This window comes from Trachypithecus francoisi, unplaced genomic scaffold (genome assembly GCF_009764315.1).
Source record: "Trachypithecus francoisi isolate TF-2019V2 unplaced genomic scaffold, Tfra_2.0 Lachesis_group15, whole genome shotgun sequence".
Classification (NCBI taxonomy): Eukaryota; Metazoa; Chordata; class Mammalia; order Primates; family Cercopithecidae; genus Trachypithecus; species Trachypithecus francoisi.
This window is the reverse complement of record NW_022681460.1, coordinates 65,372,115-65,438,188: the sequence shown is the minus strand read 5'-3', so window position 1 is coordinate 65,438,188 and position 66,074 is coordinate 65,372,115. Positions and strand designations below refer to the sequence as shown.

Below are 66,074 nucleotides of genomic sequence, written 5' to 3'. Positions count from 1 at the left end.
TTGCTTTTTGTTTCTTGTTTGTTTTTTTTTTTTTCTTTTTTTGACAGAGCCCAGGGTGGAGTGCAATGGCTGATCTCAGCTCATCCCACATCCTCTCTCGCGTTCAAGTGATTTTCCTGCCTCAGCCTCCCAAGTAGCTGGGATTACAGGCGAACGTGACCACGTCCAGCTAATTTTTGTATTTTTAGTAGAGATGGGGTTTCGCCAGGTTGGCCAGGCTTATCTCGAACTCCTAACTTCAGCTGATCCACCCGATTCGGCTTCCCAAAATGCTGCGATTACAAACGTGAACCCTGGCGTCTGGCCCCCGTCCGTTTCTTTAGGCACACTGAGATTGGGAAGCAGGAAGCGTGCACAGGGTGGGGATGCCTGCAGCTGCAAGAAGGTGCCTGGGAACAGGCACATAAACTCACCATCCCCTTTTATCACAGGCAGGTAAGTAGCGCAGAGCGGCACAAAGAGCCTGCCTGCACGATTAAGAATGGGGTGGGGACTGCTAGTGACTGCCCTATGCAGGTGGTACATCTGGTTCTAACCGGCTGTTCCGGCCACATGGGCCTCTCTGTGACAGAGAGCTGTTTTTTCCTTTCGCCTATTAAACTCCTGCTCCTATCTCACTCCGTGGGTGTTCGTCCCGATCCTTGATTTCCTTGGCCGCCAGACCAAGAATTTTGGCATTTATCCCAGACAACGAGCTGTTTTACTGCGCTTAGTTTCTGGCCTCGCTTATACCACTCTGTTTTCTCAGGCAGGGAGAATCAACCCCAGGGACGCGACAGAGGCATAAGGAGCCCTGCCTGGGGAATTGAGAAAGGCGCGGCGCGGTCACAAAGATCCGTCCTCCGCGATGCCCTCTCCTCTTTCTCCGACCCATTACTGGAACTCACCGACCCGCGCGGTCCAGGGACAATCCCGCAGCTGAAGCAGAGCCAGGATGCAATGAAGGAACGTGGGGCCCTCAGCCATCGCCTCTGGGACCGGGACTTGGCGACGGCATGCAGAGCACACTGCTGTTCACCGCGCGGGGGAAACGTCTGAGCCTCCCGCTGAGCGGTCCAGGGCTTTGGTCTCCCGGGTGGAGCCGAAGGGCGGAGAAACTCCCTGACGTTTCACTCAGGCTTTCTCCTGCTTCCCACCTTTCCCAGGAGATCATTTCACTTCATTGTTTTGCAAATATTTCCTCCCCCGTGAGCGCTGCTTCTTTATGTTCTTAAATGCCTGTTTCATAAAGAGCAGGGATTGGGTTTTGTACTTTTGCTGTGTTCGTTTTTGTGCGTCTGTGGGTGGTAAAATAGGGTCGGGGTCGCTCTAAAGTCATTTTTGTCTCTTGCTCGCCTCAGGGAGGATACTAAAGGCATTTGCGGATTGCAAAAGGCTTTCGTCAAAGTTCGTTGCGGGTGGTTTCAGCGCCCCGCCTAGTCCCTCCGGGTTCTGAGCGCTCCTCCGGTGGCGCCTGCATCACTCGAGCTTGGGCCGGGTCCTGCCTGAGTGATGCCCCGCAGGTGGCGCCCGGCTGCCACAGATGTCCCACCGGAAGGTACTCGGCGCCTGGCGGGTACCCGCGGGGCGGAACCGCCTTTGGAAGACGTGTGAGGACTCCACCCACCGCGGTAGGGGACAATGTTTGTCTCCGGGCTTGAGGAAATGGGAAATCAGAGACAGCTGATGGTTTCCTCCTACAGCCTGGTGCAGGGGGCGCGGAGGATTTTAACACGGGGCTGCTGCGGAGATGTGACTTTACAGCTGGGGTCCTTGGGGCTCCCACAGCGAGGCTCCAGCGCGGATCCCCTGCCTGACTGCTTGAGGCTGCTGGTGGGCGGCGCCCTCGCAGGGGGTAGTTCTGTGCCCTGGTTCCTTACTGATCTTCTAGGATACTCTTTGTTAGAAGACAAGTGATTCTGTGAACTGCTTGAGGTTAGAAAAGGAGCACTTTCTGAGCTGCTTTTTGATAGAAGGAAAATTTTTGCCTGGGACCCTTTTTACCCTATCTACCTAATGATTTCTTTCTTATCTCCTATAATAGCAGGAGGATGGGAGGGACGAGAGGATTGGAGGGCGCCAGAGGGCACAGAGGGTCTCTCTGGTGAGGCCGGCACCTCCACAGCGCCCTGGGGCGGAAATAGCCTGAACTACCAGGACACATGCATGACCAGAGGTGAGGGTGGGGATCTCGCGGAAACGCCAGCACAGACATCCCAGACAGAGATGCTCTGTTCTCACCGGCCCTCCACCACACAAACCCTCCAGCATTTCCAGGGCTCCCTGCCCTTGAACTTCCCCCTGTACTTTGGGTCCACGGATCTGCCCAGAAGCTTCTTTTTGTCCCCTCCCCGACCCCGTCGCCTGTGGTCCAGGGCTCCTGGTTACTCCGCTGGGCTGAGGCCCCTTCCAGGATGGACGTCCTGAGGCTGAGAAAAGCCCGGGATGTGTGGAAAAGATAGGTTCAGAGAGAAAATGGGAAAAGGGGAAGAAGCAGCAGGTGGCAGGAGAACAAGGAGAAACCCCCGCCCCAAAAATGGGAAGAGAGTGACACAGGGACAACCCCCACCCCCGGGTTACTCAGGGTTCTCCAGAGTGACTGCACCAACAGGACACAGATATATACATATATGTATATATATACATGAGTTTATTAGGGAGAATTGGCACATGGGATTTCAAGGTGAAGTCCAATGGTAGACCGTCTGCAAGCTGGGGAAGAGGGAAACCAGTAAAGGCCAGTCCAAGTCTGAAAGCCTCAAAACTGGGGAAGTCCATAGGGCAGGCTTCAGCCCCGCCAAAGCTCCCAGAGCCCCTGGAAGTGGGAAACTGCTAGTGCAAGTCCCAGAGCCCTAAGGCAAAAGAACCTGCAGTCTGATGTCCAAGGAGGAAGGATGCAAGAACCCCCAGAGAAGACAGAGAGAAGCCAGAGAGCTCCGCCCACAGGGTCACCCCACCCTCTCCTGTCTGCTCTCTTCTAGCCCAGCTGGCAGCCCACGGTGTGGTACATCTCCCAGTCCCCTAACTCAAATGTCATTCTCCTCTTGCAACACCCTGACAGACACACCCAGAAAGAATACATTACCAGCCACCTAGGCACCCCCTAATCCAATCCACTGGCCAGCTAATATTCACCATCACAGCCCCCCAGGACATACTCTCACCAACACTCCACCCCGACTCCAGCTCCCTGCGCTCTGCCTCTGGCAGGGGTGAAGGATCCTGTCTCTCCATGTCCTCACTGTGATTATGATGACAGCCATCCTACTAGGTGTGAGGTGGCATCTTCTTGTGGCTGTGATTTGCCTTTCCCTAATGGCTACAGATGTTGAGCCTCTTTTCATGGGCTTAGTGACCAATGTATACTTCTCTGGAGAAATGTTCACTCAAAACCTTTCTGCGTATTTATATTGCATTATTTCTCCTTACAATATTGAGTTGTAAGAGTGCTTTATATATTCGGGATACCAGTCCCTTACCAGGTATATAATTTGCACATATTTTCTCCATGCTGTAAGTTGTCCTTTCACTTTCTAAATGGCATTCTTTTTGAAGCAAAGAAGTTTCACCTGTGGAAGAAGTCAAATTGAACTATTTTTCTTTTGTCAATATTGCCTTGGTATATACTACTTTAGCAGCCTGAGCCAAACCCCAAGTCACAAAGATTTACTTTCATGTTTTCTTTTCTTTTTCTTTCTTTCCCTTCCTTTCTTTTCCTTTTTTCTTCCTTCGTTCCTTCTTTCTTCCTTCCTTCCTTCCCTTCTCTTTCCTTCCTACCTTCCTTCCTTCGTTCCTTCCCTCCTTCCTTCCTTACTTCTTTTCTTGACGAAGTTTCACTCATTGCCCAGGCTGGAGTACAGTGGCACGGTCTTGGCTCACTTCAACCTCTGTCTCCCGGGTTCAAGCAATTCCCCTGTCTCAGCCTCCTGAGTAGGTAGGATTACAGGCACCTGCCACTATGCACAGCTAATACTTGTACTTTTAGCAGAAATGGGGTTTCACCATGTTGGCCAGGCTGGTCTCGAACTCCTGACCTCAAGTGGTTCACCCACTTCAGCTTCACAAAGTGCTGGGATTACAGGCATGAGCCACCATGCCTGGCCATCCAGCCCCATTCTTGAGGGCTTTTCTCTCATAACATAATAACTGATCAAATCCTCCCTCTCCTAGTACACATTAGGCACTATGTTTGGGGGGACATAGACATTCAGTCTCTAGCACCACCTCTGCTGAGTCCTGTCTCCATGGAAGTGAGGAAGCTGAACAGTCTCCTCCGCACAGTCTCCCCTTGACTGCCATTGCCTCGGAGTGACACTGAGTACTCACTAAGGCCAATGGCTGGGCTTCCTTGGGGACAGTTCCAGGGACTGGTTCCTTGTTTGTATCTGGGGATCCTTCCCTGCTTCTTTGTATCTCTTGTGTTTTTTTGAGATGAAACTGAATGTTTACAAGAATACAATGTGACAGCTCTGGAAATCAGATGTCCCCTCTCTTCAAGGTGTGTTGCTGCTGCTTGTTTAGTGACTTTCTGGATGGATCTTATAACATCAGTATTCCCTGTCACAGGTGGACCCTGAAGTCTCTGCTCAGTTAGGTGAGCTTGGACAGAGGTTTGCATCAATGCCTTGAGCCAGCGACTCTCTGACCAGTGTGGAGAGCTTTGTGTGTGTGGTGCACTCCTGCCCCTGCCGCACTCAGGCAGGCAGTTGATGTCACCACTGCAGCTCCACTTCCTGCCTGAACAGAACCTCCAGGTCAGCCAAAGGTCAGAGATGTGGCCTTCTCAGGTGCTTCCTGGGCATGTGCCAGCCTCTATGCACATCTCATTCCCCAAATATTTCTCTCAATTTCCCCCACTAGCCTCTTGTTTGCCCCACATGCAAACGGTGGGGTTGTACAGTTGCAATTACTGCTTTTAGCCAGTGTTCTGAGGATCTGGCTTTTCCCTAGAAAGAGACCTCAGCGGGTCAAACAATGACAAGCCCAGTGAATGGGGCTTTTCCAGTGAGTCCCAGACAGGCCAAATAGAGTTCTCTGGGGCTGGGGCTTTTGAAGGGCTTCAAACCCCATGTGCCCTTCCAGCAAGTGGAGACTGTGATCTTGCAGCTATCACTGACATGGTGAGTCCAGTGTTTTCTGGGCATAATAAATCAGGATATATTGTGCAAACAAGAAATGGAAAGAAATGTTAGGAGGAAGAATATAAATTTTCAAGTATGAGTTCGGTAGGATTAGAAAAAAACAACGAGGAAAAGGGCAAGGCTGGCTTTGTTGTAGCTAACCTGATGGAGAAACGCAGCTGTCTGCAATAGAGGGCTCGAGCTGTTAGGTTCCTCTGCAATGCTGAGAGCACCTACACAACCGGCCCTGCATTATCCTCTCTCCCGACGCTGAATGTAGCTCTTGGACCTTCAGTGCCAAGGAAGCCACAGTCCCAGACCAGAGGAAGGGCTGAGGATGACAGTGGAAAAGGAGGTGGTGGGTGCAGAAGGAGAAGGCTGACAGCAAGGATTTCCTGAGGATAAACAAAAATGTCACTTGAAAATGGAAAAAAAAGTAAGGGTATAAAGAACAAGATGGAAATCATCTGTAATTCCATTATGGAGTGTTTAATTTTATGGTTTTGGCACTTACATAATTATTATACAATTATCATCATACAAATTTTTATACAATTATCATCAGACAACTTATGATTATTTTCAATGACTAGAGTTTCTTTTTGAGCTGGGTTTTGGTTCATAGTGCAGAGTTCTCTTACTTTGGTCAGTTAACCCCATTTGTTTTTGGCCTTGTGTCATTTTATTTATTCATCTTTAATTTCAACCTATATAATAAAAGGTACATATACAGATTTTTTACATGGGTAGATTCTGGGAGGCTGAAGCTTGGTGTCCCAATGATCCCATCGCCTAAACAGTAAGCATGATACCTAACAGGTGATTTTTCAGCCCAGGTGATCCTCCTTTCTCCCTGGTCTGGTGATTTCCAGCATCTGTGGTTCATGTGAATTCAATGTTTAGCTGCCACTTTCAAATGGGAACATGCAGTATGTGGTTTTCTGTTCTTGCATTAGGTTGCTTAGGATAATGGCCTCCTATTCCATCCATGTTGCTGAAAAGGACATGATTTTGCTGTGTTTTGTGGCTGCATAGATTTCCATGGTGTCTATGTACCACATTTGTTTTCATTCAATTCACTGTTCCTGGGCACTTAGATTGTGATTCTGTGTCCTTGCTAGTGAGAACAGCACTGCAATGAACATATTGGTGCAGTTGTCTTTTTGATAAAATGAATTCTTTTCCTGTGGATATATCCCGAGTAGTAGGATCGCTGGGTAGAATGGTAGTTCTATTTTAAGTTCTTGGAGGAATCTCCAAACTGCTTTCCATAGTGGCTGAACACGTTTGCTTTCCCACCAACGGTGTCTGTTTCCTTTTCTCTGCAGCCTCACCAACATCTCCGACTTTGTGACTGGTTAGAGACGGTAACTCATTGCAGTTGTGATTTGCACTTATCTGATGATTAGTGATATTGAGCATTTTTTATGCTTGTTGATCAATTGTAGGTCTTCTTTTGAAAAGTGTATTCATGTCTTTGCCCAATTTTAATTGGGTTTTTTTCTTCTTGCTTGTTCAATTGTTTAAGTTCCTTATAGATTCCGGATATTGGACCTTTGTCAGATGCATACTTTGCAAATAGTTTCCCCCATTCTACAGGCTGTCTGTTTAGTGTGTTGCTAGTTGCTTTTTCTGTGCAGATTTCTTTAGTTTAATGAGGTCCCATTTGTCCATTTTTGTTGTTGTTCCAATTGTTTTTAGTGTCTTCTTCATGAAATCTTTGCCAGGCGCTATGTCTGCATTGGTATTTCGCAGGTTATGTTCCAGGATTTTTACAGTTTTAGTACTTACATTAAATCTTTCATCCATGTTGAGTTATTTAACATATATGGGGAGAGCTAGGGGCTCAGTTTCATTCTTCTGCATATAGCTGGCCAGATATCCCAGCACTAATTTTCTAATAGGGAATCTTTCCCACATTGCTCATCTCTGTTGAAGATTAGATGGCAGTTAAGTGTGCAGGTTTATTTCTGGGCTCTCTGTTATTTTATTTACTAAATAAAATAATAATGAATGTAATATTTTCATATTAAATAATTAAAAAATTTCTACAACAGGCACTGTGGTTCATGTCTGTAATCCCAGAGCATTGGGAGGCCAAGATGGGAGGATTGCTTGAGACCAAGATTTGAAGAGTATCCTGGGCAACATAGGAAGACTCTATCTCTACCTAAAAATAAAACAATTTGCCGGGCCTGGTGGCATGCGCCTGTAGTCTATTCTAGAGGCTGAGTCTAGAGGATCACTTGAGCCCAGGAGATGGAGATTACAGTGAGTGATGCGTATGCCACCACTTCACTCCAATATGGTTGACAGAATGAGAAACTGTAAAAAGCCATAAAAATAAAAAGGATTATCACAATTTTTGGTCAGTGCATGGAAAGGATCCCTGAGGTCTAAAGTCTAGCATGATATTTTACTAGCAATACTGTTTGGAAGAATAAGGTCATGCTTCAGAGAAGTGTCTGCTTTTCCACAAAGAAGTAAAAAGAAAATGCCTTTTGCTGGGATTTCTTGTTCAGTTAAAACTTGTGCAGGAATTCCATCCATTACCACCGAGAGAAAGTGGCAGAAGATGTTAAGAAAAATGGCTGTTAGGATCATCAGCAAAGATAATGACTGGCATGAGAAGTTGAGTCTACAATGTCCTCATCATGTGCTGGGGGCCGGTGGGCTTGCTAAGGCTTGAACTCCTGCTTTCCAGAAAGGCACAGTGGTGAGTAGACAGGCAGCCTCACTGAAGGGAGAGCAGGAACCAGACGAGGCTAACAGAGGTTTCTTGATATCATCTTCCACCTTCAGAAAAGATGAAGCGTTGGTTTAAGTGGCTGAGAAAAACCTGGGTCTGTTCTCCTGGGTGATCCCTCCCAGGCCCTCCCCATTTCAGAACCTTTCCGCCAAGTAAAGAACATGTTTTTCCCTCCAACGCTACCCTTGGCACTGCAGCCTGTCCCAACCTCCACCCTCCTTCACCACACCACAGAGCCAGCCCAGGTCCTGTTACAGCACATGGGGGCTCAGAACTGAGGCTGGTAATGAGGAGTCTGCACCCTCATTGAGGGCTTGCTCCCCCTTCTCATAGAAGGGTCTAGAGGACCAGGGGGAGGTCTGTCCAAAGAGAGGTCTTTGTATCTATGTTCCCTGGCCTTGGGTGGCCTTCCAGGCAAACCTCCTTCTTTCCCCTTTGCTCTCAGCCTCTCCTCACCCTGGGAGCTGCACCCATAGCTCTGAATGGGACTGCCCCTGCCCCGCCCCATTCATTCCTGACCAAGTTCAGTGGTGAGCATGGAACTCCAGCAGCAGCTCAGCCTCCCGGTCTGAGTCCACTCTGCTCCAGGTAGGGCCATCAGCTGGCTCAGGATCTGGAGTGTGAAGGAGGCAGAATGACAGGGGCATCGCCCCAGGACCCGGCCAGGAATCCCATGGGTCCAAGGGGCCTGGCCTTTTCTTGAACCTCAGTCCACACATGCTCCACTGTTCACCTTCCACCTTAACTGCTGGGACCCGAGCTGCTTTCTCTGGGAATGCAGCCTTTGGAATTGGGTGGGCCAAGGCCCTCACAGCCCCCTCATCCTGGGATTTGCCCAGATCAGTCTCTTCTTAGCCTCCTCCAGGGATGCCCTTGCCTTGACATCCTAGGTGAAGCAGCCATGCTGCTCCGCTCCTACTCTGCAGACTGCCCACGCTTGAGTTCCTGCTGCCTACAGGCCACACACCACTACCCTTCCCGAATAGGAACCTGGTCTGAAACAGACCTGAATTAGCGAAACCCTCTCAAGCTCAACAGGCCTTGAGCCTTGGTATGGGCCCCTCCCTTTGCCTCTGGCCTCTGACAGTGAGAATCCATCAGAACTCAAGGTTGAGCTGCCCAGGTCATTGCCAACAGGCGACACCAGTTCTCATTCATCTGACTCATGTCAGGATGAGAACTTCCCGGCCTCTGGGACTCTGGGAATTCTTCTTCCACGTCCTCCCATCTCACCCATCTGCCCCTTGCTCCCCTCCCAATATTGCCCCCAGTACCTGTCAATCTAAACAACTCTCCACAGCAGCCAGCTAGAATGAAGCAGAGGAGGATGATAAGGAGGCTCCAGGGAATGAGGGTGGTGGCCATGGCTTTGGGGTGGGTTGTGCCTGGGGCCAGAGAGGGTGGTTCTGAAATGCAAACACAGGAGTGACAACCCTTGTCCAGGCCCTAAATATTAGGGGATGCCTCCTGAGCTCCTGCCACCCCAGGTCATCCTAGAAGGCAGACCTTTTGTCCTCCTTTGCTGTGGGGCAACCTCTGGGACAGGTCCTGGGGTAGGAAGGGAGAGGGGGTGTCCCCTGTCCTCAGGGAGCTCACATGGCTGCTGAGGGAAGCAAGGTGACAACACAGCCCACCCTCCTGCTCTGGCGGAAGAGGAGGTAATGCCCCAAGGCCAGGGAGGGGAGGGTCTTGGGCCCTGGCATTGGAGATGATTTTGATGGATTTACAGAAACAGACGAGGGGAGAGGAAAGAAAAGGCGATTCTAGGAGAAAGGAACACTAACGAAAAAGATATGGAAACACTATGACACCCACAGATTCGAAGTTGGTGAGAAATGCACAGTGAGTGGAGCAGAAGCAAGTGCAGGGAGGAAGAGGAGTCAGGAGGAAGAAGGCAGAGAAGGATGAGATAGCACAGGAACGCCAGCACACCCCAGGAGGAGCCTCTCAGGAGGGGGTCATGTTCACACTCACTCAAACGCTCACACACGCACTCACACACACTCACACACTGGGCTGATAATATACGAACTCAAGACAGCTTCCTTTTTTCCCCTCTCACTTACTTGTTGGATCCAGCATTTGTTCCCAGTACATCAAAAATTCTTCAAGCCATGTCTTACAGTCCCCCATTGAAATCTTCTGGAAGAACATGGTCACATCCCTGTTCTTCTCCCACTTCTCTTTCATCTTGTTGGCTCCAGGTTGAAGTGCTGTCCACTTTCTGTTGTTTGAGTCAAAGAGGAGGAACGTCTGTCCATTGAAGAGGAACTGCCAAGATCCTCTGCCGTGTCCATGGGCTTCGTGCTCACAAGACATCCGGGCCTGCAGAATGAGGGGCTCTGCCCCATTGGAAAGAGATCAGCTCTGATCTTGACAAGTCCTGAGCCCCACCCTGCTTCCTTTCCTGGTTCCTGGACTTGCTCTTTCTGCTGCATCCTGCCCATGCTTCTCAGCCTCTTGGATGACACAAACTTCTGGTTTACTTTTTGCATGAAACCAATAAATGCCTCTAAGTTACTACTGTGTCTGCTCCCTGGGCCATTTTAAACTTACCAATGGGTATTAAATTCTCCGCTTGAATGTCAGGCAGTTGTCCTTGAGGAAATCCACCACGTCTCCTAGTGTTTCAGTTTGTTTTTCCCAGGTTTTTGTGACATTGACTTTCTTCCCCAGAGAAGCAAAGGCTTTGGCCTTGTGGTTAACACAGTCATAGTGAAGAAAAGGCCTTTCATCCACCAGGCCTTGAACTTCACACCATCGTGGTTCAGGTCTGAACTTAGGCGTGATGATGAAGTCATAGCAAAGACAGTGTGTGTCTGTGGAAGAAAAACAAAGGAGGGGGTTAGTGTAGGAGGAAGTGGAACGTGAATCTCCTCCTCCCCCTTGTGGTGACTGCAAGTGAAGGCCTCTGAGGAGCTGGGCTGGCAAAGTAAGAGGTGCCTCATCCAGGACTCTCATGAAAACTAGCTAATGACTAGAGCGTCTCCCTTGCTTGAGTACATGGAGGGGAAGTTTCCTGCAGCCATGAATCCACATGTCCCCTCCAGACATGTCCCACCTGCTCTGTGCCCACGTCGATGAGCACATGACCTTGTCATGGAGGTGCCAGGCCTGCTGTGGCAGGAAAAGGCCTGGATGAGGAGGACCCTCAGCAGCAGTCCATGTGGACTGCAGAAGGCGGGAGAGGGTGTGGGAGCAGCCCTGGGATGCTCCAGCACAGTGAGGGGAGGAGGGGCGGTGAGGGCAGAATTCAGTTTAGATAAGAAAGTGATTATTGTCACGGGTCACAGGATTTAATATGTTGGCAAAGCCCCAGCGAATTCGCCCATCTGCTATAAGCATGAATTCCTGGAACCTTGGAAAGGGATGGTTCACAGGGCAAGAAGTTGAAAACCCATAACTTCTAATTCAGGGTATAGGGGAAAGAACCAAAAGGCTCAGAGAAGCGCCCATGCCAGAGTGGCTGCAGCATGAAAATCCAGAATGATGTCCATCCTCTGGGCTCATGGGATGCCTGGAGGACTCCTCTTTACTCAGCATGTAAAGAAGGCCCTGGGATAAGGCAGCAGACTGTCAAGAAGCCCAGGGATGCCTGTTGCTGAAGGCCGGGGTCGGGGTAGGAAATGCTGTTCCTGAAATGGGCTCCCAGTAGTAATGGGGATGGAAAATCCTGAAATAACAGATCTCAATTGGAGGCCGTCAACTGTCAGGAGGAAGGAGGGTGCAATGATGGAAAAATTAAAGAAGTCACAATGCCAGCTGGGGACCTCAGCCATACAAAGGTATGCCCATGGCTCATAGAACAAAGGAGTCAAAGATCCAAAAGAAATGGAAACTCAACCCGGATACTGCTAGAGTTAAATAATTACAGCAAACAAAGACAAAATGCAAGGATGGATGACCTGGAGGCTGAAAGGAGTCACCCCAGGAAATAACTGAGCTCCTTTGCCCAGCTTTGAGAACTGAGCCACATCTCAGTCCCAGAGTCCATTACTAAAAGGAGAGCCCAGAGGCCACAGTGGGCTCCTTCAACCCCACAGCAACTGCAATGACTCCTTCAGACTCCCTCACGGAGCTACATGTGCATTCACCTTGGTAAGTGTACACCATGAAACAGCAAATACCCAGTCACTCCTAGTGAACAGTGTGTGGTCTGACTTTCTCCCAGGGACCTGAAGCATTTACTTGCTCCCCTATTACTCACGAGGTGCATTTAGGGCAAAGTAACAGACGGACACCTGTGTCAGGTCCAGCTTAGACAGATGTGCTGGGTTCATTCGATGATAATTTCACATTTCCTGGATTTGTACCAGGAATGGATAGTGTTTGTAGTTAATGTAGTAACTATTGTAGGTTGTGCTGGTCATATGACCTCCCCTGTCACTATTCAACTCTGCTCTTGTAGCTGGGATGCAGCCATACACACTCTCATAAGGGGTGTTGCTGGACCCACCAATATGGCTATGGCTATTTGACCCTGGACTCCCTAAGATCCCAGAGACATGTGTGGTTGGAAAAGGTGCTATGTGAATTTCATGGCAATTGCCAACTGCAGAATCACAACAGGGTCCCCTAGTGCTCAGAAGCAAGGCTGTGCCACTCACAGCAATGAAATCCCCTCACTTAAAAGTGGCTCCAGGTGTGGTCCTGGGCCCTGGTGGAGATGGGCCTCCAGCTATGGGAGCGCAGTGACCACACAGCCTCAGAGCTGCCCATCACAGGGTGTGCTCCTCACCCTTTAGGTCATTAGGAAGATAGGCCCGGCAGTGAGAAGACGCAGGTGGGTCTCCTGAGATGGGCTGGAGCAGGGCCACAGGGAACCAAAAAACTGCATAAGCAGTTGGCCCCGGTCCCCAGGACACCACATGGGTGCACCCCTCACCCTCAACTCACACCTGAGGCTTCAGGGAGGGTCCCTGATGGCCCCAAGGGACCGATGATGCCACCCAGCAGCAAGGGAGGGGGGCATTGACCCCAAACCATAGAACCTCCACTCACACCCATCACATCCACACCACCCAGAAGCCACAGGCAGGGTCGGACACACCTGTGACTCTTCAGCTTACACCACTTGGAGATGACACCCTAGGGGAGTGGGGCAGCAATTGCCAGGACACAGCATGTGCCTTCACCTGGGGTCAGCGACCTAGGATGGTGTCCACATCTGGTCTCCCTTTTATTTGCAGGTTGCCATTGCCTGCTGTTTCTCTACAAAGGGACAGGACTTGACACACAGAGTACCCATGGCCAGCAAGGACCAAAGTGCCTTCAGCCTATCCTTTCTAGAAAGGGTTTGCTGACTCCTGTCTGCATAGTGACTGTTCTATATAACCCTATCTCCCCAGTAGGAAGAACAGGGTGGTCTGGGACCCAAGGGAAGTAGTGGGTGCCTCTACTCATGGGCGCTCCCAGAGTCATCCTGGGGGAAATGGTCCTTCCCACCCCTCTGCACTAAGTTCTGTGGAAAGCGTGGGGTGTGTTTGCTGGGGTGTGTCCTCAGGCAAAAGGGGAGAAGGTGCTAGTTGGTGGGGGAGGTGCCAAGGGCTCCTTCATGGATGGGGAGGTGAGGGAGGCCTGTGTGGTGACTGCGGTGAGCTGAGACAAAGAGTTAAAGGGTGCAACCTGAGTGGTGAAAGAGAATGCTGAGGGGAGGTGTAGGAAGTGTCTGGTGAGCCCCTGGGTGCAGGTGAGTGTCTGCAGCAAAGTTCAGGGGGAAGTTCCAGGGCAGGAAGCCCTGGAGGTGCTGGAAGGTTTGTGTGGTGAAGAGCAGGTCAGAGCAGAGCAGGGCTGTGGCTGGTGGGGGAGTCTGTGATTGCTTCCCTGTGGAACTCCCCTTCACCCCTGTCCTGACCCCAGCTACGGTTCGGGGATCTGGTTTCTCTTTCCCTAGGGCGAGTGGGGCTGCGGGGCTGCACCAGGGAGGGTCTGCACCAGGGATCCCCGCCCCACCTTGCCCTCTGGAGCCCTTTGGCCCCTCCACTCTCCTGGGATTCCTTTTCAGCCTTCTTTGACGCTCCCCTTGGCCTGCGGGGCTAGCAGCAGCTGCATCAAGCCGACTCGGTGGCAAGGAGCCCCGGAGGGGAACTGAGCGCCTTCAGCCGGGCATGTTCAGGGAGATAGCGACCTTCGGACAGATTGCAATGTTCCGGGAGGCCGCAATGCTGGAGGCGATCGCGATGTTCGGGGTGATCGCGATGTTCCGGGAGACCGCGATGTTCGCGGATATCGCGATGTTAGGGGTAACCGCGATGTTAGGGGAGACTGAGGTGTTCCGGGGAACCGCGATGTTCGGGGAGATCGCGCTGGTCCATCCAGCAGCCTCCTGGCCTACAGGGCAAGCAGCAGCCACAGGAAGTGGACCCGGCGGAAAGGAGCCGCGGAGGAGAACTGAGTGTCTTCAGCCGGGCATGTTCGGAGAGATCGCGATGTTCGGGGAGACTGCGATGTCTGGGGTGGCAGCGATGTTCGGGGAGACCGCGATGTTCCGCGAGACCGGGATGTCTGGGGAGACCGCGATGTTCGGGGCAACCTCGATTTTCGCGGAGATCGCAAGGTTCGGGGAGACCACGATGTTCGGGGCGACGGCGATGTTCGGAGGGACCTCGATTTTCGCGGAGATCGGAAAGTTCGGGAAGACGGTGATGTTCGGGGCGACGGCGATGTTCGAGGGGAACTCGATTTTCGCGGAGATCGCAAAGTTCGGGGAGACGGCGATGTTCGATGCGGGGAAACCGCGACGTTCGGGGAAAGTACGACTTTGGGGAAGATCGCGCCAGTCCATCCAAAAGCTTCCTGGCCTCCGGGGCAAGCAGCAGCCGCAGCAATCGGACCCGGCGGAAAGGAGCGGCGGAGGGGAACTGAGTGCCTTCAGCCGGGCATGTTCGGGGAGAGCGAGATGTTTGGGGAGATGGCAATGTTAGGGGAGATCGCGATTTTCGGGGAGACCGAAATGTTCGGGGAGATCGCATTGTTCGGGGAGATGGCGATGTTCGGGGGGACCGCCATATTTGGGGGGATCGCGATGTTCGGGAGGACAGCGATGTTCGGGGAATCCGGGATGTTCGGGAGAACCGCGATGTGCGGGGAGATCGCGATGTGCGGGGAAATCGGGATGTTCGGGGAGACAGCGATATTCGGGGAGATCGCGATGTGCAGGGGAACCGGGATGTTCGGGGAGACAGCGATGTTTGGGGAAATCGCGTTGTTCGAGGAGATGGCGATGTTCGGGGAGACCGGGATGTTCGGGCGGATCGTGATGTTCGGATAGAACGCGATGTTGAGGGAGATCGCCCCGGTCCTTCCATAAGCTTCCTGGGGCAAACAGAAGCCTCAGGAAACCGACCCGGCGGAAAGGAGCCGCGGAGGGGAACTTAGTGCTTTCAGTCGGGCATGTTCCGGGAGATAGTGATGTTCGGGGAGATCGGAACTTTTGGGGAGACCGCGATGTATGGGAGATTGCGCTGGTCCATCCAGAAAGTTCCTGGCCTGCGGGGCAAGCAGCAGCCACAGGAATCGGACCCCGCGGAAAGGAGCCGCGGAGGGGAACTGAGTGCCTTCAGCCGGGCATGTTCGGGGAGACCGAGATATTCGGGGAGATCGCGTTGTTCGGGGAGATGGCGATGTTCGGGGGGACAGCGATGTTCGGGGGCATTGCAACGTTCGGGAAGACTTCGATGTTCGGGGTGATCGCGATGTTCGGGGAGGCCGCGATGTTTGGGGGGGCCGCGATGTTCGGGGGGACCGCGATGTTCGAGGAGACAGCGATGTTCGGGGAGATGGCGCCGGCGCATCCAGAAGCCTCCTGGCCTGTGGGGCAAGCAGCAGCCACAGGAAGTGGGCTGGGCGGAAAGGAGCCGCGGAGGGGAACTGAGTGGCTTCAGACAGGCATGTTCGGAGAGCTCGCGATATTCCGGGAGACAGCGATGTTCGGGGAGACAGCGATGTTCGGGGAGACGGCGTGTTCCGGGGAATCGCGATGTTCCGGGAGACAGCGATGTTCGGGGAGATCGCGATATTAGGGGACACAGCGATGTTCGGGGAGACCGGGATGTTCGGGGAGATCGCGCGGGTGCATCCATAAGCTTCCTCGCCTGCGGAGCAAGCAGCAGCAGCAGGAGTGGCACCCGGCGGAAAGGAGCCGCGGTGCGGAACTGAGTGCCTTTAGCAGGGCACATTAGGGGAGATCGAGATGTTCGGGGAGACCGCGACTATCGGGGAAACCGCGATGATCGGGAGATCGCGACGTTCGGGGAGATCGCGATGTTCGGGGAGACCGCGACGTTCGGGGAGATCGCGCGGGTGCATCCATAAGCTTCCTCGCCTGCGGAGCAAGCAGCAGCAGCAGGAGTGGCACCCGGCGGAAAGGAGCCGCGGAGGAGAACTGAGTGCCTTTAGCCGGGCATGTTCGGGGAGATCGAGACGGTCCGGGAGATGGCAATGTTCGGGGAGACCGCGATGTTTGGGGAGATCGCACCGGTCCTTCCAGAAGCTTCCTGGCCTGCCAGGCAAGCATCAGCCGCAGGAAGCCGGCCCGGCGGAAAGGAGCCACAGTGGGGAACTAAGTGTCTTCAGCTGGGTATGTTCGGGGAGTTCGCGATATTCGGGGAGATCGCGATGTTCGGGGAGACAGTGATGTTCGTCGGAGGGACCGCGATGTTCGGAGGGACCGCGACGTTTGGGGAAACAGAGATGTTCGGGGAACCAGGATGTTCGGGGGGACCGCCATGTTCGGGGAGACCGCGATATTTGGGCAGACCGCGATGTTCGGGGAGATCGCGCCAGTCCTTCCAGAAGCCTCTCCTCCTCTGAAACCCGCTGCAGTCCACAGCCCACCAGGTTTGGCCCCCGCCCCGCTTAGGCTCCATCCCCGAACTCACCGGCCCGCCCTGCCCCGGACCAGCCGAACAGCAGGTGCAGAAAGGAGAGGCACAGAAGGAACTCAGTGCTGGCAGTCACTGCCATGGCAGACCTGGAGCGCAGGGGCAGGAGGCGCGGTCCACGTGGAGTCCGGCTGACGAATCGCTTCCGAGCTCCCAGGCCTGCTAATTATAAAAGCCGCCCGGCCCCGCCCCTCTTCGCGGCACCCCGCCCCGGGGCGGGCTGGGATCCACTGGGCGGGATCCTAGCCTGCCCTTATTAGGGATGCTCCACCCCGTCACGCTGTCATCTGGCAGCCGCCTGGCTGATGAAACTTTCCCCTCCAACCCGACCCCGCGGCTTGGTGGCGGCTTGCACAGGCCCCGAGCGGGCCAGGACGCGGTTCCTTCCATGGCCCCATCACCTAATTTTTCAACACAGCATTTCTCATTACCACAATGTAAACACGCACAGGAAGGTGAAGAAACTTGCACAGGAATACTCAGTGGCGGCGGTGTCTCCCCGTCACCGCCTGCGCCAGCAACACCCGCCCTCCCTCCGCCAGTGTCGCGGTGCCCCCGCCCCTCTCCGTTCAGGGCGCAGCCGCTTCCCCAGTCCGGAGCGGACCTTGTTTGCCTGTCCACTAAAAGCATAAGGTCTTTGAGTATATTCTATATCCCTTCATGACTTCCGGAAAAAAAAAAAAGAAAGCCCTGGAGGCCTACAGTGATCAATCATCATGTGATCAATTGTGTTTCCATGGAGAGCAGAAGCCTTGGGTGGGGGTCTACGCATGCTTGGGGCTCACTTTGCCACACACCTTGTCGGTCCAACCACACTCAAATCCCTGGCTGCATCCGCACCTCGGCTCAGTCCCTGGATGGTCACTGCAGCCATCCTTAAAGGGGCAACCCGAGTGCATCCTCGTCTCAGTCATGAAACCATCTAGATCTGTGGGCAGAAGCCAGAGGGAGGTGGGGAGCCCGTGGCCCTTGGCCTCAAGGGAGGGCTTAGCCTTGGGTGAAGACTGGGCAGAGCCCCTGAGTCCCACTCTGTCCCCAGTCACTCAGCCGGTTCCGCCATTGAATGAGAAGAATAGGCACAGACCTCCCACTCACACAGTCTTCATGTGGGGAGAACTTCACCTGGTGACCATCAATCCCCAGAGTCCTGAGGATATGGGAAAGGGGAGGAGGCCTGGACCAAGCCCAGGACCTGTCTATGCTTCAGGACAGGGACATGGGATGGCAGCCATCTCTGTGATTGAGCAGGGACACAAGAGCCAAAAGGTTCTGGCCTGAAGCACTAGAGCCTCTGTCCAGGAGGGGCCTTGTGAAGGGTAGTCTGGAGGACAACAGACACATGGGGGTGGGCAGTTCTCAGATTTGGGAGGGGCATAGCTTGGTGGGTCCAGGAATCTGTGTGTGAGAAGAGCCTCCCATGTACAGGGCTGAGGGCAGGAGCCCAGGTTACTCCTGGGAGGAGGCCACTGGGAAGGCCCCGGCAGCCCCACCCCTGAGGCTGGGTGACCTGGGCCAGTGACTGGGGGAACAGGATGAAAGCAGGGGAGACTGGCAGGAGAGCCCCAAGCAGGACAGCCAGATGACAGGAGGAGGGGCCTCTCTGCACACCTGGGCCCTCGTGCCTCACCCCTGCTGCAGGCATCTGGCCACCAGACTCAGGTCTGCCCACGATGGGGATAGAAGTGGCTCAAAAGTGACTGTAATGGCTGTGATCTAGAGGTCTTGCATTCAGACGTGGAAGTCAGCTGATATTGTGGCTGAATATTCCTGTGCAAGGTTCTTCAGCTTTCTGGGCATGGATGTCCACATGTGGAAAAATGACAAATGCTATGAACACAGATGAAATGAGCAGATTCTACAAGGAACCCTGTCCTTGCACATGCTAAGCACCCAGGGCAGGTCTCCTATTTCAGTTGTGAGCCCTGCTGCCCTCCCTGAAGTCAGCAAATGCCAGGCCCACCCTGAGGAGAGCTGGAGCTCTGAGCCCAGGCCATGGCCTCTTCATGGCCCTGAGTGTGCTGTGAGGGGGTGGAAATGAAAGCAAGACCCACCATCAGGACTCAGGTGTGTTTTTCAGACCCACAGAGGATGATTTTTCTCTCCATCACCTGGTGAGCCTGACCTGATTTAAGGGTGGTTGGAGGCTGAGTGAACCAGTGAATGAATGAGAGAGTTGTGGGAGTGAATGGGGCTCAGAGGAATAGCACAGATGCAGAGGGGAGTTGGAGCGGAGGTTTTAACCCCCAGGGGCCCGAAGGTGGCAGCGTCGAGGTTGGAGATCTCATGATTGGCACAAGTTGGTAATACTTTTTTGCCTTTTTTTTTTTTTTCTTGAGACAGAGTCTCACTCTGTCGCCCAGGCTGGAGTGCAGTGGGATGATCTCAGTTCAGTGCAACTGCCGCCTCCCAGGTTGAAGCGATTCTTTTGACTCAGCCTTCCGAATAGCTGGGATTACAGGCATCTGCCATTGTGCCCGACTAATTTTTGCAGTTTTGGTAGAGACAAGGTCTCACCATGTTGGCCAGGCTAGTCTCGAACTCCTGGCCTCAGGTGATCCACCTGCCTCGGCCGCCCAAAGTGCTGGGATTACAGGCGTGTGAGCCACTGCAACTGGCCACAACTTGGAAATTTGAATGCCCACCTAGGTGTCCACAAAGATTTTCCAAGGAAGAGTAACTTTGGTTTTCAACCAGTCTGGGGGTGCTTCATCAGGATAGAATCTTCTAGAAAACATAGTGTGATGATGGACAGCAAACTGCTGTCTTCATCTGGTTTGATTGAACCTAGAGTGCACCAGGGCAAAAGAATCTTGCCTTTTTTTTTTTTTTTTTTTTGAGATGGTGTCTCACACTGTTGCAGGGGCTGGTGTACAGTTGAGCAATGTCAAGTTGCTACACTCTCCACCTCCCAGGTTCAAGCGATTCTCTTGCCTCAGCCTCCCAAGTTGCTAGGATTACAGGCGCCTGCCAACACACCTGGCTAATTTTTTTTGTATTTTTAGTAGAGACAGGGTTTCACTATGTTGACCAGGCTGGTCTTGAACTCCTGACCCCATGATCCACTCGCCTTGGACTTCCAAAGTGCTGGGATTACAGGCATGAGCCACAGTGCCCAGCCGAAAATCTGTGTTTCAAACAAAGAAGGAACGAATCTGAAAGCAGAAATGGAAATGGGAAAAGATAAGGAGGCCAGGAGGAAAGAGAAGGAGAAAAGAAGGGTTGGGGTCTGAGAGGGAGCGAGAATCCAAGCATTTCCGGACCCATGGCCTGGAGTTGCAAGTGGGCGGGGCGGGGGCCACTGGAGCTGTGACAGCCTTGAGGGCTGGGGTGACTCACATAGGGGCCCTCTGCTTCCTCCAGGCGTGTCACACCCTGGGCTCCAGCTCCCCAGTGGCACAGTTGCTGGTGCAGAGTTGGGTGTCTGCCTCCAGCTCTACTCCTGCTACCAGGCTGTTCCGGAGTGGGTCGGGTCAGTGAGTTCCAGGCTGGACCCTAAGCAGGGGTCCTGGGCCAACATAGGAAGTCTTGGACTGCAGGGGTGCGGGGAGTCAGGAGGAGGGAGGCTTCTGGAAGTTTCTGAAGGTCTCCCTGGGATTTAATGCGGCATTGCCAGCTGAAGCCAGCTTGGCCGGGAGAGAGATGTGAGACTGATGAAAAGTGTGCAGCCTGATTTAAAGCCAAATCCTGAGCCCTTTCCAAGAACAATAAACTATATTGTAGTGGCTAAAACAAACAAACAAAGTAGCCTTTCTTGACAGATACAGCACCTATCATTTTTAACTTTGCATTTAACATTGTCTTTTGAAGATAGTGTATATTATTTGATATTTTAAAATTCAACCTGGGAGTTTCAGTGATTTATGTGATGAGCTTAGTAATTCACCTTTACTGTAATTATTACTGTTTCGGATTTAGCTATGCCATCATTTTTGTTTGTTTGTTTTAAGATACGGGATCTTCCTCTGTTGGCTGGAGTGCAGCGGCATGATCATAGCTAGCTGCAGCCTCTAACTCCTGGGCTCAGGCCATCTTACTGCCTCAGCCTCCAAGTAGCCAGGACTACAAGCATGCGCCACCCACTGGGCTAATTTTCTATATTTGTTTGTAGAGATGGGGTCTGCCTATATTGCCCAGGCTAGACTTGAACTCCCAAGCTCAAGCGATCCTCCCACCTCAGCCTCCAAAAGTGCAGGGATTACAGGCATGAGCCACTGTGCCTAGTCCACGTGTATTTATTGTGTTTTTTATTGCTGGTATTTCCCCCTCCATACCTGTGTTCCATTTAGTATACTGAGGTTTTCTTTGATTGGTTAAAAGTTATATATTCTAGTTTTCTTCTCAGGGTGGCCGCCCTTAACCTATGACTCATACTAACATCTGTCACATTTATTGGTATTAATGGTTTTGTTTTATTCCTAATTTTAGAAGTATCAGCATATTTTCCTATTCCTTTTGCGTGCCACCTCCAGCCCCATTTTCCTGATATCTTTCCTAGCTGTAATTCTCAGTTACTCTTAGCTACACTTCCTTGTTTCTGTGATCCTAACTTCACATTTCCCTTGTTGTGAGATAACAGTAATCTGGAACAGATTCTTTGGTCACTCGTCCTCCTCGGTTCTCTTGTGGCATCTCCTGTGTTTCTCTTGCTATTGAGGTACCTTCCTCTAAACTATTTCCAGCTTGGATCTTTAGGAGGCAAATATTCTTCAGGTTTTCTGTTTTGAATAATTCTGATACATGATGGGCAGGATTCGGCAACTGCCCCCTCAAGTTTCCTGTACCTTTTCTAGAACAATATGTTCTAGAAAACACTGATGATAGGAGAACTAGCTGCTGTCAGCCTGTTTGTTGAGCCTGGAGCATACCAGGGGCAGGAAAATCCAGTATTTTAAGCAAAGAAGAAATGTGTATGAAAGTGGACATGGAAATGGGAAAGGAAAGGGGGCCAGGAAGAAGGGGATGGAGAGAATAAGGGCTGAGGACCTAGGGAAACCAGCTGCTCCTAGTCTAGGCACCGCTAGTCTAGGTACTGTGAGTCTAGGCACCGCTAGTCTAGGCTCTGCACAGTCATAATTAAAGCTACTAATCAATTGACCTTAAAATAGAGAGATTTTCCTGGATTCTCTGATTGGGTCCACTGCCATCACATGAGATCTAAAAAGCAGAGAATTTTCTCAGGCTGGAGCCAAGAAAGATGCGTCCGATGTCAGAGAGATTCTAAGCATGAGAAGGATTCCATGCACTGTTGCTGGCTCTGAGTTGTGGGTGCTGTGAGCAAGACTGCAGAGGGGCCTCTAGGAGTTAGGGAAGGGCTGCAGTTGACAGCCAGTAGGGAAGTTGGGACCTCAGTCCCACAGGTCCAAGGACTGGATTCTGCCAGCAACCTGAATGCACTTGGAAGCAGATGTGTCCCAGAATCTCCCAATCAGAGCCCAGCAGGGGGATACCTTGATTTTGACCTTGAGGACTGGGAGCAGAGAAACCAATCAAGCCATCTCAGGCTTGTGACCTAGAGGACTGTGAAATAATAAAGATGTACTGATTTAAGCAGGTAAGTATGTGGCAATTTGTTATGGCTGCAACAGAAAAGATATCTTCCTATTTAAATGAAAATTTGACTGGATATAAAATTCTAGGCTCAAGTTATTTTCCTTCATATTTTAGAAAAAATACTCCATTGTTTTCTTGCAACCAGGGTTGCTGTTGTGTAGTCTATTTGCCAAGTGTTTCCTTCTTCCTTCCATTGTTTCCCTGGGGTAATTTGGGAAAGGGAGCCAGAAGCCTGAGCTTATTTCCTGTCTTCATCCAGTGAATTTGTACCGTTCCAGGCTGTTAATCACAGTCTCAAGGAGGTAGAGAATAGTTTCTACTTTAACCTACCTGTTCACAGATGCACTTGGAGATCAGACAAGCTTACTGTTTTTCTCTTATTCGACTAGTGCTAGTCTTCTCTCCTCCTATTTTATAAATATTAAGCTTATTGAGATGTAATTACAGACAATACTTCTTTGTGAACATAGGAGCTAAAAGTATCTTATCTTTAGGAGTGTATTGAAACATGTAGGCGTTTGCTCATATTATAAGGCATGTTCCCCAGTTATAAACATTAAACAGATGAATGATGTTACTTCAGTCATGTATCATCTTACCAACCTGTCAATTCTGTAGAAAATCACGTTTCTAGCATTGCTTGCTTCAGGTTTTCAGAAGAGAAAAACAACAATGTTTTCACCGAACATTGGCTTTTAAACAAAATGAATGCTAGAACTATGTTAAATTCATTTACTTCCTATCATTTCTATATTTTATAGATTTCATAAAATTGGCCCACAGTCTTAAATTTATTATAATTATGACAGAAATCTTAGTAAAATACTCCATCCCTTTCAGTTATTGGAAACACTACTGAATTCTAGACTTAAACAATAAATAGCACATTGTAGAACAGCAGTACTGTTTATAAACTGAATTCAGTTGAGTTAATCAGACATGACAAGATATTTTTGTGATTTTAACATAAGCTTAATGAACAATGTTGAATAGATTTAAATACTTTTAAATAATATATCTAAATGGTGTGAATTACGGTAACACTGCCTTTGAGAAGAAATCATGAATTTTGGATTTAACATATAGGATGGCACCCTAGGAAAACGTTAAAAAGTCAGGAGAATTGTACCTTTAAGAGTGGAATTGATGAATGAAAATATACATTACCAGAGTCACCTCCTGGGATGCCTAGACATTTACTTATGATGCGAGCATTTTCCTGCCTAGAAACAGCAAAACTGACTGTTTAGCTCTAAGTGGCAGGCCCTACAGGCCATAGCAAAAACAGAGTAAGAAAGCCAGGAAAATGTTTTGCTCAATGCTTTATTTTTTTTCATTTTTTTAAAAGCCATTGAAACATAGTAAGCATAGTTATTTTTAAATCCCTCCCTGATAATTCTAATTTTTTGTTGTTTTTTCTTTCTTTCTTTCTTCCCTTTTTTTTTTTTTTCTTTTTTCAAACAGAGTCTCACTCAATGGCCAGGACTGAAATGCAGTGGCATGATCTCGGCTCACTGAAACTTCCATTTCCCGGATTCAATCGATTCTCATGCCTCAGCCTCCTGAGTAACTGGGACTATAGCCGTGAACCACCAGACCCAGCTAATTTTCGTATTTTTAGTACAGAAGGGGTTTCACCATGTTGGTCAGGATGGTCTCAAACTCCCGACCACAGGTGATCCACCCGCCTGGGGCTCCCAAAGTGCTGGGATTACAGGGGTGAGACACCGCACCCGGCAAGATAATTCTAAAATCTAAAGCTGCAAAGTCTAACCCAGCAGTTACTAGCTACGTGAGGCTATTGAGAGCTTGCAATACAACTAGTTTAAATTGAGAAGTACTGTCAGTATACGGTGCACACCAAACTTCAAAGGTTTAGTATAAAAATGTCAAATGTCTCATTATTCATTTTTCCATTGATGACATGTTGAAATAATAATTGTGGTTAAAAAAATTTAGTTAAAGCATGTTGAGAAAAATGTTGTAAAAATATATTTTACCTGTTTCTTTTTATTTTTTCAATGTGCTCACTAGAATATTTAAAATTCCCTGTGTGGCTCACACTTGTGGCTTGCATTATATTTCTATCAGAGTACTGATCTAGAGGTTCCATGTATTTTCTGTCTCTGTTGCACATTTCAGCTGGTTCTTGTTGTTGCTATCTTACCTCCCTATGTGATTGGTTATCTTTTTCTACGTTGTGGATACAGTGTTTTAAAAATTGCTGTTGACAGAATATAAAGTGTAGGATGGACTGGGCATAGTGGCAGCCGGGGCGAGTCATTCTGCCAGGCTTGGGAACTGTGCTACTCGGGAAACTTTTCTCATCACCGACCCCAATCCTGTCCCAGATGGGAGAAGCAGTGAGTGCTGTGCCTAGGCTCCCTGCCTTCCCAGTGCTCCCAGCATCACACCAGCTCCTCCCCAGTTGCTATGGGGTCCTGACTCTCCATGTTCACCATACTCCCAAAATTGGCTCCCCATCTTCACTGCCCACCAAGCATCATCCCAGGCCCTCCAGGGTCACTGCCTGACCAGGTGGGGGTTGGGTGAAGAGGCAGAGATCAAGACAAGACACCTGGTCCAGTTTGACTTTAGGTTCATCTCTGAAACGCGACTGCATTCCACATCCTGTTCCTCCGGCAACCTCAGCTGGGAGGATGTGTAGGACTGTGTAGAATCTTGGTAGGTGATGACCAATTCCTGCAACCATGGCTTTTCAGCTACATTGATTTTTCCTAAAACGGACAAACAGACTGGCAACAAGTTATGGGAGTACTGTTTTCCTTACTAACAATAGAGATGTGTACATGTATCAATGATGGTTTTTAAAACAAATATAAGCCCATAGGCACTCTACTGAATGCAGATTCTATCTCAAACTAACACACTTTCAAGATCTTCCAATACCTGCACATATAGATTGTTTTCCTTTTTATCTCTTCAAGACATTACACAGAATGACTGCATCACAACAAATGTAACCAGTGTCTGTGTATGAAGATCCAGATGGTCTCCAGTCACTTTTACAGACACGAAGTGCTGCAGAAACTATGTTTCCATGAATCTCAATTTAATTGTGTAGAATAGATTTCCAGATACAGAATTGCTGTGCAAATTAATGCACTTTTAAAGCATGTCACGGGATGGCAATGCTGGCAACACTCTCTTCTGTGACTGTGAAGACCCAGCTTGGGCAGAGGATGGTGAAACATTCACTATAAAGGGAGTGGAAACTGAAGGACAGGGTGACAGGTTTCATCAAGAGTAAAAAATATCCAAGTCTGAATTAAGAATATCTATACATATGCATTTGAAATGGCATAAAGACTCCCTGGAAAGATTCAAAGAATCCAATAATGTCTTATTCCGGGCTGTGGCTAAGGAGAGTGGACCCAAGCAGGGACGGGGGAGCCTTTCCCACATGACTTTTCATGGTTTTGATCCTGAAACAGGTGAAAATATGTAGGTGAAGAAGTAAGAAAGAGTGGGGCCAGGAGCCCCAGGGAGGGTCACCGGATGGGCTCGCCTGATCTGTTGTGGGCCCCGAGGGTCCTGGGACGCAGAATATGAGCAGGGACGTGCGGGTCTGCCTCAGTGAGGAGGCACTGGTTCTAGATATCTACCAAACGGTGTTGTCACAGGGGGGATATTATAGGCGATTGCTGATTTCAACCACAGATGACTTTGGGGGAAAGTTCCGCTCCTGGGAGTTTCAGTTTCCGCCCCTCCGCGTCCTCTCTGGCTTCTGCGAGCTCCGCCCAGGGCGTCTGCTTCGCCCGAGCTCCGGACCCAGGTCTTGCCCTGTGGAGACCCCAGAGTGGGTGCCCCGCTGCCGGCCGATATCCCCGGGCCTCCGGGTCCACAGTGTCCAGAAAAAAACGGCCTTTCAAAGACCTGGGATGACTCGCTGGTCGCGGCAACGGACCCGCGGTTCCCGTGTCAGAAGAATCAAGGAAATGCGGGGCCTGGTGGGGTGAGGAGCACGAGGTTCCTGCTTCATCCTCGCCGGGACTTTGTCACCGGCTCAGTGTGTAGACCTCACCGTCCCGCTCGAATCCATGGGGCTCCGACAGTGTGGGCCCCGCGAGGACCCCCATCCTCCTTGCCCTGGGGCAGCTACTAGGTCCGGAAGGGGCGTCAAGTTGTCGCCTCCTGGATCCCGCCGCTCGCAGTCCAGGGCTCCTGGTTTATACGCTGGGCTGGGGGCCCGGAGCATGGATGTCGTGGGGCGGAGAAAACCTTGGGATGGTTGGAAATGAAGGATGGGAGGGAGAACCCGAGAAAGGGAGAGGAAGGAAGCAGGTAGGGCCAGAAAATAAAGAGAAACCTCCGCCAGGAAAATGGGAAGAGGATGACACACGCATAGCCCCACACTCCACCAACTCTCCCTCTCCTGCTCTCTGCCTTGTAAGGAACGCAGGCCCCACCCCCTCCAGCCTCACTGTGTTTGGGGTCACCCATTTCAGCGGGGCGAGGCGTCCCCTTGGGTTGGCATTTCCCTGAGGGCTGTGGACACTGAGCACCTTTTCCTGGGTTCACTGCCATTTGCATTCTTCTGATGCCAGTGGGCAAGGGGAGGTCCCCAAACGCGGGTGGGACCTCAACCCCAGCCGGTGCGCAGCTCTTGGCAGCGCATGGGGGAAGTGAATTCAAAGACCAGTAGGAAAATAGAGAAAGGATGGAGATTTATTGTACAAGGAAAAGTACATACTCAAATAAAGGGAGTGCAGGGGACTCAAGAGACAGGCAGGGGTAAGGGGGCTTGGGGCTGCCACCTTTCTGGGTTTCTTCAACCAAGGGGTGGAATACTCATGAAAATTCCTGGAAGAAGGACAGGTTTTCTCAGAACTCTGGTGCCTCGAATTTTTATACCAAATATGAGTATTCTCAGAACTGCTAGGGAGCTTACTAGTATGTTAGTCAGCATGTAATGAGGTCCTACGTGAAATCTGGGTCAAATCCAGGGCCATGTTGGGTCCACTCATTCTTAGCTTGGTCCACACGCTGTTTTTCAGCAACTTATCAGCCCACAGCCGCTGCAGATATTTCAACAGATTCCTTTTGCTCGTCACCTGAAACTGCTGCCTAAAATTTTCTATTCTTTTGAGACCACCGTGTAGTTTACCTGTCTCACATTGGAGAAATGTCTATTCAAATTCCTTACATATATTTAAATTGGCTTACTTCACTTTATAATATTGAGTTGCAAGAGTTGTTGATATATTCAGAATAACAATCCCTTACCAGATACATGATTTTCAATTATTTTCTCTCATTCTGGAATTTTTTTTTTTTTTTTACCTTCTAAATGGAGTCCTTTTTGAAGCACAAAAGTTTTACATTTGCATGAAATGAAATTAAACTACCTTTTATTGTGCTATTTGTGCTACTGGCTTCAGGGAAGGAGGGGTGGGCAGGAAGCCCCTGGAGTCCCTGTCTCCCTCCACAGCAACTCAACCAGAAAACCCATTCACCATTCATACAGGCATGTTATCACACACACACACGCACACACACAGAGACATGCAGGCACTGTCTCTCACACATACTCACACCACGCAGGCACACACACACATACCAATGTATGCAGAAATACAGACACAGCCATGCACATACATGGACACACACAAAGACACACAGAAACACACGGAGAAACATGCGTGTCATCTTGAGAGTTGTCACGTGGGGCCCATCCTGCCCATGCACCTTTCGTCTCGCCAGCTGTCTCCCAATACATGAAGGAGTTCTGAAGCTCTCAAGCAGGCAGTCACTGTGTGATCTGAAACACTCAGACAGCTCTTCACTCTGACTTACCTTCCTGGTCCCCCCCGGGATGAAGCAGCATCCTGTTGGTTTTCACTGTAGCAGAAGAGAATTCTCCCCGGGGCAGAACTGCTGGGCCACCAGAGAGCACCCCTCTGCTCTTTGCTCTCAAGGCATCTTGATCTGCAGGGCAGAAGGAACTGCCCCAATCCTCAAAAATGAACTCTTTATGGATTCCTCTTCCGCATGATGCCAACATCTCTTTTGTCTTCTCTGTAGCCCTTGGCTGTGGATCCCAAGCTGTGTGCCAAGGAGCTCAGGGCACAAACTTGCTGTGAGCAAACCCTCTGGGCTTACTGAACTATTTGAAAGATGAGCAGTGCCATCTGCTGGAAAACACTAGAAAGTACCAGTCTAAGGTATTTTATAGTTTCAACATCAGACTATGCACCATTACAAGTTACAGGTATGCACCATCATGCCTGGCTAATTTTTGTATTTTTAGTAGAGACGGAGTTTCACCATGTTGGTCAGACTGTTCTCAAACTCCTGACCTCGTGATCTGCCCACCGCGGCTTCCCAAAGAGCATTTTTTCATGTTTGCTGGCCACTTGCAGGTCTTCTTTTGAAAAGTGTCTGTTCACATTCTTTACTTGGGATTTTGTTCTTGCTAGTTAAGTTCCGTGTAGATTCTGGATATTAGAGCTTTGCCAGACACACAGATTGCAGATATTTCTCCCATCCTATAGGCTGTTTACTGTGTTGCTAATTTTTTTTTTAAACTCTTCAGTTTAATGAGGTCCCATTTGTGAATTTTGTTTTTATTGTTGTTGCAGATGCTTTTGGTGTCTTCTTCATGATATCTTTGTCAGGTACTATGTCCAAAGTGGCACTTCCTAGCTTATCTTCCAGGATTTTTATGGTTTTAGGACTTACATTTAAATCTTTAATTAATGTCGAGTTATTTTGCATATATGGTGAAACATAGAGGTTCAGTTTCATTCTTCTGCACATGGCTAGCCAGTTATCCCAGCACCATTTGTTGAATTAGGACTCTTTCCCCATTGCTTGTTTTTGCTGATTTTGTTGAAGGTTAGAAGGTGTGAAGGTTTCTTTCTGAGCTCTATTCGTTCCACTGATCTAAGTGTCTATTTTGGTACCAGTACCATTCTGTTTTGATCACCGCAGCCTTATATTATAGTTTGAAGTCAGGCAATGTGATGCCTCTGGCTTTGTTCTTTTCGCTTATGATTGTTTTGGCTATTTGGGCTCTTTCTTAATTCCAAATAACTTTTAGATTAGATTTTTCTAATCTGTGAAAAATGACATTGGTATTGATAGAGATAGTGTTGCATCTATAAATTGCTTTTGGAAGTATGGCCATTTTAACTATATTGATTCCCCAACCCATCAGTATGAAATATTTTCCCATGTATTTGTGTTGTCTCTGATTTTTTTCAGCCATGTTTTGTAGATCCTCTTTTTCCATACAAAATCTGGTAGAATTCCATGGTGTCTATGTACCACATTTTTTTTTTCCATTCAATTCACTGTTCCTGGGCACTTAGATTCTGATTCTATGTCCTTGCTAGTGAGAATAGCACTGCAATGAACATATTGACGCAGTTGTCTTTTTGATAAAATGAATTCTTTTCCTTTGGGTATATCCCAAGCAGTGGGATTGGGGGATTGAATGGTGGTTCCATTTTACGTTCTTGGAGGAATCTCCAAACTGCTTTCCATAGTGGCTGAACACGTTTGCTTTCCCACCAACAGTGTCTGTTTCCTTTTCTCTGCAGCCTCACCAACATCTCCGACTTTATGATTGGTAAGAGATGGTAACTCATTGCAGTTGTGATTTGCACTTATCTGATGATTAGTGATATTGAGCATCTTTTATGCTTGTTGACCAATTGTAGGTCTTCTTTTGAAAAGTATCGGTTCGTGTCTTTGCCCAATTTTAATTGGGTTTTTTCTTCTTGCTTGTTGAATTGTTTAAGTTCCTTGTAAATTCTGGATATTGAACCTTTGTCAGATGCATACTTTGCAAATAGTTTCCACCATTCTACAGGCTGTCTATTTAGTGTGTTGCTAGTTTCTTTTTCTGTGCAGAAGCTCTTTAGTTTAATGAGGTCCCATTTGTCAATTTTTTGTTGTTGTTCCAATTGTTTTTAGTGTCTTCTTCATGAAATCTTTGCCAGGTCCTATGTCCGCATTGGTATGTCTTAGGTTATATTCTAGGATTTTTACATTTTAGTACTTACATTTAAATCTTTCACCCATATCAAGTTATTTTATATATATGGGGAGAGGTAGGGGTTCAGTTTCCTTCTTCTGCATATGGCTGGCTGGATATCCCAGCACTAATTTTCGAATAGGGAGTCTTTCCCACATTGCTCATTTCTGTTGAAGATTAGATGGCGGTAGGTGTGCAGGTTTATTTCAGGGCTCTACATTATTTTATTTACTAAATAAAATAGTCATTAATGTAATATTTTCATATTAAATAATTAAAAATTTCTACAACAGGCACTGTGGTTAATGTCTGCAATTCCAGAGCATCAGGAGGCCAAGGTGGGAGGACTGCTCAAGGCCAGATTTGAAGACCATCCTGGGCAACATAGGAAGACTCTATCTCTACCTAAAATAAAACAATTTGCCGGGCCTAGTGGCATATGCCTGTAGTCTCAGCTATTCTAGAGGCTGAGTCTAGAGGATCACTTGAGCTCAGAAGTTGGAGATTACAGTTAGTGATAAGTATGCCGCTTCACTCCAATATGGTTGACAGAATGAGAAACTGTAAAAAGCCATAAAAATAAAAAGGATTATAACAATTCTTGGTCAGCAACACACTAAACAGCTTGTAGAATGGGGAAAACTATTTGCAAAGTATGCATCTGACAAAGGTCCAATATCCAGAATCTACAAGGAACTTAAACAATTCAACAAGCAAGAAAAAAAAGCCCAATTAAAATTGGGCAAAGACATGAATGGATACTTTTCAAAAGAAGACCTACAATTGGCCAACAAACACGAAAAAATGCTTAATATCACTAATCATCAGGTAAGTGCAAATCAAAACCGCAATGAGTTACCATCTCTAACCAGTCACAAAGTCAGAGATGGTGAGGCTGCAGAGAAAAGGAAACAGACACTATCAGTGGGAAAGCAAATGTGTTCAGCCGCTATGGAAAGCAGTTTGGAGATTTCTCCAAGAACTTAAAATGGAAAGGATCCCTGAGCTCTGAAGTCCACCATACTATTTTACTAGTGATACTGTTTGGAAGAATAAGGTCATGCTTCAGAGAAGTGTCTGCTTTTCCACAATCAAAGAAGTAGAAAGAAAATGCCTTTTGCTGGGATTTCTTGTTCAGTTAAAACTTGTGCAGGAATTCCATCCATTACTACCGAGAGAAAGTGGCAGAAGACGTTAAGAAAAATGGCTGCTAGGATCATCAGCAAAGGTAATGAGTGGCATGAGATGCTGAGTCTACAATGTCCTCATCATCTCCTGGGGGCCTGTGGGCTTGCTAAGGCTTGCACTCCTGCTTTCCAGAAAGGCAAAGTGGTGAGTAGACAGGCGACCTCCCTAAAGGGAGAGCAGGAACCAGAACAGGCTAACAGAGGCTTCTTGATATCATCTTCCACCTTCAGAAAAGATGAAGCGTTGGTTTAAGTGGCTGAGAAAAACCTGGGTCTGTTGTCCTGGGTGACAGGCCCTCCCCATTTCGGAGCCTCTCCCCCAAATAAAGAACATGTTTTTCCCTTCAAACCTACCCTTGGCTCTGCAGCCTGTCCCAACCTCCACCCTCCTTCACCACACCACAGAGCCAGCCCAGGTCCTGTTACAGCGCATGGGGGCTCAGAATTGAAATTGAGGCTGGTAATGAGGGTTGTGCACCCCCAGGGAGGGCCTGCTCCCCCTTCTCACAGAAGGGTCTAGAGGACCTGGGGGAGCACTGTCCAAAGAGAGGTCTTTGTATCAGTGTTCCCTGGCCTTGGGTGGGCTTGCAGGCAAACCTCCTTCTTTCCCCTTTGCTCTCAACCTCTCCTCTCCCTGGGAGCTGCACCCACAGCTTTGAATGGGACTGCCCCTGCCCCGCCCTATTCATTCCTAACCAAGTTCAGTGGTGAGCATGGAACTCCAGCAGCAGCTCAGCCTCCCGGTCTGAGTCCACTCTGCTCCAGGTGGGGCCATCAGCTGGCTCAGGATCTGGAGTGTGCAGGAGGCAGAATGGCAGGGGCATCACCCAGGACCCGGCCAGGAATGCCATGGGTCCAACGGGCCTGGCCTTTCCTGAACCTCAGTCCGGACATGCTCCACTCTTCACCTTCTACCTTAACTGCTGGGACCTGAGCTGCTTTCTCTGGGAATGCAGCCTTTGGAATTGGGTGGGCCAAGGCCCTCACAGCCCCCTCGTCCTGGGATTCTCCCAGATCACTCTCTTTGTAGCCTTCTCCAGGGACACCCTTTCTCTTGACATCCTAGGTGAAGTGGTCATGCTGCTCATCTCCTACTGTGCAGACTACCCACGCCTGAGTTCCTACTGCCTGCAGGCCACATACCACTGCCCTTCCCGAATAGGAACCTGCTCTGAAACAGGCCTGAACTGGCTAAACCCTCTCAAGCTCAATAGGTCTTAAGCCTTGGTATGGGCCCCTCCCTTTCCCTCTGGCCTCTGACAGTGAGAATCCATCAGAACTCAAGGTTGAGCTGCCCAGGTCACTGCCAACAGGCGACACCAGGTCTCATTCATCTGTCTCATGTCAGTATGAGAAGTTCCCGGCCTCTGGGACTCTGTGTATTCTCCTTCTGCATCCTCCCATCTCACCCATCTGCCCCTTGCTCCCCTCCCAATATTGCCCACAGTATCTGTCACTCTAAACAACTCTCCACAGCAGCCAGCTAGAATGAAGGAGAGTAGGATGATGAGGTGGCTCCAGGGAATGAGGGTGCTGGCCATGGCTTTGGGGTGGGTTGTACCTTGGGCCAGACAGGGTGGTTCTGAAATGGAAACACAGGAGTGACAACCCTTGTCGAGGCCGCAAATCTTAGGAGATGCCTCCTCAGCTCCTGCCACCCCAGGTCATCCTGGAAGGCAGAGCTTTTGCCCCCCTCTGCTGTGGGGCAACCTCTGGGACAGGTCCTGGGGTAGGAAGGGAGAGGGGGTGTCCCCTGTCCTCAGGGAGCTCACATGGCTGCTGAGGGAAGCAAGGTGACAACACACCCCACCCTCCTGCCATGGAGAAAGAGGAGGTGATGTCCCAGGGCCAAAGAAGCCAGGGTCTTGGGCCCTGGCATTGGAGGTGATTTTGATGGATTTACAGAAACAGACGAGGGGAAAGGAAAGAAAAGGCGATTCTAGGAGAAAGGAACACTAATGAAAAAGATATGGAAACACTATGACACCCACAGATTTGAGGTTGGTGAGAAATGCACCGTGGGTGGGGAACAAGCAAGTGCAGGGAGGAAGAGGAGTCAAGAGGAAGAAGTGAGAGGAGGATGAGAGAGCACAGGCATGCCAGCACCCCCAGGAGGAGCCCCCCATGAGGGAGTCATGTTCACACTCACTCAAACACACACACACGCAGTCACACACTCAGACACCAGACTGATAAGATCTGAACTCAAGACAGCTTCCTTTTTTCCCCTCTCACTTACTTGTTGGATCCAGCATTTGTTCCCAGTACATCAAAAATTCTTCAAGCCATGTCTTACAGTCCCCCATTGAAATCTTCTGGAAGAACATGGTCACATCCCTGTTCTTCTCCCACTTCTCTTTCATCTTCTTGGCTCCAGGATGAAGTGCTGTCCACTTTCTGTTGTTTGAGTCAAAGAGGAGGAACGTCTGTCCATTGAAGAGGAACTGCCAAGATCCTCTGCTGTGTCCATGGGCTTCGTGCTCACAAGACATCCGGGCCTGCAGAATGAGGGGCTCTGCCCCATTGGAAAGACATCAGCTCTGATCTTGACAAGTCCTGAGCCCCACCCTGCTTCCTTTCCTGGCTCCTGGACTTGCTCTCTCTGCTGCATCCTGCCCATGCTTCTCAGCCTCTTGGATGACACAAACTTCTGATTTATTTTTTACATGAAACCATTAAATGCCTCTAAGTTACTACTGTGTCTGCTCCCTGGGCCATTTTAAACTTACCAATGGGTATTAAATTCTCCGCTTGAATGTCAGGCAGTTGCCCTTTGAGGAAATCCACCACGTCTCTTAAGGTTTCAGTCTGTTTTTCCCAGGTTTTTGTGACATTGACTTTCTTCCCCAGAGAAGCAGAGGCTTTGGCCTTGTGGTTAACACAGTCATAGTGAAGAAAAGGCCTTTCATCCACCAGGCCTTGAACTTCACACCACTGTGGTTCAGGTCTGAACTTAGGAGTGATGATGAAGTCATAGCAGACAGTGTTTGTCTGTGGAAGAAAAACACGGGGTGGGGGGGGGTTGGTGTGGTGGGAAGTGGAACTTAAATTCCCTCCTTCCCCTTATGGTGACTGCAAGTAAATACCTCTGAGGAGCTGGGCTGGCAGAGCAAGATGTGCCAGCCAGGATTGTCATGAAAACTAGTTAATGACTAGAGCATCTCCCTTGCTTGAGTACATGGAGGGGAAGGTTCCTGCAGCCGTGAAACCACATGGCCCCTCCAGACATGTCCCACCTGCTCCGTGCCCACATGGGTCAGCACATGACCTTGTCGTGGATGTGCCAGGCCTGTTGTGGCAGGAAAAGGCCTGGATGAGGAGGACCCTCAGCAGTAGTCTGTGTGGACTGCAGGAGGTGGGAGAGGGTGTGGGAGCTGCCCTTGGATGCTGCAGCACAGTGTGGGGGTGGGGAGGGCAGAATTCAGTTTTGATAAGCAAGTGATTATTGTCACGGGTCACAGGATTTAATACGTTGGCAAAGCCCCAACGAAGTCGCCCATCTGCTATGAGCATGAATTCCTGGAACCTTGGAAAGGGATGGTTCACAGGGCAAGAAGTGGAAAATCCAGAATTTTTTTTTTTTTTTTTGAGACGGAGTCTTGCTCTGTCACCCAGGCTGGAGTGCAGTGGCCGGATCTCAGCTCACTGCAAGTTCCGCCTCCCAGGTTCACACCATTCTCCTGCCTCAGCCTCCCGAGTAGCTGGGACTACAGGCGCCCGCCACCTCGCCCGGCTAGCTTTTTTTTTTTTTTTTTTTTTTGTATTTTTTAGTAGAGACGGGGTTTCACCGTGTTAGCCAGGATAGTCTCGAACTCCTGACCTCGTGATCCCCTTGTCTCGGCCTCCCAAAGTGCTGAGATTACAGGCTTGAGCCACCGCGCCCGGCCAATCCAGAACTTCTAAGTCAGGGAATAGAGGAAAGAACCAAAAGGCTCAGAGAAGCGCCCATGCCAGAGTGGCTGCAGCATGAAAATCCAGAACGATGTCCATCCTTTGGGCTCATGGGATGCCTGGAGGACTCCTGTTTACTCAGCATATAAAGAAGGCCCTGGGATAAGGCAGCAGACTGTCAAGAAGCCCAGGGATGCCTGTTGCTGAAGGCCGGGATTGGGGGTAGGAAATGCTCTTCCTGAAATGGGCTCCCAGTAGTAATGGGGATGGAAAATCCTGAAATAACAGATCTCAATTGGAGGCCGTCAACTGTCAGGAGGAAGGAGGGTGCAATGATGGAAATAATTAAAGAAGTCACAATGCCAGTTGGGGACCTCAGCCATAGAAAAGTATGCCCATGGCTCATAGAACAAAGGAGTCAAAGATCCAACAGAAATGGAAACTCAAACCGGATACTGCTAGAGTTAAATAATTACAGCAAACAAAGACAAAATGCAAGGATGGATGACCTGGAGGCTGAAAGGAGTCACCCCAGGAAATAACTGAGCTCCTTTGCCCAGCTTTGAGAACTGAGCCACATCTCAGACCCAGAGTCCATTACTAAAAGGAGAACCCAGAGGCCCCAGTGGGCTCCTTCAACCCCACAGCAACTGCAATGACTCCTTCAGACTCCCTCACGGAGCTACATGTGCATTCACCTTGGTAAGTGTACACCATGAAACAGCAAATACCCAGACACTCCTAGTGAACAGTGTGTGGTCTGACCTTCTCCCAGGGACCTGAAGCATTAACTTGCTCCCCTTTTACTCATGAGGTGCATTTAGGGCAAAGTAACAGACGGACACCTGTGTCAGGTCCAGCTTAGACGGATGTGCTGGGTTCATTCGACCAGGGGTAGGAAATGTCTGGTGAGCCCCTGGGTGCAGGTGAGTGTCTGCAGCAAAGTTCAGGGGGAAGTTCCAGGGCAGGAAGCCCTGGAGGTGCTGAAAGGTTTGTGTGGTGAAGAGCAGGTCAGAGCAGAGCAGGGTTGTGGCTGGTCGGGGAGTCTGTGAGTGCTTCCCTGTGGAACTCCCCTTCACCCCTTTCCTGACCCCAGCTACGGTTCGGGGATCTGGTTTCTCCTTCCCTAGGGCGAGTGGGGCTGCAGGTCTGCACCAGGGAGGGTCTGCACCAGGGATCCCCGCCCCACCTTGCCTTCTGTAGCCCTTTAGCCCCTCCACCCTCCTGCGATTCCTGTTCAGCCTTCTTTGACACTCCCCCTGGCCTGCGGGGCTAGCAGCAGCTGCATCAAGCCGACTCGGTGGAAAGGAGCGCCGGAGGGGAACTGAGCGCCTTCAGCCGGGCATGTTCAGGGAGATAGCGATGTTCAGAGACATCGCAATGTTCGAGGAGACCGCGATGTTCGGGGGATAGCGGTGTTCCGACAGACCGCGATGTTCGGAGAGAGAGCGATGTTAGGGGCACTGCGATGTTCGAGGAGACCGTGATGTTCGGGGGGACCGCGATGTACGGGGAGACCGAGATATTTGGGGAGACCATAGCGATGTTCGAGGAGACCGCGATGTTCGGAGAGATCGCAAGGTTGAGGGAGATCGAGACGTTCGGGGAAACCGCGATGTTCGGCGAGATCGCGCCGGTCCATCCAGAAGCTTCCTGACCCACGGGACAAACAGCAGCCGGAGGAATGGGACCTGGCATAAAGGAGCCGCGGAGGGGAACTGAGTACCTTCAGCCGGGCGTGTTCGGGGAGATGGAGATGTTGGGGGAGATGGCAATGTTCGGGGAGATGGCAATTTTCGGGGAGACCAAGATGTTCGGGGGACTGCGATGTTCGAGGAGACACCGATGTTCAGGGAAACCGCGATGTTCCGGGAGACAGCGATGTTCCAGGAGACGGCGATGTTGGGGAGGACCGAGATGTTCGGGCGGATCGCGATGTTCTGGTAGAACGCGATGCTAGGGGAGATGGCGCCGGTCCTTCCAGAAGCCTCCTGGGGCAAGCAGAAGCCGCAGGAAGCCGACCCGGCGGAAAGGAGCCGCGGAGGGGAACTGAGTGCCCTCAGCAGGGCAAGTGTGGGGAGACCGCGATGTTCAGGGAGACGGCGATGTTGGGGGAGACCGTGATGTTCAGGGGAACCGGGATATTTGGGGAGATCGAGTTGTTCGGGGAGATGGCGATGTTAGGGGAGACCGGGATGTTCTGGAGGATCGCGATGTTCTGGTAGAATGCGATGTTCAGGGAGATCGCGCCGGTCCTTCCAGGAGCCTCCTGGGGCAAGCAGAAGCCGCAGGAAGCCGACCCGGCGGAAAAGAGATCGCAACGTTCGGGGTGACCGCAACGTTCGGGGTGACCGCGACGTTCGGGGAAACCGCGATGTTCGGGGAGATCGCGCCGGTGCATCTAGAAGCTTCCTGGCCTGCGGGGCAAGCGGCAGCCGGAGGAATCGGACCCGGATGAAAGGAGCCGCGGAGGCGAACTGAGTGCCTTCAGCCGAGCATGTTCGGGGAGATCGAGATGTTCCGGGAGATCGCGATGTTCCGGGAGATGGCGATTTACGGGGAGACAGCGATGTTCGGGGAGATCTGGATGTCTGGGGAGATCGCGATGTTCGGGGGGACCGCGATATTCGGGGGAACGGCAATGTTCGGGAGACCGCGATGTTCCGGGAGATCGCGCCAGTCCTTGCAGAAGCCTCCGCTCTTCTGAAACCCGCTGCAGTCCTCAGCCCACCAGCTTGGCCCCCCGCCCCACTTAGGCTCCATCCCCGAACTCACCGGCCCGCCCTGCGCCGGACCAGCCGGACAGCAGGTGCAGAAAGGAGAGGCACAGAAGGAACTCAGTGCTGGCGGTCGCTGCCATTGTAGACCTAGAGCGTAGGGGACAGGAGGCGCTGTCGAAGTGGAGTCCGGCTGATGAATCGCTTCGGAGCTCCCACGCCGGCTAATTATAAAGGCTGCCCAGACCCTCCCCTCTCCCTTTGCGGCACCCCGCCCTGCCGCGGGCTGGGGCTGGGATCCACTGGGCGGGATCCTAGCCTGCCGTTGTTAGGGATGATCCACCTCGTCACGCTGTCATCTGACAGCGGCCTGGCTAACGAAACTTTCCCCTCCAACCCGCCCCCGCAGCTTGGTGGCGGCTTGCACAGGCCCCGAGCGGGCCAGGGCGCGGTTCCTTCCATGGCCCCATCACCTAATTTTTCAACACAGAATTTATCATTACCACAGTGTAAACACTTACTCACAGAAAGGTGAAGAAACTTGCACAGGAATACTCAGTGGCGGCAGTGTCTCCCCGTCACCGCCTGCACCAGTGACAGCCGCCCTCCCTCCGCCTGCGTCGCGGAGTCCCCGCCCCTCTCCGTCCGGAGCCACTGCAACTGGCCACAACTTGGAAATTTGAACGCCCACCTGGGTGTCCACAAAGATTTTCCAAGGAAGAGTAACTTTCGTTTTCAACCAGTCTGGGGGTGCTTCATCAGGATAGAATCTTCTAGAAAACATAGCAGCATGATGATGGACAGCAAACTGCTGTCTTCGGCTGGTTTCATTGAGCCTAGAGTGCACCCGGGCCAAAAGAATCTTGCCTTTTTTTTTTTTTTTTTGAGACGGAGTCTCGCACTGTTGCAGTTGCACAATGTCAACTCGCTACAATCTCCGCCTCCCAGCTTCAAGCGATTCTCCTGCCTCAAATTCCCGAGTAGCTAGGATAACAGGCAGCTGCCAACACACCTGGCTACTTTTTTTATATGCTTAGTAGAGACAGGGTTTCACTATGTTGGCCAGGCTGGTCTTGAACTCCTGACCTCGTGATCCGCCCACCTCGGACTCCCAAAGTGCTGGGATTACAGGCATCCAACCGAAAATCTGTGTTTTAGACAAAGGAGGAACGAATCTGAAAGCAGGAATGGAAATGGGAAAAGATAAGGGGGGCAGGAGGAAAGAGAAGGAGAAAAGAAGGGTTGGGGTCTGAGAAGGAGCAAGAATCCAAGCATTTCCAGACCCATGGCCTGGAGTTGCAAGTGGGCGGGGCGGGGCCACTGGAGCTGTGACAGCCTTGAGGGCTGGGGTGACTCACGCAGGGGCCCTCTGCTTCCTCCAGGCATGTCACGGCCCTGGGCTCCAGTCCCCAGTGGCACAGATGCTGGCGCAGAGTTGGGTGTTTGCCTCCAGCCTCTACTCCTGCTACCAGGCTGGTCCAAAGTGGGTCGGGTTGGCGAGTTCCAGGCTGGACCCTAAGTATGGGTTCCTGGGCCAATAGGGGAGGTCTTGGATTTCAGGGGTTGGAGGTCAGGAGGAGGGGAGGCTTCTGGAAGTTTCTGAAAGTCTGCCTGGGATTTAATGCCGCATTGCTAACTGGAGCCAGTTTGGCATGGGGAGAGAGATGTGAGACTGATGAAAAGTGTGCAGCCTGATTTAAAGCCAAACCCTGAGCCTTTTCCAAGAACAATAAAGCATATTGTAGTCGCTAAAAGAAACAAAAAACAAACAAAGTAGCCTTTCTTGACAGATACAGCACCTATCATTTTTAAACTTTACATTTAACATTGCCTTTTGAAAACAGTGTATATTATTTGATATTTTAAAATCCAACCTGGGAGTTTCAGTAATTTATGTGATGAGTTTAGTAATTCACCTTTATTGTAATTATTACTATTTAGGTTTTAGCTATGCCATCTTTTTTGTTTGTTTTAAGATATGGGGTCTTCCTCTGTTGTCCAGGCTGGAGTGCAGTGGCGTGGTCATAGCTCACTGCAGCCTCTAACTCCTGGGCTCAGGCCATCTTACTGCCTCAGCCTCCAAGTAGCCAGGACTACAAGCATGCGCCACCCACTGGGCTAATTTTCTATATTTGTTTGTAGAGATGGGGTCTGCCTATATTGCCCAGGCTGGTCTTGAACTCCTGAGGTCAAGTGATCCTCCCACCTCGGCCTCCCAAAGTGCAGGGATTACAGGCATGAGCCACTGTGCCTGGTCCACGTGTATTTATTGTGTTTTTTATTGCTGGTATTTCCCCCTCCATACCTGTGCTCCATTTAGTATACTGAGGTTTTCTTTGGTTGGTTGAAGAGTTATGCATTCTAGTTTTCTTATCAGGGTGGCTGCCCTTAACCTATGACTCATACCAATATGTATCACATTTATTGGTATTAATGGTTTTGTTTTATTCCTAATTTTAGAAGTATCAGCATGTTTTCCTATTCCTTTTGCGTGCCACCTTCAGCCCCATTTTCCTGATATCTTTCCTACCTGTAATTCTCAGTTACTCTTAGCTACACTTCCTTGTTTCTGTGATCCTAACTTCACATTTCCCTTGTTGTGAGATAACAGTAATCTGGAACAGATTCTTTGGTCACTCGTCCTCCTCGGTTCTCTTGTGGCATCTCCTGTGTTTCTCTTGCTATTGAGGTACCTTCCTCTAAACTATTTCCAACTTGGATCTTTAGGAGGCAAATATCCTTCAGGTTTTCTGTTTTGAATAATTCTGATACATGATGGGCAGGATTTGGCAACTGCCCCCTCAAGTTTCCTGTACCTTTTCTAGAACAATATGTTCTAGAAAACACTGATGATAGGAGAACTAGCTGCTGTCAGCCTGTTTGTTGAGCCTGGAGCATACCAGGGGCAGGAAAATCCAGTATTTTAAGCAAAGAAGAAATGTGTATGAAAGTGGACATGGAAATGGGAAAGGAAAGGGGGCCAGGAAGAAGGGGATGGAGAGAATAAGGGCTGAGGACCTAGGGAAACCAGCTGCTCCTAGTCTAGGCACCGCTAGTCTAGGTACTGTGAGTCTAGGCACCGCTAGTCTAGGCTCTGCACAGTCATAATTAAAGCTACTAATCAATTGACCTTAAAATAGAGAGATTTTCCTGGATTCTCTGATTGGGTCCACTGCCATCACATGAGATCTAAAAAGCAGAGAATTTTCTCAGGCTGGAGCCAAGAAAGATGCGTCCGATGTCAGAGATATTCTAAGCGTGAGAAGGATTCCATGTACCGTTGCTGGCTCTGAGCTGTGGGGGCCGTGAGCAAGACTGCAGAGGGGCCTCTAGGAGTTAGGGAAGGGCTGCAGCTGACAGCTAGTAGGGAAGTTAGGACCTCAGTCCCACAGGTCCAAGGACTGGATTCTGCCAGCAACCTGAGTGCACTTGGAAGCAGATGTGTCCCAGAATCTCCCAATCAGAGCCCAGCAGGGGGATACCTTGATTTTGACCTTGAGGACTGGGAGCAGAGAAACCAATCAAGCCATCTCAGGCTTGTGACCTAGAGGACTGTGAAATAATAAAGATGTACTGATTTAAGCAGGTAAGTATGTGGCAATTTGTTATCACTGCAACAGAAAAGACACCTTCGTTATTAAATGAGAATTTGACTGGATATAAAATTCTAGGCTCAAGTTCTTTTCCTTCATATTTTAGAAATAATACTCCGTTGTTATCTTGCAACCAGGGTTGCTGTTGTGTAGCCTGAGGGCCAAGTGTTTCCTTCTTCCTTCCCTTGTTTCCCTGGGGTAATTTGGGAAAGGGAGCCAGAAGCCTGAGCTTCTTTCCTGTCTTCATCCAGTGAATTTGTACCATTCCAGGCTGTTAATCACAGTCTCAAGGAGGTAGAGAATAGTTTCTACTTTAACCTACCTGTTCACAGATGCACTTGGAGATCAGACAAGCTTACTGTTTTTCTCTTATTCGACTAGTGCTAGTCTTCTCTCCTCCTATTTTATAAATATTAAGCTTATTGAGATGTAATTTACAGACAATACTTCTTTGTGAACATAGGAGCTAAAAGTATCTTATCTTTAGGAGTGTATTGAAACATGTAGGCGTTTGCTCATATTATAAGGCATGTTCCCCAGTTATAAACATTAAATAGATGAATGATGTTACTTCAGTCATGTATCATCTTACCAACCTGTCAATTCTGTAGAAAATCACGTTTCTAGCATTACTTGCTTCAGGTTTTCAGAAGAGAAAAACAACAATGTTTTCACCGAACATTGGCTTTTAAACAAAATGAATGCTAGAACTATGTTAAATTCATTTACTTCCTATCATTTCTATATTTTATAGATTTCATAAAATTGGCCCACAGTCTTAAATTTGTTATAATTATGACAGAAATCTTAGTAAAATACCCCATCCCTTTCAGTTATTGGAAACACTACTGAATTCTAGACTTAAACAATAAATAGCACATTGTAGAACAGCAGTACTGTTTATAAACTGAATTCAGTTGAGTTAATCAGACATGACAAGATATTTTTATGATTTTAACAGAAGCTTAATGAACAATGTTGAATAGATTTAAACACTTTTAAAATAATATATCTAAATGGTGTGAATTACGGTAACACTGCCTTTGAGAAGAAATCATGAATTTTGGATTTAACATATAGGATGGCACCCTAGGAAAACGTTAAAAAGTCAGGAGAATTGTACCTTTAAGAGTGGAATTGATGAATGAAAATATACATTACCAGAGTCACCTCCTGGGATGCCTAGACATTTACTTATGATGCGAGCATTTTCCTGCCTAGAAACAGCAAAACTGACTGTTTAGCTCTAAGTGGCAGGCCCTACAGGCCATAGCAAAAACAGAGTAAGAAAGCCAGGAAAATGTTTTGCTCAATGGTTTTTTTTTTTTCATTTTTTTAAAAGCCATTGAAACATAGTAAGCATAGTTATTTTTAAATCCCTCCCTGATAATTCTAATTTTTTGTTGTTTTTTCTTTCTTTCTTTCTTCCCTTTTTTTTTTTTTTTTTTCTTTTTTCAAACAGAGTCTCACTCAATGGCCAGGACTGAAATGCAGTGGCATGATCTCGGCTCACTGCAACTTCCATTTCCTGGGTTCAATCGATTCTCGTGCCTCAGCCTCCTGAGTAACTGGGACTATAGCCGTGAACCACCAGACCCAGCTAATTTTCGTATTTTTAGTACAGAAGGGGTTTCACCATGTTGGTCAGGATGGTCTCAAACTCCCGACCTCAGGTGATCCACCCGCCTGGGGCTCCCAAAGTGCTGGGATTACAGGGGTGAGCCACCGCACCCGGCAAGATAATTCTAAAATCTAAAGCTGCAAAGTCTAACCCAGCAGTTACTAGCTACGTGAGGCTATTGAGAGCTTGCAATACAACTAGTTTAAATTGAGAAGTACTGTCAGTATACGGTGCACACCAAACTTCAAAGGTTTAGTATAAAAATGTCAAATGTCTCATTATTCATTTTTCCATTGATGACATGTTGAAATAATAATTGTGGTTAAAAAAATTTAGTTAAAGCATGTTGAGAAAAATGTTGTAAAAATATATTTTACCTGTTTCTTTTTATTTTTTCAATGTGCTCACTAGAATATTTAAAATTCCCTGTGTGGCTCACACTTGTGGCTTGCATTATATTTCTATCAGAGTACTGATCTAGAGGTTCCATGTATTTTCTGTCTCTGTTGCACATTTCAGCTGGTTCTTGTTGTTGCTATCTTACCTCCCTATGTGATTGGTTATCTTTTTCTACGTTGTGGATACAGTGTTTTAAAAATTGCTGTTGACAGAATATAAAGTGTAGGATGGACTGGGCATAGTGGCAGCCGGGGCGAGTCATTCTGCCAGGCTTGGGAACTGTGCTACTCGGGAAACTTTTCTCATCACCGACCCCAATCCTGTCCCAGATGGGAGAAGCAGTGAGTGCTGTGCCTAGGCTCCCTGCCTTCCCAGTGCTCCCAGCATCACACCAGCTCCTCCCCAGTTGCTATGGGGTCCTGACTCTCCATGTTCACCATACTCCCAAAATTGGCTCCCCATCTTCACTGCCCACCAAGCATCATCCCAGGCCCTCCAGGGTCACTGCCTGACCAGGTGGGGGTTGGGTGAAGAGGCAGAGATCAAGACAAGACACCTGGTCCAGTTTGACTTTAGGTTCATCTCTGAAACGCGACTGCATTCCACATCCTGTTCCTCCGGCAACCTCAGCTGGGAGGATGTGTAGGACTGTGTAGAATCTTGGTAGGTGATGACCAATTCCTGCAACCATGGCTTTTCAGCTACATTGATTTTTCCTAAAACGGACAAACAGACTGGCAACAAGTTATGGGAGTACTGTTTTCCTTACTAACAATAGAGATGTGTACATGTATCAATGATGGTTTTTAAAACAAATATAAGCCCATAGGCACTCTACTGAATGCAGATTCTATCTCAAACTAACACACTTTCAAGATCTTCCAATACCTGCACATATAGATTGTTTTCCTTTTTATCTCTTCAAGACATTACACAGAATGACTGCATCACAACAAATGTAACCAGTGTCTGTGTATGAAGATCCAGATGGTCTCCAGTCACTTTTACAGACACGAAGTGCTGCAGAAACTATGTTTCCATGAATCTCAATTTAATTGTGTAGAATAGATTTCCAGATACAGAATTGCTGTGCAAATTAATGCACTTTTAAAGCATGTCACGGGATGGCAATGCTGGCAACACTCTCTTCTGTGACTGTGAAGACCCAGCTTGGGCAGAGGATGGTGAAACATTCACTATAAAGGGAGTGGAAACTGAAGGACAGGGTGACAGGTTTCATCAAGAGTAAAAAATATCCAAGTCTGAATTAAGAATATCTATACATATGCATTTGAAATGGCATAAAGACTCCCTGGAAAGATTCAAAGAATCCAATAATGTCTTATTCCGGGCTGTGGCTAAGGAGAGTGGACCCAAGCAGGGGCGGGGGAGCCTTTCCCACATGACTTTTCATGGTTTCGATCCTGAAACAGGTGCAAATATGTAGGTGAAGAAGTAAGAAAGAGTGGGGCCAGGAGCCCCAGGGAGGGTCACCGGATGGGCTCGCCTGATCTGTTGTGGGCCCCGAGGGTCCTGGGACGCGGAACACAAGCAGGGGCGTGCGGGGCTGCCTCAGTGAGGAGGCATTAGTTCTAGATATCTACCAAACGGTGTTGTCACAGGGGGGATATTATAGACGATTGCTGATTTCAACCACAGATGACTTTAGGGGAAAGTTCCGCTCCTGGGAGTTTCAGTTTCCGCCCCTCCGCGTCCTCTCTGGCTTCTGCGGGCTCCACCGCTTCGACCGAGCCCCAGACCCAGGTCTTGCCCTGTGGAGACCCCAGATTGGGTGCCCCGCTGCCGGCCGATATCCCCGGGCCTCCGGGTCCACAGTGTCCAGAAAAAAACGGCCTTTCAAAGACCTGGGATGACTCGCTGGTCGCGGCAACGGACCTGCGGTTCCCGTGTCAGAAGAATCAAGGAAATGCGGGGCCTGGTGGGGTGAGGAGCACGAGGTTCCTGCTTCATCCTTGCCAGGACTTTGTCACCGGCTCAGTGTGTAGACCTCACCGTCCCGCTCGAATCCGTGGGGCTCCGACAGTGTGGGCCCCGCGAGGACCCCATCCTCCTTGCCCTGGGGCTGCTACTAGGTCCGGAAGGGGCGTCAAGTTGTCGCCTCCTGGATCCCGCCGCTCTCAGTCCAGGGCTCCTGGTTTATACGCTGGGATGGGGGCCCGGAGCATGGATGTCGTGGGGCGGAGAAAACCTTGGGTTAGTTGGAAATGAAGGATGGGAGAGAGAGAACCAGAGAAAGGGAGAGGAAGGAAGCAGGTAGGGCCAGAGAACAAAGAGAAACCTCTGCCAGGAAAATGGGAAGAGGATGACACACGCATAGCCCCACACTCCACCAACTCTCCCTCTCCTGCTCTCTGCCTTGTAAGCAGCGCAGGCCCCACCCCCTCCAGCCTCACTGTGTTTGGGGTCACCCATTTCAGCTGGGTGAGGCGTCCTCTTGTGGGTGCGGTTGGCATTTCCCTGAGGGCTGTGGACACTGAGCACCTTTTCCTGGGTTCACTGCCATTTGCATTCTTCTAATGCCAGTGGGCAAGGGGAGGTCCCCAAACGCTGGTGGGACCTCAACCCCAGCCGGTGCGCAGCTCTTGGCAGCGCATGGGGGAAGTGAATTCAAAGACCAGTAGGAAAATAGAGAAAGGATGGAGATTTATTGTACAAGGAAAAGTACATACTCAAATAAAGGGAATGCAGGGGAACTCAAGAGAGAGGCAGGGGCAAGGGGGCTTGGGGCTGCCACCTTTCTGGGTTTCTTCAACCAAGGGGTGGAATACTCATGAAAATTCCTGGAAAGACAGGTTTTCTCAGAACCCTGGTGCCTCGAATTTTTATACCAAATATAAGTATTCTCAGAACTGCTAGGGAGCTTACTAGTATGTTAGTCAGCATGTAATGAGATCCTACGTGAAATCTGGGTCAAATCCAGGGCCATGTTGGGTCCACTCATTCTTAGCTTGGTCCACACGCTGTTTTTCAGCAACTTATCAGCCCACAGCCGCTGCAGATATTTCAACAGATTCCTTTTGCTCGTCACCTGAAACTGCTGCCTAAAATTTTCTATTCTTTTGAGACCACCGTGTAGTTTACCTGTCTCACATTGGAGAAATGTCTATTCAAATTCCTTACATATATTTAAATTGGCTTACTTCACTTTATAATATTGAGTTGCAAGAGTTGTTGATATATTCAGAATAACAATCCCTTACCAGATACATGATTTTCAATTATTTTCTCTCATTCTGGAATTTTTTTTTTTTTTTACCTTCTAAATGGAGTCCTTTTTGAAGCACAAAAGTTTTACATTTGCATGAAATGAAATTAAACTACCTTTTATTGTGCTATTTGTGCTACTGGCTTCAGGGAAGGAGGGGTGGGCAGGAAGCCCCCTGGAGTCCCTGTCTCCCTCCACAGCAACTCAACCAGAAAACCCATTCACCATTCATACAGGCATGTTATCACACACACACACGCACACACACAGAGACATGCAGGCACTGTCTCTCACACATACTCACACCACGCAGGCACACACACACATACCAATGTATGCAGAAATACAGACACAGCCATGCACATACATGGACACACACAAAGACACACAGAAACACACGGAGAAACATGCGTGTCATCTTGAGAACTGTCACGTCGGGCCCATCCTGCCCACGCACCTTTCACCTCGGGGGCTGTCTCCCAGTTCATGAAGGAGTTCTGAAGCCCTCAAGCAGGCAGTCACTGTGTGATCTGAAACACTCAGACAGCTCTTCACTCTGACTTATCTTCCTGGTCCCCCCGAGATGAAGTAGCGTCCTGTTGGTTTTCACTGTAGCAGAAGAGAATTCTCCCCCCAGGGCAGAACTGCTGGGCCACCAGAGAGCACCCCTCTGCTCTTTGCCCTCAGGGCATCTTGATCTGCAGGGCGGAAGGAACTGCCCCAATCCTCAGAAATGAACTCTTTATGGATTCCTCTTCCACCATGATGTCAACGTCTCTTTTGTTTTCTCTGTAGCCCTTGGCTGTGGATCCCAAGCTTGTGCCAAGGAGCTCAGGGCACAAACTCGCTGTGAGCAAACCCTCCGGACTTACTGAAATATTTGCAAGATGAGCAGTGCCATCTGCTGGACAACACTAGAAAGTACCAGTCCAAGGTATTTTCTAGTTTCAACATCAGACTATGCACCGTTACAGGTTACAGGTGTGCACCATCACGCCTGGCTGATTTTTGTATTTTTAGTAGAGACGGAGTTTCACCATGTTGGTCAGACTGTTCTCAAACTCCTGACCTCATGATCTTCCCACCGCAGCTTCCCAAAAAGCATTTTTTCGTGTTTGCTGGCCACTTGCAGGTCTTCTTTTGAAAAGTGTCTGTTCACATTCTTTGCTTATTTTTTACTTGGGATTTTGTTCTTACTTGTTGAGTTGTTTAAGTTCCATGTAGATTCTGGATATTAGAGCTTTGCCAGATGCATAGATTGCAGATATTTCTCCCACTCTATAGGCTGTTTACTGTGTTGTTAATTTTTTTTTTTTTTTTAACTGTGGAGAAGCTCTTTAGTTTAATGAGGTCCCATTTGTGAATTTTTGTTTTTTGGTTGCAAATGCTTTTTGTGTCTTCATCATGATATCTTTGTCAGGCCCTATGTCCAAAGTGGCATTTCCTAGCTTATCTTCCAGGATTTTTATAGTTTTAGGACTTACATTTAAACCTTTAATTCACGTCGAGTTATTTTACATATATGGTGAAAGGTAGAGGTTCAGTTTCATTCTTCTGCACATGGCTAGCTAGCCAGTTATCCCAGCACCATTTGTTGAATTAGGACTCTTTCCCCATTGCTTGTTTTTGTTGATTTTGCTGAAGGTTAGAAGGTGTGAAAGTTTCTTTCTGAGCTCTATTCTGTTCCACTGATCTAAGTGTCTATTTTTGTACCAGTACCATTCTGTTTTGATCACCGTAGCCTTATATTATAGTTTGATGTCAGACAATGTGATGCCTCTGGCTTTGTTCTTTTTGCTTATGATTGTTTTGGCTATTTGGGCTCTTTTTTAATTCCAGATAACTTTTAGATTAGATTTTTCTAATTCTGTGAAAAATGACATTGGTATTGATAGAGATAGTGTTGCATCTATAATTGCTTTTGGAAGTATGGCCATTTTAACTATGTTGATTCTCCAATCCATGAGCATGAAATATTTTTCCATGTATTTGTGTTGTCTCTAATTTTTTTCAGCCATGTTTTGTAGATTATCTTTTTCCACACAGAATCTAGTAGAATCACTCATTTATTACTCCACATCATGGAGGAAAAATGAAGTAACATTAATCCTCTACTGAGTAATACAACAAAATCCCAAACTCAGTAGGTTTTTGGGAAATATAACTTTTTATTTAAATATCAGTACAGAGCAATGAATTACTAAAGGAAACTATCATTAATATACATTTTTTGTTATTAAATAATTAAACATTTTTCTTTCAAAACATGGAAGGAATCCCTGGAGGTCCGAAGTCTAACATGATTGTTTTACTGACAATATCATTTGCAAGAAAGAGATCATCATTCAAAGAAGTACTTGATTTTCCAAACAAAAGCAAAAGAAAGAAAATGTTGACATATCTTGTTTGGTCAGCCAGAACTTTAAGTGCAAAAATTCCATCAGGTAGCACCAAGAGAAAATTGCATAATATGTTAGGAATAACCACTGGTAAAATTGTTGGCAAAAGGAATCAAGGCAGTGAATGAGCTATTGGGTCCATGGTGTCATCATGATCTGCTGGAGGCCTCTGGACATACACAGTAGGTGGTGAGCAAGTCACCAGCCAGAAGGGCGAGTTTGATCGACACCTTGCTCACAGGGGCTTTTTGGTGTCATCTTTAACCTTCAGAAGGGACACAAATGTTGGTTTAACAGGCAGAGAACCCGGATCACTTTTCCAGGGTAATCTTTCCCTAGTCACTCCATGGGTCAGAGCCCCCTGCACTAAGGGACCTATTTTATTCACCTGTCTCATGTCAGGATGAGAAGATCCCAGCCACAGGGAGGGGTGGGACTCTGGGAATTCTCTTTCCCCGTCCTGCCTCCTCACCCACCTGCTCCTTGTTCAACTTCCAATTCTGCCCACAGTACCTGTCACTCTAAAGGACTCTCCTCAGATGCCAGGCAGGATGAAGCAGGGTAGGATGATGAGGAGGCAGCAAAGGATGAGGGTGGTGGCCGTGGCCCTGAGCTGGGTTGTGCCTGAGGACATGGTGAGTGGTGCCGAAATGGAAACACAAAAGTGACAACCCTTGTCCAGGCCCCAAATCTGAGGAGACACCTCCTCAGTTCCTGCCACCCTAGGTCATCCCAGAAGGCAAAAGTTTTTTTCCCTCCCCCCTGGTGTGGGGCAGCCGGTGTGACAGGTCCTGGGTTAGGAAGGGAGAGGGAGTGTCCCTTGTCCTCAGGGAGCTCACACAGCTGCTGAGGGAAGCAAGGTGACAGCACACCCACACTCCTGCTGTGGTGGAAGAGGAGGTGATGCTCCAGAGTTGCGGAGGGGAGGGTCTCTGGGCTGGCGTTGGAGGTGGTTTTGATGGATTTCCAGCAGACGAGGGAAAGGAAAGGAAATGTGATTATAAAAGAGGAAACACTAAGGAGAAATGTCTGAAAACACAGTGACACCTGCAGTTTCAAGGCTGGTGAGAAATCCACAGTGTGCGGAGCAGAAGCAAATGCAATGAGGAATAGGAGTCAGGAGGGAGAAGGGAGAGGAGGACAGGAGAGCACAGGCACGCCAGCACCCCCAGGAGGAGCGCCCCATGAGGGGGTCATTTTAACATAAACATATACACTGGGATGACTGAAACTGAACTCAAGAACTAGTTTCTTGAGATCACCGTTTCTGATCTCATTCCAGATCCCGGTTTCTTTTACAGCTGTTACCTCCTGCACTTGGCTCCAGGGTGCTGTCCATGTCCATCAGGAAGTCCCCAAGCCATCTTGTGCAGTCTCCCATTGAGATGTAACGGAAGGACATGGTCACATCCTTGTCATTCTCCCACTTTTCTTTCATCTTTCTAGCTCCAGGATGAACCATTTTCCACATTCTGTTCTCTGAGTCAAGAGGAGGAAGACCTGTCCATCGAAACTGAACTGCCAAGATCCACTGCTGTGTCCTTCGGCTTTCTGTTCACAAGACATCCTGGCCTGCAGGGTGAGGGGTTCTGCCCCCGTCAGAGAGAGATCAGCTCTGGTCTTGACAAATTTTATACCCACATCCTGTTCCCCTTACAATTTCCTGGCCTTACTCTCTCTGCCACATCTTGGCCTTGCCTCTAGACCTCTTGAGGGGTGAGATGACCCTCCTATCTTTTTTTCTTTTTTCTTTTTTTTTGAGACGGAGTCTTGTTCTGTCACCCAGGCTGGATGGAGTTCAGTGGCACAATCACTGCAAGCTCCGCCTCCCGGGTTCACACCATTTTCCTGCCTCAGCCTCCCAAATAGCTGGGACTACAGGCGCCCGCCACCATGCCCAGCTAATTTTTTGTATTTTTAGTACAGATGGGTTTTCACCATGTTAACCAGGATGGTCTCGATCTCCTGACCTTGTGATCCATCTGCCTTGGCCTCCCAAAATGCTGAGATTACAGGCTTGAGCCACCACGCCCAGCCTTTTTTTTTCCTTCGAGATAAAGTCTTACTCTGTTGCCCAGGTTGGAGTGCAATGGCACCACCTTGGCTTTCTGCAGTCTCTGCCTCCTGGGTTCAAGGGATCCTCCTGCCTCAGTCTCCCAAGTAGCTGGGATTACAGGTGTGCACCACCACACCTAGCTAATTTTTGCATTTTTAGTAGAGACAATGTTTCACCATGTTGGTCAGGCTGGTCTCGAATTCCTGACCTTGTGATCGGCCCTCGGCCTCCCAAAGTGCTGGGATTACAGGCATGAGCCACCACGCCCAGCCCCCATTTGTATTTTTACGTGAAAACTATAAATGCCTCTAACCTACCACTGTATCTGCTCCCTCCTGTCCTGGGCCATCTGAAACTTACCCCTGGGTGTGTAATTCTCCAGCTGAATGTCAATGTCATGCTCTGTGAGCATGTCCACCACCTGTCTCAGTACTGGGTTATGTGCTTTCCAGGCCTTTGTGACATTTAGTTTCTTCCCCAGGGGACTGACGGGTGTGACTGTCTTGTTGCCACAGTCATAGTGAAGAAAAGTCTTTTTATCCACCTGGCCTTGAACCGCACACCACTGTGGTCCAGGTCTGAACTTAGGGATGATGGTGATGTCATAGCAAAGAGAGTGAGGGTCTGTGGAGAAAGGCAGGTGAGGGGTGGGTGGGGAGAGAAAGACCCCTAGTTAACCCTCCTCCACACTGTGACAATAAGAGGATGCCTCTGGCAGGCTGGGCTGGCCCAGATAGGAGTGCCCCCTCCAGAACTGTGGTGTCCACAAGTTTAAGGCGAGTGCTTGCCCCTTGCATGAGGACAAGGAGGAGGAGGAGGAGGTTTCTGCCTGCTGAGAAATCACATGTCCCCAGACATGTCCCACTGCCCCTCTGCCCACATTGGTCAACACATGACCTTGCTAGAGGGGTGCCAGGACTGCTAGTGGAGGAAGGGCCTGGTTGGCAGAGGATCTTCAGCAGCAGCCCATGTGGACTGTGGGAGGTGGGAGAGGGTGTGGGGGCTGCCCCTGAGGGTGCTGGTGCATGGTAGGATGGACTGAGGATGGAAACCAGTTGGATAAAGAAGAATTAATTATCATGGTCACAAGATTTAACATGTTGGCAAAGCCCCTGGTGATGGCGTGCATCTGCTATGAGGATGCTTTCCTGAAACCTTGGAAAAAAGGATGGTCCATGCAGCAAGAAATAGAAAATCTGAATATCTAAGGCAGGTAGTAGAGGGAGGGATCACAGGATCAGAGAAGTGCCCATGCCAGAGGGGTCTGAGTGTGAAAATCCAGAACAATTTCCATCCACTGTGCTCATGGGAAACCTGGAGGACTCCTGTTTACCTGGCATATAAAGAAGGCCCCATGAGAAGGCACCAGAATGGAATGAAGCTTAGGGATGCCTATTGCTGAAGACCAGGTTTGGGAGTAGGAGATGCTGTTCCAGAAATGGGCTCCCAGTAGTAATGGGATGAAAAATTCTGAAATTACAGATTCCAGGTGGAGGCTGTCAACTGTCAGGAGCAAGGAGGGTGCAATGATGGAAATGATTAGAGAAGTCACAATGCCAGCTGGGAACCTCAGTTATACAAAGTTATGCCCATGGCTCATAGAACAAAGGGGTCCAAGGTCCAAAAGAAATGGAAACCCAACCCGGATACTGCTGGATTTAAATAATTACAAGAAACAGATAAAACAAATGATGGATGACCAGGAGGCTGAAAGTAGCCAGTCCTTCAAGAACAAGGCGGCTTTGCCCAATTTGCAGAATGAAGCCACTTCTCAGACCCTGAACCCATGACTAGAAGAAGACACCAGTTTCTAGTGAGGAAGGACCCTTTAACCCGGCAACAAGTACAATGAGTCCTTGTGACCTTCTACAAAGATATTTATGGCAACTAGAGTTTGCTGTGAAGGGCAATTTTGTAAACATGTAAAGGTGTGCAGGGAATATATTCTCCATTTTAACTACTCAACTCTGCTGTTGTAGCTCAAAAGCAGCCATAGACAATCCATGAATGATGAGTGAGGCTGGACATGCCTTAAGTGCCCAATGACCCAACACCCCCTAAGATCCTAGAGATACATGTGCTTACAATGTCGAATTGGAAAATCACAATGTAGACTCCGTGTGAATGTTCAGAGGCAAGGCAATGCCACTCACAGCAAGGAAATCTCAACATTAAACAGTTGCTTCTGTAGAGTACTGCGCCTTGGCAAAGATGGGACCTTTGGCCATGGAAGGACAGTGACCATCCAGCCCCAGAGCTGCCCATTACTAGTGAGCTTCTCACCCTCTAGGTCATTAGGAAGATAGGCACGGCAGTGAGAAGACACAGGTGGTTCTCCTGTGATGGGCAGGAGCAGTGCCACTGGGAACCAAGAAACTGCACAAGCAGTTGGCCCCGATCCCCAGGACACCACGTGGCTGCACCCTCTCACCCTCAGATCACACCTGACGCTTCAGGGAAGGTCCCTGATGGTCCCCATGGACTGTAGATGCCACTCAGCAGCAAAGGAGGGAGAGTAAGCCCCCAACGATGGGACTCCCACTCCCATCACATCCACACCACCCAGAAGCACAGGTAAGGTAGGACCGCTCTCCAACTGGCCCCCAAGACGTTACTTGTAGATGACACCCTAGGGGATGGGGCACTATTCACTGGGACACTGTAATCCCCTCATCTGGGATCAGCAACCTAGGACAGGGTTCAAATCTGGTCGCCCCTCATTTGCAGGTTGCCATTGCCTGCTGTTGCTCTACAAAGGGACAGGACTGGACACAGAGATCGGGACCTAAGGCCTGCAAAGATCACAGGGCATCCTTCCTCCCTTTCTAAAAAGGCTTTACTGACCCCTGTCTACACAGTGACTGTTCTCTATGACGCTGGCCCCCCAGTAGGAAGAACAGGTGAGTCTGGGACCCAAGGGCAGAAGTGGGCGCCTCTACTCACCAGAGTTCCCCGGGTCTCCTGGAGGGAATGGTGCTTCCCATTCCCCCTGCACAGGTTCTGAGGGGAGCTTGGGGTGTGTTTGCTGGGATGTGTCCTCAGGCAAGAGGCAGAAGGTGCCACATGGTGTAGGAGGTGAGGGCCCCTTCATGGATGGGGAGACCTCTAGTGTGACCAGCTGGGCTGAAGTGGGGAGTAAGAGGATATGACCTGGGTGGTGGCAGTGGATGGTGAGGGGAGGGGTGGAGGTGTCTGCTGAGCCCCTGGGTGCAGGTGAATGTCTGCAGGAAAGTGCAGGGAAACATTCAAGGGCAGGGAGCCCTGGGGGTGCTGGAGGGTTCCTATGGTGGAGAGCCGGTGAGAGCAGAGCAGGCCTGTGTCCCTGTGGAACCCTGCTTCACCCCTGTCCTGTCCCCACCTCGGGTTCCCGGGGCTCTGGCTTTTCCTTCCCGAGGGCGGATGGGACTGCCAGACTGCACCAGGGATCCCCGCCCCACCTCGCTCTCTGCAGCCCTCTGGCCCCTCCACCCTCCTGTCAGCCTCCTTTCCACCCCGCTCCTTTTAGCCTCTCCCCTGGCAAGAAGCAGCCTCAGGGAGTGGACCAGGCAGGAAGGAGCCGCCGACCGGAACTGAACGGGGGCTCAGTTCGGAGAGATCTCCCCCATCCTTCCAGAAGCCTCCCCTCCTCTGAAACCCGCTGCCCCCCAGGTTTGGCCCCCGCCCCGCTTAGGCTCCATCCACTAACCCTCTCGCCCAGTCTGGGACCAGCGCGGCAGCAGGAGCAGAAGCGGGAGGCACAGAAGGATCTTGGTAGTGGCGGCAGCTGCCATTGGGGAACCAGAGCGCTGGGGACGAGAGACTTGATGGAAGGGGAGCCTGGAAGATGAATCACCTCAAGGTTGAAAAGTCGGCTTATATATGGGGCGCTCCACCCACGTTTCCCGCCGTTACAGAGGTTAGAAATACGATTGTCTGTCCTGCCAGTGTCCCTCCCCTTTCCGGGTGTCCCTCCTCTTGCCGGGTGTCCCTCCCCTTTGCCCCAGCCCCCTTCGGGTTGGTGTCTGGGTGTCGGCCCGGCCCCTGCCAGGACACGGTTCCTTCCACGACAGATTCATTTAATCATCACAGCATTTTTTATTGAAGGTGACGAAACTTGCAGAGGGAATATTCAGCGGGGGCGGCGTCTCCCTGTCCCCGCCTGGGCCCGCGACACTCTCCCTCCTGCTTGCGCCACGGGGTCCTTGGCTCACCATGCTCTGGGCGCAGCCACAGGCCTGAGCGCGTCCCTTCCACTACTTCCCCAGTTCCCAGTGGACGTGATTACAGTCCGGGCTAGGTTTTCTTATTTGCTTATTTATTTAGAGACCGAGTTTCGCTCTTGTTGCCCAGGCTGGAGTCCAGTGGCCTGATCTTGGATCACCGCAACCGCCGCCTCCCCATTCAAGGGATTCTCTGGCCTCAGTTTCCGGAGTAGGTGGGATTACAGGCATCCTCCACCATGCCCGGAATTGTTTGTATTTTTGGTAGAGATGGGGTTTCACTGTGTTGGCCAGTCTGGTCTCAAACTCCTGACCTCAGGTGATCCACTGGACCTCCCAAAGTGCTGGGATTACAGGCGTGAGCCACCGCGCCTCCTCCGGGCTAGGTTTTATTACAGGAACAGCAGGCAGGGTTTCAGAGGTTTAAAACAACATATTGTACACTAAACAATAGGTCAAGATGGTAAATTTTATCTTCCATGTTTTTACCAAAATTAAACAGCTTTAAAAATTATCTTAAATATTTATGTCTTGCTCCTGCTCTGCCCAATGCAGATTGGTCAGAAGAGTCTACTCATTGAAATCGAGGACAGCATTGAGGACCTCGTCCCTAAAATCTCAACCTGTGACACACTTGCTGATTTAGAAAGCTCCTCAGAGAGATGGGCCCTGAGCTCCCAGTTCAGCAGCCTCCCTTGCCTAGGTCCAGGGATGGCTCAGGGGGCTCAGCAGAGCAGGTTCTAGAGAAAGTTCCTAGTGGTTCCCCACTGTCAGCGCATTCCACTGGCCTGTTCCCCCTGGGCCAAGGGTCAGCCATCCTTCAAAGCTGGGCGCAAATACCCCCTCCCATGTGTGTCCCCCATCTTCCCACAATACAGAACACCCTCCTGCTCCCTGAGACCTGGGTCCACAGTGAGTGCATCCGGATCTCTCTGTGTGACAATTGCTCACACAATTTGTGTGTGTGAGCATGTGTGTGACAGTCATGCTCTGTCACCAGTCTGGAGTGCAGTGGCACGATCATAATTCACCAAATCCTCAACCTCCTGGGCTCAAGGCTTCCTCCCCACTCAGTATTGGAGAGTGTGGGGCCAGGTAGTCTGAGCCACTTGCTAAGCTGTCCTCTAGTTACTGTTTCCTATGCCCTGGCAGATGCCTTAGTAGTATGCAATCCTGAATTTACCATGCCTTGTGTTAGACTGGTCCAGGGGCCAAGTGGGTCTTGGCTGTAGTGCAACTGGGGCGAGTCATTCTGCCAGGATTGGGAACTGTGTTACTCGGGAAACTTTTCTCATCACCCACCCCAATCCTGTCCCAGATGGGAGGAGCAGTGAGTGCTGTGTCCAGGCTCCCTGCCTTCCCAGTGCTCCCAGCATGACACGCAGCTCCTCCCCAGATGGTGTGGGGTCTGAGTTCTCCATGTTCACCATGCTCCCACCACTAGCTCCCCATCTTCACTGCTCTCCCAGCATCATCCCAGCCCCTCCAGGGTCACTGGCTGACCAGGTGGGAGTTGGGTGAAGAGGCAGAGGTCAGGGCAAGACCCCTGGTCCAGTCTGACTAGGTTTCTTTCTGAAACGTGACTACATTCCACATCCTGTTCCTCTGGCAACCTCAGTTGGGATCAGCTGTAGGGCAGTGTAGAATCTGGGCCAGTGATGACCAATTCCTGCCACCATGGCTTTTCAAGTATATTGATTTTTCCTAAAACGGATAAACAGACTAGCAATAAGTTATGGAAATACTGCTTTCCTTACTAACAGTAGAGATTTGTTTATGTATTAATTCTGGTTTTTATTTTTTATTTTTTTTTGAGACGGAGTCTTGCTCTGTCGCCTAGGCTGGAGTGCAGTGGCCGCATCTCAGCTCGCTGCAAGCTCCGCCTCCTGGGTTTTTACGCCATTCTCCTGCCTCAGCCTCCCGAGTAGCTGGGACTACAGGTGCCCACCACTGCCCCCGGCTAATTTTTTGCATTTTTTAGTAGAGACAGGGTTTCACTGTGTTAGCCAGGATGGTCTCGATCTCCTGACCTCGTGATCCGCCCGTCTCGGCCTCCCAAAGTGCTGGGATTACAGGCTTGAGTCACCGCACCCGGCCAATTCTGGTTTTTAAAACAAATATAAGCCCACAGGCACTCTATTGAACGCAGACTCAATCTCAAAATAACACACGTTGAAGATCTTCCAATACCCACACATACAGATTATTTTCCTTTTTATCTCTGCACGACATTACATAGAATGACTGCATCACATCAAATGTAACCAGTGTCTATGCATGAAGATCCAGATGGTCTCCAGCCCGTTACTTTTACAGAAACAAAATGTTGCAGAAACTGTGCTTGTATGAATCTCAATTCAATTGTGTAGAACAGATTTCCAGATACAGAATTGCTGTGCAGAGTAATGCACCTTTAAAGCGTCTCATGTCACGGAATGGCAATGCTGGTGACACTCTTGTCTGTGATTGTGAAGGCCCAGCTTGGGCAGAGGAGGGTGAAACATCCACTGTAGAAGGAGGGGAAACTGGTACAGGCTTCCTGAGGGACAGTGTGACAGTGTTCATCAAGACTCAAAAATATCCAAGTCTGAATTAAGAATATGTATTTATATTCGTTTGAAATGGCATAAAGACTCCCTGGAAAGATGAGAAGAATCCAATAAACTTTCCTCACAGGCGTGTGGCCAATGAGAGTGGACGCAGGCAGGGGCGGGGAGCCTTTCACACATGACTTTTCATGGTTTCAATTCTGAAACACATGAAAATGTGGAGGTGAAGTAGTAAGGAAGAGTGGGGCCGGGAGTCCCAGCGACGGTCACAGGGTGGGTTCCCCAGATCTGTTGGGGGCCACAAGGGTTTGGGGACACGGAACCTGGGCAGCGGCGTGAGGTTCTGCTGCAGTGACGAGGCACTGGTTCTAGATATTTACCCAAAGGTGTTGTCACAGGGAGTATATTATAGGTGATTTCTGATTTCAACCACAGGTGACTTTCGGAGAAAGTTCGCACAGGGAGTTTCAGTTTTGACTCTGCTGCGTCCTCTCCGGGTTCTGCGCGCTCCTCCCAGGACGCCCGCTCCGCCCGAGCTCCGGACCCGGGTCCTGCCCGGTGGAGACCACTGAGAGGGTGCCACGCTGCTGGTCGATGTTCCCGGGCCTCCGAACAAAACGGCTTTTGGAAGACCTGGGAGGACTCGCCTTCGCGGCAAGGAACCGTGGCAGGAGGAGACAGGAAATGCGGGACCTGGTGGGGTGAAGAGCACGAGGTTCCTCCTTCATCCTCGTGGCGACTTTGCCACCGGCTCAGTGTGGAGACGTCCCCGTCCCGCTCGGATCCCTGGGAATCCGACAGTGTGGCTGCCGTGAGGACCCCCATCCTCCTTGCATTGGGGCTGCTGCGGGAGGGCGCCCGTGGCGCGCTAGATCCTGAGTGCCCAGGGTCCAACAGGAGCTTCCCATTGTCGTCTCCCCGACCCTGCCTCTCGCGGTCCAGGGCCCCTGGTTTCTCCACTGGGCTGGGAGCCCGGAGCAAAGACGTCGTGAGGCAGAGAAAACCTTGGGATGGTTAGAAATGAAGAATGGGAGAACCAGAGAAAGGGTGAGGAAGGAAACAGGTAGGGCCAGAGAACAAAGAGAAACCTCCGCCAGGAAAATGGGAAGAGGATGACACACACACAGACCCTACACTACACCAACTCTCCGTCTCCTGCTCCCTGCTCTGTAAGGAACGCAGGCCCCACCCATCCACCCTCACAGTGTTTAGGGTCATGCATTCCAGCGGGGTGAGGAGTCCCCTTGTGGGTGCTGTTGGTATTGCCCTGAGGGCTGTGGACACTGAGCACCTCTTCCTGGGTTCACTGCCATTTGCATTCTTCTTCTGATGCCAGTGGGCAATGGGTGGTCCCCAAACTCTGATGAGACCTCGACCCCAGCAGGTGTCAGGCTCTTGACACCGCCTGGGGAAATAAATTCTAGGACCAGTAGGAAAATAGAGAAAGGGCGGAGAGTTTTTCTAAAAGGAAAAGTACACACTCACAACAAATGTAACCGGTGTCTGTGTCTGAAGATCCAGATGGTCTCCAGTCAGTTACTTTTACAGCAACGAAATGCTGCAGAAACTGTGCTTGTATGAATCTCAATTTAACTGTGTAGAATAGATATCCAGAATCTATTCTACATATTCTTAATTCATTCTTAATACATATTCTTAATTCAGACTTGGATATTTTTGACTCTTGATGAACTCTGTCACACTGTCCCTCAGGAAGCCTGTACCAGTTTCCCCTCCTTCTACAGGAGTGCAGGGGAACTCAAGAGAGAGGCAGGTGCAAGGGAGTTTGGGGCTGCCACCTTTCTGGGTTTCTTTAACCAAGGGATGGAATATTCATGAAAATTCCTGAAAGAAGGTGGAGATTGTTCAGAACTGTGATGCCACCCAGTTTTACACCAAATATGGGTGTTCTCAGAATTGTCAGGACGCTGGTGGGTGTGTGTTTAGTATGTTAATGAGTGTATAATAGGGTCCTAGGTGAAACCGAGGTCAAACCCAGGGCCATGTTGGGTCCACTCATTCTTAGCCAGCTTGGTCCGTACTCTGTCTTTTAGGGTCTTATCAGCCCACAGCCTCTGCCGATATTTCAACAGATTCCTTTTGCTAGTCATCTGAAACTGCTGCCTAAAATTTTCTCTTTTGCGGCCACACTGTATTACACCTGTCTCACTTTGGAGAAACATCTTTTCAAATTCTTTGCGTATATTTAATTGTGTTATTTTGCTTTATAATGTTGGGTTGCAAGAGTTCTTTATATATTCAGGATACCAGTCCCTTATTAGATATACGACTTTCAAATGCTTTCTGTCATTCTATAAGTTTTTAACCTTCTAAATGGAGTCCTTTTTGAAGCACAAAAGTTTACATTTGCATGAAATGAAATTAAACTACCTTTTATTTTGCCATTTGTGCTATTAGCGTACAGCACTTAAGAAGCATCTGCAAAATCCGGGGTCACAAAAATTTACTGCTCTGTTTTCTTCTGAGACTTTCATTGTTTCATGTCTTAGGTGGACATCTGCCACTCATCTAGAGCTAGTTTTTGTGTGTGCTGTAAGGAAGGGGTCCACCTCATTCTTCTGCATGTGGCATCCAGTTGTCCCAGCACCATTCACTGTAGTGTAGGATGCACCTGCCCAACCTCCTGTCCCTCCCTCCTGCACTTGGGGTCAGAATTGCATCCTGCTGAATGGTTCTCCCAGGGTTTCTCCCAGTGAAATCCCCTCATGTGAATCCCATGTAGGCACCTGCTTCTCAGAGGACCTGGACTAAGGAGTGGATTCACCAGAGGAAATGGTATTTCCTGAGATGAAACATTCTGGGAATGCTGACACTCAGCAGACCCTTTAATTCATCAAAAGTGAAAAATCGCATTCTTTGGTCATTTGGGTCCCACAATTCTTCCGTCAATTTAGTTTATTGGAGGTTAAATTTTGTTATTTCTGCTGCAGTTGTTGTTGTTTTCTTTGAGACAGGCTCTCATACTGTCACCCAGGCTCAAGAGATCCTCCTACCTTAGCCTCCTGAGAAGCTACTACAGTCACATGCTACTACACTTGATTAATTTTTAAAATGGTCCATAGAGACAGAGTCTCACCATGTTGCTTGCCGTGGCTGACCTCCAACTCCTAGCCTCAAGTGATCCTCCAACATTGACCTCCCAAAGTTCTGGGATTACAGGAATGAGCCACCACTCCTAGCCCAAAAAGTTATTGCTTTTTAGTTTTTACTTTTCACATGGTTGTATGACATTATGTAGATTAAAATTCCATATAAGTAATTTGGGGAATGCCATGTAATAAAATGCTTTATTCAGCCACAGCTTCCTAGAAGTAGATGTGGCATTAAAATGTGCATTCGTCAAATCTCGAAGACGTTTCAAATCTTTAGAGTGATTCCAACCTCTTGTTTTGGTTGACACAATAATCCATAAAAACAAGTAAAGCACCCACTCCAATCTGAAAGCTGTAAGGAAGTGAAAGCATTGATAAGCCAAAGTGACAGCCTCTTTTGTAGGCAAAATCCTGCCTAAATTTCTCACGCCTCACAAAAGAGGGTCCTGAACTCCCCGCTTCTCCAGAGCTCCATGCAGTCCTTGAAGCACTCTCTGGGTGTCTCTGCAAGTGGCTGAACAGCTCCTGCTGGTCTCTGTGGGGCTGTGGAGGGTACAGGTCCCCTAGGCCCAGGGGCTCTCATGCTCACCAGGTCCCACCAAGGGTGCACCCCACCTTGGGTGGTGGAGGAGACCAGGTGTAGCTGCTCCTGCCCCTACCCTCTCCTGGCCTGCCAATCTTATCAGGGGGAAGGAGTAGAGATGAGTGTAGCCATGGAGGTTGGTGCTGGAAAGAACAGAAATGAAGACCTTTGTTCAGTCCTCCAAATTACACAGAGTCCTTTCTGAGTTCTAGCAGCCCTTTGGTAGTCTTATGATTGGATTCCTCCCATGCGTCTTAAACCCTATCATACGGCAGGCACTGTACTAGGTGCTCGGTTTACATGTGGGTGATGGATGTGTCCAGTCCTTCAGGAATTTAGAATCCAGGGACAGAAACAAACACCCACGTGGCTGCTGCTGATGTGTTGTCCTCGAGGTGGTTGGGGTATGAGAGGCAGAAGAGGGGGTGACTCATTCTGCCTGGGGAGTTGCATGAAGGCTTTTTGGGAGGTGGCATTTCACATTATTCTTGTAGGAATTGGAAGAATACAGTGTGGCCAGATGGGAGAAGACAGGGCACACGGCAGAGGGACAAGCATGAGGAGGAGGCCTGGGGATGGAAATATCACAGAACTTTGGGGAGCTGTGAGAAGTCTGCAGTAATGAACCCTCAGTTACTGGGTAGACTCTTTCCACAGGGAGGAGGGAATGTCTGGAGGGAAGATAGGGAAGGAGAGGTGGGCAAGAACCTGTCCTGGGGTCCCTGTCTCCCTTCACAGCAAAGCAACCAGGAAATCAATTCACCATTCATACATATACATATATCACACACACAGACACACACACATACACAAGTTCATGCACAAATACAGACACAGACACACATGCACGCACGTGCACACACAGATAGACATAAACACACAGGAGAAACTGGGTGTCATCTCGAGAGTTGTTGTGTCTGTCCCATCCTGCCCACTCACCTGTCACCTCCGGGACTGTCTCCCAGCTCGTGAAGGGTTTCTGAAGCCATCAAGCAGGATGTCACTGTGTGATCTGAAAGACTCAGACAGTTCCTCACTCTGACCTTCCTTCCTGGTATCCTCGGTTCTGGGATGAAGCAGAGTCCTGTGGGTTTTCGCTGTAGTAGAAGAGAAACCTCTCCCCTGGGGCAGAACTGCTGGGCCACCAGAGAGCACCCCTCTGCTCTTTGCCCTCAAGGCATCTTGATCTGCAGGATGGGAGGAACTGCCCTAACCCTCTAAAATAAACTCTTTATTGACCCCTGATCCATCATGATGTCACAAGCTGTGTGCCAAGGAGCTCAGGGCACAAACTCACTGTGAGCAAACACTCTGGGCTTATTGAAATATTTGAAAGATTAGCGGTGCCATCTGCTGGACACCACAGGAAGCACTGGTCCAAAGTATTTTACAGTTTCAACATTAGACTGACTATGCACCATTGCTTTAGATGACATTGTAGTTTTACAATCTGTGATTCCAACAGTTGCAGTGATTAAAAAAAAAAAAAAAACCAAGAATCCCTGCAAAAATAGGTATGAAATAGGAAATGAGGGTGGCTGTGTCCAATCTGCTTCCAAGGTTTGAGAAGTTGTTGGTGCCCAGTAGGTACTCATGTCCATTAGTAAACATTTGTGTTATTTAAGAAAGACATGCACATACCACTTTTTCAATTTATGTGAAATATTTTCTTCAATGGTAATAAAATTGCTAGGTCATAAATATGTATTATTTGCTCCTGACTACTTAATGAATACATTATTGGGTATTTCTTTTGTTATAGGGTTGTCTTGAAAATGTTACAAAGGCACCTTCTGGATTTTCCCTGGACCACTCCAGTATATTTCATGGGCTCTGCCTCCTGCGAGAATGCTCACCTCCATGAAGCCAGGACACACGTGTTACTTTCTGAGGAGTCCTTCCTGTTTAGGCTATTGAGGACCTGGGGACTCCCCTCCCACTCTTCCTTTCCACTACCTTGCTCCCCGCCACCTGAATCATTCCTCTCCACTACCTTGCTCCCCGCCACCTGAATCATTCCTCTCCACTACCTTGCTCCCTGCAACCTGAATCATCGGACCTTCCTATGTCCGATGCAATGCACCTGCTCATTATGTTCACCTGCTGCCCCCACTGGAGCAGGGATTTTGTCTGTTTTCCTGAGAGAAGTGTCCACAGCACAGCTCACTGTTGGTTCTGAGGCTGTACTAACCCTGTGAGTGAATAAATGAGAGGCAGTGATTGGGGCAGGGGCATCTTTGTTGTCCATTTATTCACTACACTTTAGATGGTAACTTAGGACATGGTGAGGCCAGTGTTTCCTGGGCACAATAAATCAGAATACATTGTGACGACAAGAAGTAGAAAGAAATATTAGGTGGAAGAATATGTATTTTCAAGTACGAGTTGGGAAGAGTGAGAAACCAATCAGGAAAGGGGTAAGTTTGACTTGCTTGTAGATAACATGTGGAGAAATGTAGCCATTTGCAGTGGAGACTGAGTGCTGTTAAATTAGTCTGCAATGCTGAGAGCATCTCCACTATCTGCCCTTGTCCTCTTCTCTCCTGAGGCTGAATGCAGTTCTTGTGCCTTCAGTGCCAAGGAAGCCACAGTTTCAGGCCAGAGAAGGGCTGGGGTGGACCCCGGAAAAGGAGCGGGTGGGTACAGAAGGGGATGGCTGGGAACAATGACTTCCGGAGGGTAAACAAAAAATGTCACTTCAAAATGGAACAAAAAAGAAGGATATAAAGAACAAGGTGGAAATCATCTGAAATTCCATTATGCACAGTTTAATGTTAGGGTTTTTGTAGAATCATGTGTAATTTTTATAAAACTATGATCAAACACCTTACAATTATTTTAAATTACTAGAGCTTATTTTTGTAGGGCAGGGTTAGAGTTTATAGTGCAGAGTTCTCTCTTTCCTGAGTCAGTTAAACCCACTTTTTTTTGCCTCATGTCAATTTATTTATTCATTTTTATGTTTTCATTTTACTTTAAGTTCTTGGATACATGTGCAGAATGTGCAGGTTTGTTACATAAGTATACATCTGCCGTGGTGGTTTACTGCACTTATCAACCCGACATCTAGGTTTTAAGCCCCACGTGCATTAGGTATTTGTCTTAATGCTCTCTCTCCCCTTGCCCCCAACCCCCTGACAGGCCCCAGTGTGTGATATTCTCTTCCCTGTGTCCATGTGTTCTCATTGGTCAACTCCCACTTATAAGTGAGAACATTCAGTGTTCGGTTTTCTGTTCTTGTGTTAGTTTCCTGAGAAGGATGATTTCCAGCTTCATTCATGTCTCTGCAAAGGACATGAAGTTATTCTTTTGTATGGCTGCATAGTATTGCCTGGCACATAAGTGCCACGTTTTCTTTATCCAGTCTATTATTCATGGGCATTCCGGTTGGTTCCAAGTCTTGGCTATTGTAAACAGTGCTGCAATAAACATACCTGTGTATGTGTTTTTATAGTAGAATGATTTATGATCCTTTAGGTATATACCCAGTAATGGAATTGCTGGATGAAATGATATTACTGGTTCTAGATCCTTGAGGAATAGCCACACTGTCTTCCACAGTGGTTGAAATAATTTACATTCCCACCAACAGTGTAGAAGAGTTCCTATTTCTCCACATCCTCGCCATCATATTTATTCATTTTTGATTTCAATTTTTTTTTTTTTGAGATGGAGTCTCACTCTGCTGCACAGGCTGGAGTACAGTGGCGCGATCTTGGTTCACTGCAAGCTCCGCCTCTCAGGTTCACGCCATCTCCTGCCTCAGCCTACTGAGTAGCTGGCACTACAGGTGCCCGTCACCATGCCCGGCTAATTTTTTGTATTTTTAGTAGAGACGGGGTTTCACCGTGTTAGCCAGGATGGTCTCGATCTCCTGACCTCGTGATCTGCTCACCTCGGCCTCCCAAAGTGCTGGGATTACAGGCGTGAGCCACCATGCCCGACCTGTTGAGGGTTTTTATTATAAAAGGATGCTAAATTTTGTCAAATGCTTTTTCTGTGTCTGTTGAGATGATCGTATAATTTTTATCCCTCATTATATTTATATGGTATGTCACATTTATTGGTTTGCATGTTGAACCATCCTTGCATCCCAGGGATAAATCCCACTTGACCATGGTGTATGATCCTTTTAATGTGCTGTTGAATTCAGTTTGCTGGTATTTTGTTGAGAATGTTTGCATCCATGATCGCTGGGGATATTGGCCTGTAATTTTCTTTTCTTATAGTCTTCTTATCTGGCTTTGGTGTGGGAGTAA

At 49.1% G+C, this 66,074-nt stretch overlaps 2 protein-coding genes and 1 pseudogene across 2 annotated transcripts; all 3 read right to left on the bottom strand.

Moving 5' to 3' along the window:
* Positions 1–5,572: 5,572 nt before the first annotated feature.
* LOC117097282 (UL16-binding protein 1-like) lies at positions 5,573–16,858 on the bottom strand. Its single transcript, XM_033235090.1, is given in 6 exon segments — positions 5,573–7,895; positions 9,123–9,254; positions 9,915–10,190; positions 10,405–10,449; positions 10,452–10,667; positions 16,728–16,858. Coding segments are annotated over 6 exon segments (765 nt in total). The 5' UTR covers positions 16,813–16,858; the 3' UTR covers positions 5,573–7,884.
* A 15,891-nt stretch (positions 16,859–32,749) lies between these two features.
* LOC117097388 (UL16-binding protein 1-like) lies at positions 32,750–38,220 on the bottom strand. Its single transcript, XM_033235249.1, has 5 exons — positions 38,136–38,220; positions 35,939–35,940; positions 34,199–34,460; positions 33,709–33,984; positions 32,750–33,051 (listed from the first exon to the last, which is right to left on the bottom strand). Exons 1-5 carry the CDS (start codon positions 38,218–38,220, stop codon positions 32,750–32,752), a joined length of 927 nt encoding a protein of 308 aa, XP_033091140.1.
* A 12,353-nt stretch (positions 38,221–50,573) lies between these two features.
* LOC117097387 lies at positions 50,574–55,242 on the bottom strand (annotated as a pseudogene).
* Between the last annotated feature and the right edge of the window lie 10,832 nt (positions 55,243–66,074).

Coding starts and splice junctions, on each gene's coding strand:
- LOC117097388 (XM_033235249.1), bottom strand. CDS start 38,220: ATGGCAGCGACCGCCAGCACTGAGTTCCTTCTGTGCCTCTCCTTTCTG. Junction 33,985..34,198: donor GGAGAATTTAATACCCATTG/GTAAGTTTAAAA, acceptor CCAATGGGGCAG/AGCCCCTCATTCTGCAGGCC. Junction 33,052..33,708: donor ACAAATGCTGGATCCAACAA/GTAAGTGAGAGG, acceptor TTTCCATTTCAG/AACCACCCTGTCTGGCCCAA.